The sequence below is a fragment of the Oncorhynchus keta genome, chromosome 35 (genome assembly GCF_023373465.1).
Source record: "Oncorhynchus keta strain PuntledgeMale-10-30-2019 chromosome 35, Oket_V2, whole genome shotgun sequence".
Taxonomy (NCBI): Eukaryota; Metazoa; Chordata; class Actinopteri; order Salmoniformes; family Salmonidae; genus Oncorhynchus; species Oncorhynchus keta.
In genome coordinates, this window is record NC_068455.1 from 71331715 (window position 1) to 71402475 (window position 70761).

At 43.4% G+C, this 70761-nt stretch overlaps 1 protein-coding gene and 1 long non-coding RNA gene across 16 annotated transcripts; one reads left to right on the top strand and one right to left on the bottom strand.

The window, feature by feature from the left end:
• Positions 1–1037: 1037 nt before the first annotated feature.
• Positions 1038–57195, bottom strand: LOC118380649 (mucin-2-like). Of its 13 annotated transcripts, XR_004824908.2 has the most exons (12): positions 55923–57195; positions 55625–55740; positions 55462–55523; positions 55184–55314; positions 53828–53899; positions 53220–53385; positions 48605–48760; positions 46068–46186; positions 45519–45637; positions 45162–45299; positions 42385–44963; positions 41729–42353 (listed from the first exon to the last, which is right to left on the bottom strand). XR_004824908.2 is itself a non-coding variant. In XM_052497580.1 (11 exons), exons 1-11 carry the CDS (start codon positions 57139–57141, stop codon positions 2887–2889), a joined length of 2343 nt encoding a protein of 780 aa, XP_052353540.1. In that variant the 5' UTR covers positions 57142–57195; the 3' UTR covers positions 1038–2886. The 13 variants fall into 13 exon arrangements, 12 of the variants coding, with proteins under 12 accessions (XP_052353540.1, XP_052353539.1, XP_052353534.1 ...); XM_052497580.1 differs by lacking the exons at positions 41729–42353; positions 42385–44963; positions 45162–45299; ... (5 more) ...; positions 55184–55314; positions 55462–55523 and adding exons at positions 1038–2931; positions 3129–3266; positions 3486–3604; ... (4 more) ...; positions 10680–10810; positions 10958–11019; XM_052497579.1 differs by lacking the exons at positions 41729–42353; positions 42385–44963; positions 45162–45299; ... (4 more) ...; positions 53828–53899; positions 55184–55314 and adding exons at positions 1038–2931; positions 3129–3266; positions 3486–3604; ... (3 more) ...; positions 9333–9404; positions 10680–10810.
• Positions 11425–26932, top strand: LOC127916168 (uncharacterized). 3 transcript variants are annotated; one of them, XR_008093666.1, is made up of 8 exons: positions 11425–11538; positions 11629–15860; positions 17580–18725; positions 19299–19940; positions 20514–21017; positions 22737–23145; positions 24291–25669; positions 26816–26932. It is a non-coding gene; the product is annotated as an uncharacterized LOC127916168 (long non-coding RNA). The 3 variants fall into 3 exon arrangements; XR_008093668.1 differs by lacking the exon at positions 11425–11538 and having other exon boundaries at positions 12185–12258; positions 13405–15860; XR_008093667.1 differs by lacking the exon at positions 11425–11538 and having other exon boundaries at positions 12196–12258; positions 12832–15860.
• Positions 57196–70761: the final 13566 nt, after the last annotated feature.

Below are 70761 nucleotides of genomic sequence, written 5' to 3' on the forward strand. Positions count from 1 at the left end.
CCATCTCTTTAGTCAGTATGTGTTTCACCTGTGCAGGCTTGTCCATCTCTTTAGTCAGTATGTGTTTCACCTGTGCAGGCTTGTCCATCTCTTTAGTCAGTATGTGTTTCACCTGTGCAGGCTTGTCTATCTCTTTAGTCAGTATGTGTTTCACCTGTGCTGGCTTGTTGATCTCTTTAGTCAGTATGTGTTTCACCTGTGCTGGCTTGTCCATCTCTTTAGTCAGTATGTGTTTCACCTGTGCAGGCTTGTCTATCTCTTTAGTCAGTATGTGTTTCACCTGTGCAGGCTTGTTGATCTCTTTAGTCAGTATGTGTTTCACCTGTGCTGGCTTGTCCATCTCTTTAGTCAGTATGTGTTTCACCTGTGCTGGCTTGTCCATCTCTTTAGTCAGTATGTGTTTCACCTGTGCAGGCTTGTCTATCTCTTTAGTCAGTATGTGTTTCACCTGTGCTGGCTTGTCAATCTCTTTAGTCGGAAGGTTTTTCACCTGTGCAGGCTTGTCCATCTCTTTAGTCAGTATGTGTTTCACCTGTGCAGGCTTGTCCATCTCTTTAGTCAGTATGTGTTTCACCTGTGCAGGCTTGTCCATCTCTTTAGTCAGTATGTGTTTCACCTGTGCAGGCTTGTCCATCTCTTTAGTCAGTATGTGTTTCACCTGTGCTGGCTTGTCAATCTCTTTAGTCGGAAGGTTTTTCACCTGTGCTGGCTTGTCCATCTCTTTAGTCGGAAGGTGTTTCACCTGTGCTGGCTTGTCCATCTCTTTAGTCGGAAGGTGTTTCACCTGTGCTGGCTTGTCCATCTCTTTAGTCGGAAGGTGTTTCACCTGTGCTGGCTTGTCCATCTCTTTAGTCGGAAGGTGTTTCACCTGTGCTGGCTTGTCCATCTCTTTAGTCGGAAGGTGTTTGATAGTGGAATTTCTAAATTCCTATATGTTCTATACCCAAAATCAATTTCACACTCTCTCTCAGTCATTAATGAGGTGTAAGTTCATTAATTATGCATGAAGTAGATCGAGACCAGTCTTAAAAGCCAGGTAAGAGCGTTTAATTCCAGAGAGTACTAACCACATACACATATTTCCACAGGTTATAAATTGAAAATGACGTCAGCGTTTTCTAAACGTTCTATCTATATCACAAGTAGAGGGGCCCTCTAGCTCTCGAGCCTTCGCGTTATCAGCACGAAGTCAAGGCCAGTCAGTATAAATCAACATTCTAGACAGCCTGGAGATGGGCCGTTCCTACCACCTGGAGATTGTACAAATGTATGAACTAAGGAACAGACCTTCATTGTTACTAAACTCCTGACTACATTATATACAATTGGGAATGGGAGCAAGAGAGAAAATTCACATGTTCAGTACATTATAGCATTTGGACTAGTCAGTTCTGATTGGAATGTATACATAATTAGTCATTTCAACCATAATTTCCTCTAACAGTGTTTCACCTGTGCTGGCTTGTTCATCTCTTTAGTCGGAAGGTGTTTCACCTGTGCTGGCCCAGTGTTCCAGTTGTCTTGAGAGATGTGAAGGATTAACACCGTCAGTTGGCGCTCACTATTAGATATCCCTAAAAACAATCTTTTAGATGATCATCCCCGCTTCCCTTTTGTTCTGGTTGTTAGTGACTCTTTGTTAGTTCCTCCTTCTGTTTGAGTGAAATGTTTTGGTTTCTTGCTGGGGAACGTAACAGAAAGGGGGCTCGTCCGGGATTTTGTTTCCTGTGATAGTTGCTCTAATCTCAGACTATGAGGCTCTGCTGTGCTCAGATATTTGAGTGTTCAAAATACACTTTTGTGGTAGAGTTGCTGTCACTGACATCCACCCTAATGGGTTATAAGACTAGTGGAATCATTTTATAAGTTGCAAAATCACACAGGCTCATTGGAAGCATTTGTGGAAAACCCTACATGGGAGATAGATACATGTACGAAGGTGAATCTGCTCATCATCGCTAAGAATTATGACATCAAAGTGGCATCAGGCAATCCAAAAGCAGTAGTCAAAGTGCTGAGTGCTGGTGGAGGACTGATGATAAGGGTGCTACGGGTAGTGGGGTGAGTCCCGTAGATGTTCAACCGAGGGAGTTAGAACTAAAGGCAAAGTAGGAGTAACATAAATTAGAGCTTGAGCACAGGAAAAGATGAGATGAGAGCACAGCCAAAGAACGTTGAACATGCAGCCAAACAACAAGATCAAGAGAATGCGGCACTGATTAGAAATGGCTCACTTTGGCCTTCATTCACTGTTCATTTGACTGCCAATTTCATCAGATGCGTTTATTGTTCTATTTATGTGTGATACAATATTGTATTATTGGTTTGACATTATGCAGTTTACAAATATGAGTCTGGAAAGTTTTTAGTTTTTGGTACACATTTAAAAAATGTTTTGATTTTATAAGAACTACCACAGTGCAATGTCTGTTCTATATAAAGACAGATTGTTATATACATGTGATATTACAACATTATTTACATTAATTTGTTGTGGTATTAAAGTGCAAAAGAAGCCATGCTAATTGGTAAACTGGTACAAGCAACATATATCATTGTGCAGATTTATTGTAAACATGCGTCACTGAAGTAGAGCATTTAAAACATGTTGTTTCCTGATATTCTGATAGGTTGATTGATTTGAGAGCAGATTATTCCATTAATGAAGCTGAGGTTGGAGTTCACATCCTCCTGTATCAGTGACTCCATGCTTCGTTGGACAATCCTGTGTAGTGTTAATAATCATCCCACAACCGTTATTCAGGCTTCGCTCCCAAAGAGGAGACTGTCCGTTAAGAGATGCTTTTTCTTTCTGCTTTATTCCGTGGTCGATGAGAAACCTGTTCTTTGTCCAGTTCTATTTTTTTAAGAGTTGAGGATGTCCCACTAGATCTCAGAGTAAGTCCGTATCTCCGGTATGCTGATCCTAAGCTGTCAGGAAATATTTAAAACAGGTATTTGAGTATGGAATAGGTTTCTAAAGTGATCACTAGCTCCTCTGTGTGTCCTCAATCATGTAGTAATTTACTTGGAAAGAGCACACCCAGAAGGCTGAAACAATTCACGAGGGCCACCCATACCTATTACATACATATTTGACAGCATTATGATGAACATTCCATTCCCACCTCTGATTGGCTGCCAGGGTCACTCAATGTAAAATGCTGCCCTGACGAGGTGGCAGTAGTCTGTATGACTTGAATGGCGTCCCTATCAGCACCCCAGGAACTGTAGTCATGGCAGATGATCTCAGGCCTCCTGGACACCTTTTGAAGAAGAAATAGAAGACTTGACTGTCCATTGTCATTTTCAGAACATGGAATTTTTTTTAAATGTTGCCTTTAAACCGTTTAAGTAACATGCACTCGTCTCCCACACACACGGAGGGGTCGGAAACAAGGGTGAGCCATGGGTTATGTCAAGTGCCTTGCTCAAAGGCACCACAGCAGGAGATGGCATCTAGGATACCTAAAATAGATCCCCACCTGTGCCTGTGTTCCATGGTAGGGAGACGGCAGCCTTGTACTGGAGGATGACAGGGAATCTCCCTCTGCGTCGTACTGCAAGGCCACTCGGCCCCCATAAGGTGGGTTAGGCTCATTCTCTGTATAAAAGGGGACAAAAATGATATTTACAAACGGTCCACTGAAGATACTCATGTTTTAAAACATGCCAAGGTACTCTACAGATAAGAATATTTTAAAATAAATTTTCTGGAAGGGGTAGCATTAAGCCATACTTTTTAAAGTAAAATGAAATCAAAGTTTATGTGTTACGTCCACAGGAAAACAGCAGGTGCAAACAATACAGAGAAATGCTCACTGACAAGTTCTTCTTCAGGAATACAGTGTTCAATTTCAAACACTAAGAAATAGAGCATCCAGAATAGGATCATAAAAGATCACAGAATCAAAACTAGGTCAGATAAAAGTAAAATAATATAAGAATGGCATATTATAAATGTACCCCTTAAAACACAATTCGAGCAATACCCTATGACAGGTGAGGCAGAATAGGCTTTAGACAGTGTACCTGTTAGGACTGTGGTACTACTTGAACCAACCAAGTGTCCACCTATATTTGGCCTGTTGGGCCATTCAAAGTCTTCCTCCAGCCACTGGTTAACTTGTCCAGTATGGATATCTTTCACCCTGAAAGAAAGGGGGAGAGAAGAAACTCACTTTATGACCGTACATTGCTGATCATCGTGGTATGATCATTGTTTTGAGAAGAATTATTGGTTGGTGTCATTGATTGCTAATATATCATCATATCCAAATTCTAAACAAATGCATAGCTTTGTAATACATATTTTGTGTTTCACCTACAGGCTTGTTGTCTGTGCCAACATCTTACTCCTGTTGTTTTAGCTTTACAAATCTACACATTAGCTTCTCTCGTGACTAGATAGTGAAGGGTTCACTCGTGACTAGATGGTGAAGGCTTGTCTCGTGACTAGGTGGTGAAGGCTTGTCTCGTGACTAGATGGTGAAGGCTTGTCTCGTGACTAGGTGGTGAAGGCTTGTCTCGTGACTAGGTGGTGAAGGCTTGTCTCGTGACTAGATGGTGAAGGCTTGTCTCGTGACTAGGTGGTGAAGGCTTGTCTCGTGACTAGGTGGTGAAGGCTTGTCTCGTGACTAGATGGTGAAGGCTTGTCTCGTGACTAGGTGGTGAAGGCTTGTCTCGTGACTAGGTGGTGAAGGCTTGTGACTGAAGGCTTGTGACTAGGTGGTGAAGGCTTGTCTCGTGACTAGGTGGTGAAGGCTTGTCTCGTGACTAGATGGTGAAGGCTTGTCTCGTGACTAGATGGTGAAGGCTAGATGTGAAGGCTTGTCTTGTGACTGAAGGCTTCTCTCGTGACTAGTGGTGAAGGCTTGTCTCGTGACTAGGTGGTGAAGGCTTGTCTTGTGACTTGTCTCGTGACTAGATGGTGGTGACTAGGCTTGTCTCGTGACTAGATGGTGAAGGCTTGTCTCTTGTGACTAGATGGTGAAGGCTTGTCTCGTGACTAGGTGGTGAAGGCTTGTCTCGTGACTAGATGGTGAAGGCTTGTCTCTTGTGACTAGATGGTGAAGGCTTGTCTCGTGACTAGATGGTGAAGGCTTGTCTTGTGACTAGATGGTGAAGGCTTGTCTCGTGACTAGGTGGTGAAGGCTTGTCTCGTGACTAGATGGTGAAGGCTTCTCTCGTGACTTGGTGGTGAAGGCTTGTCTCGTGACTAGGTGGTGAAGGGATCTCTCATGAATAGATGGTGAAGGCTTGTCTCGTGACTAGGATGGTGAAGGCTAGGTTCTCTCGTGATTAGATGGTGAAGGCTTGTCTCGTGACTAGATGGTGAAGGCTTCTCTCGTGAATAGATGGTGAAGGCTTCTCTCGTGACTAGATGGTGAAGGCTTGTCTCGTGACTAGATGGTGAAGGCTTGTCTCGTGACTTGGTGGTGAAGGCTTGTCTCGTGACAAGGTGGTGAAGGGATCTCTCATGAATAGATGGTGAAGGCTTCTCTCATGACTAGATGGTGAATGCTTCACTTACTGCACGTAAACATTTATGTCACTCTTTATGTTGTCCCTGATATTTTTAGCTACTGTGTTGATGTGTAGTCAGTCTCACCTATGTAATTGTCGTCTATGCCAGGGCACATAGACCACCATGACCCCCGCGGCTGCTATCACCAGTCCTGCCAGGGTCAGTAGCGCGGCAAAGAGGTCCCTCTTCAGGATAGGACCGAAGCAATCAGAGTCTAGGTACCAGTTGTCCTGGTTACATCTGTGTGGATGGTGGATGGGACACAGAAGGATGGAGGGTTAAGTGGAGTCATTGTGCTGGTTTTATGTCGGCTCTATGTTGGCTAGTATGTTGGCTATATGTTGTATGTTGGCTATATGTTGTATGTTGGCGATATGTTGTATGTTGGCGATATGTTGTATGTGTTGTATGTTGGCTATATGTTGTATGTTGGCGATGTGTTGTATGTGTTGTATGTTGGCGATGTGTTGTATGTGTTGTATGTTGGCGATATGTTGTATGTGTTGTATGTTGGCTATATGTTGTATGTTGGCTATATGTTGTATGTTGGCGATGTGTTGTATATGTAGTATGTTGGCGATATGTTGTATGTGTTGTATGTTGGCGATGTGTTGTATATGTAGTATGTTGGCTATATTTAGTATGTTGGCTATATGTTGTATGTGTTGTATGTTGGGTATATGTTGTTAATGTTGTATGTTGTCTATGTGTTGTATATGTAGTATGTTGGCTATATTTAGTATGTTGGCTATATTTAGTATGTTGGCTATATGTTGTATGTTGGCTATATGTTGTATGTTAGCTATATGTTGTATGTTGGAGATATGTTGTATGTTGGCGATTTGTTGTATGTTGGCTATATGTTGTATGTGTTGTATGTTGGCTATGTTTTGTATATGTAGTATGTTGGCTATATTTAGTATGTTGGCTATATTTAGTATGTTGGCTATATTTAGTGTGTTGGCTATATGTTGTATGTTGGCTATATGTAGTATGTTGGCTATATTTAGTATGTTGGCTATATTTAGTGTGTTGGCTATATGTTGTATGTTGGCTATATGTTGTATGTTGGCTATATGTAGTATGTTGGCTATATTTAGTATGTTGGCTATATTTAGTGTGTTGGCTATATGTTGTATGTTGGCTATTTGTTGTATGTTGGCTATATGTAGTATGTTGGCTATATTTAGTATGTTGGCTATATTTAGTGTGTTGGCTATATGTTGTATGTGTGCTATATGTTGGCTAGTATGTTGGCGATATGTTGTATGTTGTATGTGTTGTATGTTGACGATATGTTGTATGTGTTGTATGTTGGCTATATGTTGTATATGTAGTATGTTGGCTATATTTAGTGTGTTAGCTATATGTTGTATGTTGGCTGTATGTTGTATGTTGTCTATATGTTGTATGTTGGCTATATGTTGTATGTTGGCTATATTTAGTATGTTGGCTATATTTAGTGTGTTGGCTATATGTTGTATGTGTGCTATATGTTGGCTAGTATGTTGGCGATATGTTGTATGTTGTATGTGTTGTATGTTGACGATATGTTGTATGTTGGCTATATGTTGTATATGTAGTATGTTGGCTATATTTAGTGTGTTGGCTATATGTTGTATGTTGGCTATATGTTGTATGTTGTCTATATGTTGTATGTTGGCTATATGTTGTGTGTTGGCTATATTTAGCGTATTGGTTATATGTTGTATGTTGTAAGTCGCTCTGGATAAGAGCGTCTGCTAAATGACTTAAATGTAAATGTAAATGTAAATATGTTGTATGTTGGCTATATGTTGTATGTTGGTTATATGTTGTATGTTGGATATATGTTGTATGTTGTCTATATGTTGTATGTTGGCTATATGTTGTATGTTGGCTATATGTGGATAAGAGCGTCTGCTAAATGACTTAAATGTAAAATGTAAATGTTGTATGTTGGCTATATGTTGTATGTTGGCTATATGTTGTGTGTTGGCTATATTTAGCGTATTGGTTATATGTTGTATGTTGTCTATATGTTGTATGTTGTCTATATGTTGTATGTTGTCTATATGTTGTATGTTGGCTATATGTTGTATGTTGGCTATATGTTATATGTTGGCTTTTTGTTATGTGTTGGCTATATGTTGTATGTTGGCTATATGTTGTATGTTGTCTATATGTTGTATGTTGTATGTTGTCTATATGTTGTATGTTGTCTATATGTTGTGTGTTGTCTATATGTTGTATGTTGTCTATATGTTGTATGTTGTCTATATGTTGTATATATGTTGTATGTTGTCTATATGTTGTATATATGTTGTATGTTGTCTATATGTTGTATGTTGGCTATATGTTGTATGTTGGCTATATGTTATATGTTGGCTATATGTTATATGTTGGCTTTTTGTTATGTGTTGGCTATATGTTGTATGTTGTCTATATGTTGTATGTTGTCTATATGTTGTATGTTGTATGTTGTCTATATGTTGTATGTTGTCTATATGTTGTGTGTTGTCTATATGTTGTATGTTGTCTATATGTTGTATGTTGTCTATATGTTGTATATATGTTGTATGTTGTCTATATGTTGTATGTTGTATGTTGTATGTTGTCTATATGTTGTATGTTGTCTATATGTTGTATGTTGTCTATATGTTGTATGTTGTCTATATGTTGTCTATATGTTGTATGTTGTCTATATATTGTATGTTGTCTATATGTTGTATGTTGTCTATATGTTGTATGTTGTCTATATGTTGTATGTTGTCTATATGTTGTATGTTGTCTATATGTTGTATATATGTTGTATGTTGTCTATATGTTGTATACATGTTGTATGTTGTCTATATGTTGTATATATGTTGTATGTTGTATATATGTTGTATATATGTTGTATATATGTTGTATGTTGTATGTTGTCTATATGTTGTATGTTGTCTATATGTTGTATGTTGTCTATATGTTGTATGTTGTCTATATGTTGTCTATATGTTGTATGTTGTCTATATGTTGTATGTTGTCTATATGTTGTCTATATGTTGTATGTTGTCTATATGTTGTATGTTGTCTATATGTTGTATGTTGTCTTTATGTTGTCTATATGTTGTATGTTGTCTTTATGTTGTCTATATGTTGTATGTTGTCTATATGTTGTATGTTGTCTATATGTTGTATGTTATAACAAGTCATAAGAGGTAATACTCTTACCTGCAGACCGGACCGTCCCTTGACATACTACAGGTGCCGGTGTTGCAGTTCTTTTCCCTGTTGTGTCCGGGGGCACAGGGAGAGACACAGACCAGTCGCCCATCTATTTGTGCTGCATGGTAGTATATCCTCAAGTCCTTATCTAGTTTGGCCGTGTCGCATACCGCTACACAAAGACGATGGTAAGTTAAAAACAATATTAAGTTCAAAGTCCAAAAGTATGTTAAGTTAAAAGTCAATGCAGGAGATGAATTGGAATTTTTCAAAGGTTTGAACAAACCTACTCATTCAAGGGTCTTTCTTTATTTGTACTATTTTCTACATTGATAAATAATAGTGACGACATCAAAACGATGAAATAACACATATGGAATAATGTAGTAACCAAAAAGTGTTAAACAATTCAAAACATGTTATTATTTTAAATTCTTGAAAGTAGCCAACTTTTGCCTTGGTGACAGTTTTGCACACTCTTGGTGTTCTGAATTACAGTAACGACCCCAACCCTGGTAGGAACAGCTTTACAGTATAACCTCATTCACTAAAATGTGTTGAAAGGATATCCATAGATACCCTGGTGTGGACTCACAAATATAGGCTTTAGTGTACTTACATTCTTTATCAAATGTGGAATTTTTTACTATGACATCTCCAATTATGTCCACCCCAATACAGCCTACTTGGCCTGTGAATAAAACAGAAAGGTTTGTTATACAAAACAAATGATTTGACACGTGATTTGTCAATAATACCCTCTTTTAATAACGCAGTATAATTTTTTTGTCAATATAAAGTTTACGAGTGGTAATTCTCCTTACTTTTCTTTAATTTCATACACATTGGTCAGCTAACCCAGGGATAATATGTGATTTTAACAACGTTGGGTGTGATCGTTAATTCAAATCATGAATGCCAGAGTACGCTCTCGGGGTGTTCCGAAATTCAGAACATTGACAGATTGTCCATTCATAAATTCAGAGTGTTTCGCTCTGGCCTACTTAACCGGTTTCTAATATCGTAAGTGTCTGTAGTCTGACTAGCTATACTCGGCCTTGTCTCAGGATGGTAAGTTGGTGGTTGAAGATATCCCTCTAGTGTTGTGGGGGCTGTGCTTTGGCAAATTGGGTGGGGTTATATCCTGTTTGGCCATGTCCAGGGGTATCATAGGATGGGGCCACAGTGTCTCCTGACCCCTCCTGTCTCAGCCTCCAGTATTTATGCTGCAGTAGTTTATGTGTCGGGGGGCTAGGGTCAGTCTGTTATATTTTGAGTACTTCTCCTGTCTTATCCGGTGTCCTGTGTGAATTTAAGTATGCTCTCTCAATTTTTTTCTTTCTTTCTTTCTCTCTCGGCGGAGGAGGACCTGAGCCCTCGGACCATGCCTCAGGACTACCTGGCATGATGACTCCTTCCTGTCCCCAGTCCACCCGGCCCTGCTGCTGATCCAGTTTCAACTGTTCTACCTGCGGCTATGGAACCCTGACCTGTTCACCGGACATGCTACCTGTCCCAGACCTGCTGTTTTCAACTCTCTAGAGACAGCAAGAGCGGTAGAGATACTCTCAATGATCGGCTACGAAAAGCCAGCTGACACTTACTCCTGAGATGCTGACTTGTTGCACCCTCAACAACTACTGTGATTATTATTATTTGACCATGCTGATCATTTATGAACATTTGAACATTTTGGCCATGTTCTGTTATAATCTCCACCCGGCACAGCCAGAAGAGGACTAGCCACCCCTCATAGGCTGGTTCCTCTCTAGGTTTCTTCTGAGGTTTTGGCCTTTCTAGGGTGGCTTTTTCCAAGCCACCCTGCTTCTACACCGGCAAGCTTGCTGTTTTGAGTTTTAGGCTGGGTTTCTGTACAGCACTTTGAGATATCAGCTGATGTAAAAAGGGCTATATAAATAAATTTGATTGGATTTTGATTTGATTTTATTTGTAGTCAGTTACTGACCTGTGGTGCAGTTTTTGGCCGCATTGAGAATGTCCTTGATTTGTTTTTCTGACTCAGCAATCTCATTACTTAGGTTCTTCCCATTCTCTATGCGCAGTAGAACCACATGCTCCACCACTACACTGCCATTCCTGAAAGAGAACGAAGAGATTCCAAAAAAAGGTTCCACATTTTAAATAGACGTTTTAAAAAGAGGTTCAACTAACCTTTTAAAGTAAGTGTTTAATGTACATGCATACTGCCTCTTTGTTGCGACGTTTCCTCAAATGTTCACATACCTGAGTCCTATTATTACTATGCCGATAAAATTGTTAATAGTGCGGTTGTACAGTAAGGTCATCTGGAAAACATAAGTCGTTATAGCTCAGTTAGTTACTATTAATGAGCTCATTAAGATTATACATGTATCATTAAAAAAGAGTATGTAAATTAGGCACTTACATCGTTGGTGAAATTTTTTGTGAAATCTTGGTATTCCTGTGTTGACGGGTGACTGTATTCTTCTTTAAATGTTTTGTTGAGTCTAACAGTGACATCTGTTGACACTTCAATAGTGTCTGTAGTTCATTGACATGAATAGGACGATAAGGAACAACAATTAGACAATTTATGGACCAGTAGTAGTTAGATAAACCAGGACAGTATATTCCATAGGACTGGCAGTTTTTTACTGACAAAAAACCTCCAAGCCCTAGTAGTATCACAGAGTATTTCCTGGTCAGGTCATGTGATCACTCACCCACAGTCACAATTATCGGAGGTCCAGTTGTTGAGAGTGAAGTTGACGTCAATGAAGCAGATGCAGTTGTAGAAGTTGGACTGGATGCAGTAGAAGGGTTAGTTGGGGTAGTTGAAGTAGGTGTAGTAGAAGGGGTAGGTGTATTAGAAGGGGTAGTTGGGATAGGTGTAGTATAAGGGATAGTTGGGGTAGGTGTAGTAGAATGGGTAGGTGTATTAGAAGGGGTAGTTGGGATAGGTGTAGTATAAGGGGTAGGTGTTGTAGTTAGGTTAGGTGTAGTAGAAGGGGTAGTAGAAGGGGTAGTTGGGATAGGTGTAGTAGAAGGGGCAGGTGGGATAGGTGTAGTAGAATGTGTAGTTGATGTAGTTAGGGTAGTTGGAGAAGGTGTGGTAGGTGTAGTTGATGTAGTTAATGTCGTTGGAGGTGTGGAAGGTGCGGTAGTTGATGTAATTAGGGTGGTTGTAGAAGGTGTGATAGTTGGGGTAGTTGATGGTGTGTTGGGTGTGGTTGTGAAAGGTAATGTAGTTTGAGTAGTTAGAAAGGGTGTGGTAGATGTGGGAGTTGGAGACTGTGTTGTGGTTATTGCTTCTATCGTTGGGCTAGTTGATGGTCCTTGTGTATTAATGGTCATTGTTTCAGCTGGAATTGTTGACATTTCTAACGTTGTTGTGTGATCTTCAAGGGTCATTCCCGCTGCAGTTGTGGAGTCAGTTGGCTCTGCAGTTGTACTTTCAGTTCCTTGGGTAGATGAGACTCCAACGGTAGTGGGAGATATTTGCCCGTCCGTGACTGCTGAAGTTAGTTCATTTGTAGTGGCAGGCTCACTGGTAATCGTAGAAGGTTGTGAGGGACTTGTTTCCGTCGAGGTACTGGTTGAAGTTTCTGTTACACTTGAGGACATAGCTGTAGTTGTTTCCATTGTGTCTCCGGTTGATTCTGGTGTCATGGTCACTCCCGATGTTGAAAACGTAGCTTCCACAGCTGCACTTGTTAAACCAGCTGAGGTCGCTGTCGATTCTTCAGCAGATGTGTTTGCTTCAGAAGTTGTTGTTGATGCCTCACTTGATGTTGAGGTACCAGCAGTGCTAGTTAGAGACTCACTTGTAACTCCAGATGGCACTGATGTGTGACCAGAAGTGATTGTGGGAGTTGGGCTTGTCACAGTCTCTGGGCTTGCTGATGGTTCTTGTGTAACAATGGTAGTTGTTTCAGCTGGAATTGTTGACATTTCTAACGTTGTTATGTGATCTTCAAGAGTCGTTCCAGCTGCAGTTGTTGAGTCAGTTGGCTCTGCAGTTGTAGTTTCAGTTCCCTGGGTAGATGAGAGTCCAACGGTAGTGGAATATATTTGCCCGTCCGTGACTGCTGAAGTTAGTTGATTTGTAGTGGCAGGCTCACTGGTGATCGTAGAAGGTTGTGAGGGACTTGTTTCCGGCGAGGTACTGGTTGAAGTTTCTGTTACACTTGAGGACATAGCTGTAGTTGTTTCCATTGTGTCTCCGGTTGATTCTGGTGTCATGGTCACTCCCGATGTTGAAAACGTAGCTTCCACAGCTGCACTTGTTAAACCAGCTGAGGTCGCTGTCGATTCTTCAGCAGATGTGTTTGCTTCAGAAGTTGTTGTTGATGCCTCACTTGATGTTGAGGTACCAGCAGTGCTAGTTAGAGACTCACTTGTAATGTCAGATGGCACTGATGTGTGACCAGAAGTGATTGTGGGAGATGTGTTTGTCACAGTATCTGGGCTAGCTGATGGTTCTTGTGTAACAATGGTAGTTGATTCAGCTGGAATTGTTGTAATTTCTAAAGTTGTTGTGTGATCTTCAAGGGTCGTTCCCGCTGCAGTTGTGGAGTCAGTTGGCTCTGCAGTTGTACTTTCAGTTCCCTGGGTAGATGAGAGTCCAACGGTAGTGGAAGATATTTGCCCGTCCGTGACTGCTGAAGTTAGTTCATTTGTAGCGGCAGGCTCTCTGGTGATCGTAGAAGGTTGTGAGGGACTTGTTTCCGGCGAGGTACTGGTTGAAGTTTCTGTTACACTTGAGGACATAGCTGTAGTTGTTTCCATTGTGTCTTTGGTTGATTCTGGTGTCATGGTCACTCCCGATGTTGAAAACGTAGCTTCCACAGTTGCACTTGTTAAACCAGCTGAGGTCGCTGTCGATTCTTCAGCAGATGTGTTTGCTTCAGAAGTTGTTGTTGATGCCTCACTTGATGTTGAGGTACCAGCAGTGCTAGTTAGAGACTCACTTGTAACTTCAGATGGCACTGATGTGTGACCAGAAGTGATTGTGGGAGATGGGCTTGTCACAGTCTCTGGGCTTGCTGATGGTTCTTGTGTAACAATGGTAGCTGTTTCAGCTGGAATTGTTGTAATTTCTAAAGTCGTTGTGTGATCTTCAAGGGTCGTTCCCGCTGCAGTTGTGGAGTCAGTTGGCTCTGCAGTTGTACTTTCAGTTCCCTGGGTAGATGAGAGTCCAATGGTAGTGGAAGATATTTGCCCGTCCGTGACTGCTGAAGTTAGTTGATTTGTAGTGGCAGGCTCACTGGTGATCGTAGAAGGTTGTGAGGGACTTGTTTCCGGTGAGGTACTGGTTGAAGTTTCTGTTACACTTGAGGACATAGCTGTAGTTGTTTCCATTGTGTCTTTGGTTGATTCTGGTGTCATGGTCACTCCCGATGTTGAAAACGTAGCTTCCACAGTTCCACTTGTTAAACCAGCTGAGGTCGCTGTCGATTCTTCAGCAGATGTGTTTGCTTCAGAAGTTGTTGTTGATGCCTCACTTGATGTTGAGGTACCAGCAGTGCTAGTTAGAGACTCACTTGTAACTTCAGATGGCACTGATGTGTGACCAGAAGTGATTGTGGGAGATGGGCTTGTCACAGTCTCTGGGCTTGCTGATGGTTCTTGTGTAACAATGGTAGTTGTTTCAGCTGGAATTGTTGACATTTCTAACGTTGTTATGTGATCTTCAAGGGTCGTTCCAGCTGCAGTTGTTGAGTCAGTTGGCTCTGCAGTTGTACTTTCAGTTCCCTGGGTAGATGAGAGTCCAATGGTAGTGGAAGATATTTGCCCGTCCGTGCCTGCTGAAGTTAGTTGATTTGTAGTGGCAGGCTCACTGGTGATCGTAGAAGGTTGTGAGGGACTTGTTTCCGGCGAGGTACTGGTTGAAGTTTCTGTCACACTTGAGGACATAGCTGTAGTTGTTTCCATTGTGTCTTTGGTTGATTCTGGTGTCATGGTCACTCCCGATGTTGAAAACGTAGCTTCCACAGTTGCACTTGTTAAACCAGCTGAGGTCGCTGTCGATTCTTCAGCAGATGTGTTTGCTTCAGAAGTTGTTGTTGATGCCTCACTTGATGTTGAGGTACCAGCAGTGCTAGTTAGAGACTCACTTGTAACTTCAGATGGCACTGATGTGTGACCAGAAGTGATTGTGGGAGATGGGCTTGTCACAGTCTCTGGGCTTGCTGATGGTTCTTGTGTAACAATGGTAGTTGTTTCAGCTGGAATTGTTGACATTTCTAACGTTGTTATGTGATCTTCAAGGGTCGTTCCAGCTGCAGTGGTGGAGTCAGTTGGCTCTGCATTTGTACTTTCAGTTCCCTGGGTAGATGAGAGTCCAACGGTAGTGGAAGATATTTGCCCGTCCGTGCCTGCTGAAGTTAGTTGATTTGTAGTGGCAGGCTCACTGGTGATCGTAGAAGGTTGTGAGGGACTTGTTTCCGGTGAGGTACTGGTTGAAGTTTCTGTTACACTTGAGGACATAGCTGTAGTTGTTTCCATTGTGTCTTTGGTTGATTCTGGTGTCATGGTCACTCCCGATGTTGAAAACGTAGCTTCCACAGTTGCACTTGTTAAACCAGCTGAGGTCGCTGTCGATTCTTCAGCAGATGTGTTTGCTTCAGAAGTTGTTGTTGATGCCTCACTTGATGTTGAGGTACCAGCAGTGCTAGTTAGAGACTCACTTGTAACTTCAGATGGCACTGATGTGTGACCAGAAGTGATTGTGGGAGTTGGGTTTGTCACAGTATCTGGGCTAGCTGATGGTTCTTGTGTAACAATGGTAGCTGTTTCAGCTGGAATTGTTGTAATTTCTAAAGTCGTTGTGTGATCTTCAAGGGTCGTTCCCGCTGCAGTTGTGGAGTCAGTTGGCTCTGCAGTTGTACTTTCAGTTCCCTGGGTAGATGAGAGTCCAATGGTAGTGGAAGATATTTGCCCGTCCGTGACTGCTGAAGTTAGTTGATTTGTAGTGGCAGGCTCACTGGTGATCGTAGAAGGTTGTGAGGGACTTGTTTCCGGTGAGGTACTGGTTGAAGTTTCTGTTACACTTGAGGACATAGCTGTAGTTGTTTCCATTGTGTCTTTGGTTGATTCTGGTGTCATGGTCACTCCCGATGTTGAAAACGTAGCTTCCACAGTTCCACTTGTTAAACCAGCTGAGGTCGCTGTCGATTCTTCAGCAGATGTGTTTGCTTCAGAAGTTGTTGTTGATGCCTCACTTGATGTTGAGGTACCAGCAGTGCTAGTTAGAGACTCACTTGTAACTTCAGATAGCACTGATGTGTGACCAGAAGTGATTGTGGGAGTTGGGTTTGTCACAGTATCTGGGCTAGCTGATGGTTCTTGTGTAACAATGGTAGCTGTTAAAGCTGGAATTGTTGTAATTTCTAACGTTGTTATGTGATCTTCAAGGGTCGTTCCCGCTGCAGTTGTGGAGTCAGTTGGCTCTGCAGTTGCACTTTCAGTTCCCTGGGTAGATGAGAGTCCAATGGTAGTGGAAGATATTTGCCCGTCCGTGCCTGCTGAAGTTAGTTGATTTGTAGTGGCAGGCTCACTGGTGATCGTAGAAGGTTGTGAGGGACTTGTTTCCGGCGAGGTACTGGTTGAAGTTTCTGTTACACTTGAGGACATAGCTGTAGTTGTTTCCATTGTGTCTTTGGTTGATTCTGGTGTCATGGTCACTCCCGATGTTGAAAACGTAGCTTCCACAGTTGCACTTGTTAAACCAGCTGAGGTCGCTGTTGATTCTTCAGCAGATGTGTTTGCTTCAGAAGTTGTTGTTGATGCCTCACTTGATGTTGAGGTACCAGCAGTGCTAGTTAGAGACTCACTTGTAACTTCAGATGGCACTGATGTGTGACCAGAAGTGATTGTGGGAGATGGGTTTGTCACAGTCTCTGGGCTTGCTGATGGTTCTTGTGTAACAATGGTAGTTGTTTCAGCTGGAATTGTTGACATTTCTAACGTTGTTATGTGATCTTCAAGGGTCGTTCCAGCTGCAGTTGTTGAGTCAGTTGGCTCTGCAGTTGTACTTTCAGTTCCCTGGGTAGATGAGAGTCCAACGGTATTGGAAGATATTTGCCCGTCCGTGACTGCTGAAGTTAGTTCATTTGTAGTGGCAGGCTCACTTGTGATCGTAGAAGGTTGTGAGGGACTTGTTTCCGGTGAGGTACTGGTTGAAGTTTCTGTTACACTTGAGGACATAGCTGTAGTTGTTTCCATTGTGTCTTTGGTTGATTCTGGTGTCATGGTCACTCCCGATGTTGAAAACGTAGCTTCCACAGTTGCACTTGTTAAACCAGCTGAGGTCGCTGTCGATTCTTCAGCAGATGTGTTTGCTTCAGAAGTTGTTGTTGATGCCTCACTTGATGTTGAGGTACCAGCAGTGCTAGTTAGAGACTCACTTGTAACATCAGAGGGCACTGTTGTGTGACCAGAAGTGATTGTGGGAGATGGGCTTGTCACAGTCTCTGGGCTAGCTGAAGGTTCTTGTGTAACAATGGTAGTTGTTTCAGCTGGAATTGTTGACATTTCTAACGTTGTTATGTGATCTTCAAGGGTCGTTCCAGCTGCAGTTGTGGAGTCAGTTGGCTCTGCATTTGTACTTTCAGTTCCCTGGGTAGATGACAGTCCAAAGGTAGTGGAAGATATTTGCCCGTCCGTGCCTGCTGAAGTTAGTTGATTTGTAGTGGCAGGCTCACTGGTGATCGTAGAAGGTTGTGAGGGACTTGTTTCCGGCGAGGTACTGGTTGAAGTTTCTGTCACACTTGAGGACATAGCTGTAGTTGTTTCCATTGTGTCTTTGGTTGATTCTGGTGTCATGGTCACTCCCGATGTTGAAAACGTAGCTTCCACAGTTGCACTTGTTAAACCAGCTGAGGTCGCTGTCGATTCTTCAGCAGATGTGTTTGCTTCAGAAGTTGTTGTTGATGCCTCACTTGATGTTGAGGTACCAGCAGTGCTAGTTAGAGACTCACTTGTAACTTCAGATGGCACTGATGTGTGACCAGAAGTGATTGTGGGAGATGGGCTTGTCACAGTCTCTGGGCTTGCTGATGGTTCTTGTGTAACAATGGTAGTTGTTTCAGCTGGAATTGTTGACATTTCTAACGTTGTTATGTGATCTTCAAGGGTCGTTCCAGCTGCAGTTGTGGAGTCAGTTGGCTCTGCATTTGTACTTTCAGTTCCCTGGGTAGATGAGAGTCCAACGGTAGTGGAAGATATTTGCCCGTCCGTGCCTGCTGAAGTTAGTTGATTTGTAGTGGCAGGCTCACTGGTGATCGTAGAAGGTTGTGAGGGACTTGTTTCCGGCGAGGTACTGGTTGAAGTTTCTGTCACACTTGAGGACATAGCTGTAGTTGTTTCCATTGTGTCTTTGGTTGATTCTGGTGTCATGGTCACTCCCGATGTTGAAAACGTAGCTTCCACAGTTGCACTTGTTAAACCAGCTGAGGTCGCTGTCGATTCTTCAGCAGATGTGTTTGCTTCAGAAGTTGTTGTTGATGCCTCACTTGATGTTGAGGTACCAGCAGTGCTAGTTAGAGACTCACTTGTAACTTCAGATGGCACTGATGTGTGACCAGAAGTGATTGTGGGAGATGGGCTTGTCACAGTATCTGGGCTAGCTGATGGTTCTTGTGTAACAATGGTAGTTGTTTCAGCTGGAATTGTTGACATTTCTAACGTTGTTATGTGATCTTCAAGGGTCGTTCCAGCTGCAGTTGTGGAGTCAGTTGGCTCTGCATTTGTACTTTCAGTTCCCTGGGTAGATGAGAGTCCAATGGTAGTGGAAGATATTTGCCCGTCCGTGCCTGCTGAAGTTAGTTGATTTGTAGTGGCAGGCTCACTGGTGATCGTAGAAGGTTGTGAGGGACTTGTTTCCGGCGAGGTACTGGTTGAAGTTTCTGTCACACTTGAGGACATAGCTGTAGTTGTTTCCATTGTGTCTTTGGTTGATTCTGGTGTCATGGTCACTCCCGATGTTGAAAACGTAGCTTCCACAGTTGCACTTGTTAAACCAGCTGAGGTCGCTGTCGATTTTTCTGCAGATGTGTTTGCTTCAGAAGTTGTTGTTGATGCCTCACTTGATGTTGAGGTACCAGCAGTGCTAGTTAGAGACTCACTTGTAACTTCAGATGGCACTGATGTGTGACCAGAAGTGATTGTGGGAGTTGGGTTTGTCACAGTATCTGGGCTAGCTGATGGTTCTTGTGTAACAATGGTAGCTGTTTCAGCTGGAATTGTTGTAATTTCTAAAGTCGTTGTGTGATCTTCAAGGGTCGTTCCAGCTGCAGTTGTGGAGTCAGTTGGCTCTGCAGTTGTACTTTCAGTTCCCTGGGTAGATGAGAGTCCAATGGTAGTGGAAGATATTTGCCCGTCCGTGCCTGCTGAAGTTAGTTGATTTGTAGTGGCAGGCTCACTGGTGACCGTAGAAGGTTGTGAGGGACTTGTTTCCGGTGAGGTACTGGTTGAAGTTTCTGTTACACTTGAGGACATAGCTGTAGTTGTTTCCATTGTGTCTTTGGTTGATTCTGGTGTCATGGTCACTCCCGATGTTGAAAACGTAGCTTCCACAGTTGCACTTGTTAAACCAGCTGAGGTCGCTGTCGATTCTTCAGCAGATGTGTTTGCTTCAGAAGTTGTTGTTGATGCCTCACTTGATGTTGAGGTACCAGCAGTGCTAGTTAGAGACTCACTTGTAACTTCAGATGGCACTGATGTGTGACCAGAAGTGATTGTGGGAGATGGGCTTGTCACAGTCTCTGGGCTTGCTGATGGTTCTTGTGTAACAATGGTAGTTGTTTCAGCTGGAATTGTTGACATTTCTAACGTTGTTATGTGATCTTCAAGGGTCGTTCCAGCTGCAGTGGTGGAGTCAGTTGGCTCTGCATTTGTACTTTCAGTTCCCTGGGTAGATGAGAGTCCAACGGTAGTGGAAGATATTTGCCCGTCCGTGCCTGCTGAAGTTAGTTGATTTGTAGTGGCAGGCTCACTGGTGATCGTAGAAGGTTGTGAGGGACTTGTTTCCGGTGAGGTACTGGTTGAAGTTTCTGTTACACTTGAGGACATAGCTGTAGTTGTTTCCATTGTGTCTTTGGTTGATTCTGGTGTCATGGTCACTCCCGATGTTGAAAACGTAGCTTCCACAGTTGCACTTGTTAAACCAGCTGAGGTCGCTGTCGATTCTTCAGCAGATGTGTTTGCTTCAGAAGTTGTTGTTGATGCCTCACTTGATGTTGAGGTACCAGCAGTGCTAGTTAGAGACTCACTTGTAACTTCAGATGGCATTGATGTGTGACCAGAAGTGATTGTGGGAGATGGGCTTGTCCCAGTCTCTGGGCTTGCTGATGGTTCTTGTGTAACAATGGTAGTTGTTTCAGCTGGAATTGTTGACATTTCTAACGTTGTTATGTGATCTTCAAGGGTCGTTCCAGCTGCAGTTGTTGAGTCAGTTGGCTCTGCAGTTGTACTTTCAGTTCCCTGGGTAGATGAGAGTCCAACGGTATTGGAAGATATTTGCCCGTCCGTGACTGCTGAAGTTAGTTCATTTGTAGTGGCAGGCTCACTTGTGATCGTAGAAGGTTGTGAGGGACTTGTTTCCGGCGAGGTACTGGTTGAAGTTTCTGTTACACTTGAGGACATAGCTGTAGTTGTTTCCATTGTGTCTCCGGTTGATCCAGGTGTCATGGTCACTCCCAATGTTGAAAACGTAGCTTCCACAGTTGCACTTGTTAAACCAGCTGAGGTCGCTGTCGTTTCTTCAGCAGATGTGTTTGCTTCAGAAGTTGTTGTTGATGCCTCACTTGATGTTGAGGTACCAGCAGTGCTAGTTAGAGACTCACTTGTAACTTCAGATGGCACTGATGTGTGACCAGAAGTGATTGTGGGAGTTGGGTTTGTCACAGTATCTGGGCTAGCTGATGGTTCTTGTGTAACAATGGTAGCTGTTTCAGCTGGAATTGTTGTAATTTCTAAAGTCGTTGTGTGATCTTCAAGGGTCGTTCCCGCTGCAGTTGTGGAGTCAGTTGGCTCTGCAGTTGTACTTTCAGTTCCCTGGGTAGATGAGAGTCCAATGGTAGTGGAAGATATTTGCCCGTCCGTGACTGCTGAAGTTAGTTGATTTGTAGTGGCAGGCTCACTGGTGATCGTAGAAGGTTGTGAGGGACTTGTTTCCGGTGAGGTACTGGTTGAAGTTTCTGTTACACTTGAGGACATAGCTGTAGTTGTTTCCATTGTGTCTTTGGTTGATTCTGGTGTCATGGTCACTCCCGATGTTGAAAACGTAGCTTCCACAGTTGCACTTGTTAAACCAGCTGAGGTCGCTGTCGATTCTTCAGCAGATGTGTTTGCTTCAGAAGTTGTTGTTGATGCCTCACTTGATGTTGAGGTACCAGCAGTGCTAGTTAGAGACTCACTTGTAACTTCAGAGGGCACTGATGTGTGACCAGAAGTGATTGTGGGAGTTGGGTTTGTCACAGTATCTGGGCTAGCTGATGGTTCTTGTGTAACAATGGTAGCTGTTAAAGCTGGAATTGTTGTAATTTCTAACGTTGTTATGTGATCTTCAAGGGTCGTTCCCGCTGCAGTTGTGGAGTCAGTTGGCTCTGCAGTTGTACTTTCAGTTCCCTGGGTAGATGAGAGTCCAATGGTAGTGGAAGATATTTGCCCGTCCGTGCCTGCTGAAGTTAGTTGATTTGTAGTGGCAGGCTCACTGGTGATCGTAGAAGGTTGTGAGGGACTTGTTTCCGGCGAGGTACTGGTTGAAGTTTCTGTCACACTTGAGGACATAGCTGTAGTTGTTTCCATTGTGTCTTTGGTTGATTCTGGTGTCATGGTCACTCCCGATGTTGAAAACGTAGCTTCCACAGTTGCACTTGTTAAACCAGCTGAGGTCGCTGTCGATTCTTCAGCAGATGTGTTTGCTTCAGAAGTTGTTGTTGATGCCTCACTTGATGTTGAGGTACCAGCAGTGCTAGTTAGAGACTCACTTGTAACATCAGAGGGCACTGTTGTGTGACCAGAAGTGATTGTGGGAGATGGGCTTGTCACAGTCTCTGGGCTAGCTGATGGTTCTTGTGTAACAATGGTAGTTGTTTCAGCTGGAATTGTTGACATTTCTAACGTTGTTATGTGATCTTCAAGGGTCGTTCCAGCTGCAGTTGTGGAGTCAGTTGGCTCTGTATTTGTACTTTCAGTTCCCTGGGTAGATGAGAGTCCAAAGGTAGTGGAAGATATTTGCCCGTCCGTGCCTGCTGAAGTTAGTTGATTTGTAGTGGCAGGCTCACTGGTGATCGTAGAAGGTTGTGAGGGACTTGTTTCTGTCGAGGTACTGGTTGAAGTTTCTGTCACACTTGAGGACATAGCTGTAGTTGTTTCCATTGTGTCTTTGGTTGATTCTGGTGTCATGGTCACTCCCGATGTTGAAAACGTAGCTTCCACAGTTGCACTTGTTAAACCAGCTGAGGTCGCTGTCGATTCTTCAGCAGATGTGTTTGCTTCAGAAGTTGTTGTTGATGCCTCACTTGATGTTGAGGTACCAGCAGTGCTAGTTAGAGACTCACTTGTAACTTCAGATGGCACTGATGTGTGACCAGAAGTGATTGTGGGAGATGGGCTTGTCACAGTCTCTGGGCTTGCTGATGGTTCTTGTGTAACAATGGTAGTTGTTTCAGCTGGAATTGTTGACATTTCTAACGTTGTTATGTGATCTTCAAGGGTCGTTCCAGCTGCAGTTGTGGAGTCAGTTGGCTCTGCATTTGTACTTTCAGTTCCCTGGGTAGATGAGAGTCCAACGGTAGTGGAAGATATTTGCCCGTCCGTGCCTGCTGAAGTTAGTTGATTTGTAGTGGCAGGCTCACTGGTGATCGTAGAAGGTTGTGAGGGACTTGTTTCCGGTGAGGTACTGGTTGAAGTTTCTGTCACACTTGAGGACATAGCTGTAGTTGTTTCCATTGTGTCTTTGGTTGATTCTGGTGTCATGGTCACTCCCGATGTTGAAAACATAGCTTCCACAGTTGCACTTGTTAAACCAGCTGAGGTCGCTGTCGATTCTTCAGCAGATGTGTTTGCTTCAGAAGTTGTTGTTGATGCCTCACTTGATGTTGAGGTACCAGCAGTGCTAGTTAGAGACTCACTTGTAACTTCAGATGGCACTGATGTGTGACCAGAAGTGATTGTGGGAGATGGGCTTGTCACAGTCTCTGGGCTTGCTGATGGTTCTTGTGTAACAATGGTAGTTGTTTCAGCTGGAATTGTTGACATTTCTAACGTTGTTATGTGATCTTCAAGGGTCGTTCCAGCTGCAGTGGTGGAGTCAGTTGGCTCTGCATTTGTACTTTCAGTTCCCTGGGTAGATGAGAGTCCAACGGTAGTGGAAGATATTTGCCCGTCCGTGCCTGCTGAAGTTAGTTGATTTGTAGTGGCAGGCTCACTGGTGATCGTAGAAGGTTGTGAGGGACTTGTTTCCGGTGAGGTACTGGTTGAAGTTTCTGTTACACTTGAGGACATAGCTGTAGTTGTTTCCATTGTGTCTTTGGTTGATTCTGGTGTCATGGTCACTCCCGATGTTGAAAACGTAGCTTCCACAGTTGCACTTGTTAAACCAGCTGAGGTCGCTGTCGATTCTTCAGCAGATGTGTTTGCTTCAGAAGTTGTTGTTGATGCCTCACTTGATGTTGAGGTACCAGCAGTGCTAGTTAGAGACTCACTTGTAACTTCAGATGGCATTGATGTGTGACCAGAAGTGATTGTGGGAGATGGGCTTGTCCCAGTCTCTGGGCTTGCTGATGGTTCTTGTGTAACAATGGTAGTTGTTTCAGCTGGAATTGTTGACATTTCTAACGTTGTTATGTGATCTTCAAGGGTCGTTCCAGCTGCAGTTGTTGAGTCAGTTGGCTCTGCAGTTGTACTTTCAGTTCCCTGGGTAGATGAGAGTCCAACGGTATTGGAAGATATTTGCCCGTCCGTGACTGCTGAAGTTAGTTCATTTGTAGTGGCAGGCTCACTTGTGATCGTAGAAGGTTGTGAGGGACTTGTTTCGGTGAGGTACTGGTTGAAGTTTCTGTTACACTTGAGGACATAGCTGTAGTTGTTTCCATTGTGTCTTTGGTTGATTCTGGTGTCATGGTCACTCCCGATGTTGAAAACGTAGCTTCCACAGTTGCACTTGTTAAACCAGCTGAGGTCGCTGTCGATTCTTCAGCAGATGTGTTTGCTTCAGAAGTTGTTGTTGATGCCTCACTTGATGTTGAGGTACCAGCAGTGCTAGTTAGAGACTCACTTGTAACTTCAGATGGCACTGATGTGTGACCAGAAGTGATTGTGGGAGTTGGGTTTGTCACAGTATCTGGGCTAGCTGATGGTTCTTGTGTAACAATGGTAGCTGTTAAAGCTGGAATTGTTGTAATTTCTAACGTTGTTATGTGATCTTCAAGGGTCGTTCCCGCTGCAGTTGTGGAGTCAGTTGGCTCTGCAGTTGTACTTTCAGTTCCCTGGGTAGATGAGAGTCCAATGGTAGTGGAAGATATTTGCCCGTCCGTGCCTGCTGAAGTTAGTTGATTTGTAGTGGCAGGCTCACTGGTGATCGTAGAAGGTTGTGAGGGACTTGTTTCCGGCGAGGTACTGGTTGAAGTTTCTGTCACACTTGAGGACATAGCTGTAGTTGTTTCCATTGTGTCTTTGGTTGATTCTGGTGTCATGGTCACTCCCGATGTTGAAAACGTAGCTTCCACAGTTGCACTTGTTAAACCAGCTGAGGTCGCTGTCGATTCTTCAGCAGATGTGTTTGCTTCAGAAGTTGTTGTTGATGCCTCACTTGATGTTGAGGTACCAGCAGTGCTAGTTAGAGACTCACTTGTAACTTCAGATGGCACTGATGTGTGACCAGAAGTGATTGTGGGAGATGGGCTTGTCACAGTCTCTGGGCTTGCTGATGGTTCTTGTGTAACAATGGTAGTTGTTTCAGCTGGAATTGTTGACATTTCTAACGTTGTTATGTGATCTTCAAGGGTCGTTCCAGCTGCAGTTGTGGAGTCAGTTGGCTCTGCATTTGTACTTTCAGTTCCCTGGGTAGATGAGAGTCCAACGGTAGTGGAAGATATTTGCCCGTCCGTGCCTGCTGAAGTTAGTTGATTTGTAGTGGCAGGCTCACTGGTGATCGTAGAAGGTTGTGAGGGACTTGTTTCCGGCGAGGTACTGGTTGAAGTTTCTGTCACACTTGAGGACATAGCTGTAGTTGTTTCCATTGTGTCTTTGGTTGATTCTGGTGTCATGGTCACTCCCGATGTTGAAAACGTAGCTTCCACAGTTGCACTTGTTAAACCAGCTGAGGTCGCTGTCGATTCTTCAGCAGATGTGTTTGCTTCAGAAGTTGTTGTTGATGCCTCACTTGATGTTGAGGTACCAGCAGTGCTAGTTAGAGACTCACTTGTAACTTCAGATGGCACTGATGTGTGACCAGAAGTGATTGTGGGAGATGGGCTTGTCACAGTCTCTGGGCTTGCTGATGGTTCTTGTGTAACAATGGTAGTTGTTTCAGCTGGAATTGTTGACATTTCTAACGTTGTTATGTGATCTTCAAGGGTCGTTCCAGCTGCAGTGGTGGAGTCAGTTGGCTCTGCATTTGTACTTTCAGTTCCCTGGGTAGATGAGAGTCCAACGGTAGTGGAAGATATTTGCCCGTCCGTGCCTGCTGAAGTTAGTTGATTTGTAGTGGCAGGCTCACTGGTGATCGTAGAAGGTTGTGAGGGACTTGTTTCCGGTGAGGTACTGGTTGAAGTTTCTGTTACACTTGAGGACATAGCTGTAGTTGTTTCCATTGTGTCTTTGGTTGATTCTGGTGTCATGGTCACTCCCGATGTTGAAAACGTAGCTTCCACAGTTGCACTTGTTAAACCAGCTGAGGTCGCTGTCGATTCTTCAGCAGATGTGTTTGCTTCAGAAGTTGTTGTTGATGCCTCACTTGATGTTGAGGTACCAGCAGTGCTAGTTAGAGACTCACTTGTAACTTCAGATGGCATTGATGTGTGACCAGAAGTGATTGTGGGAGATGGGCTTGTCCCAGTCTCTGGGCTTGCTGATGGTTCTTGTGTAACAATGGTAGTTGTTTCAGCTGGAATTGTTGACATTTCTAACGTTGTTATGTGATCTTCAAGGGTCGTTCCAGCTGCAGTTGTTGAGTCAGTTGGCTCTGCAGTTGTACTTTCAGTTCCCTGGGTAGATGAGAGTCCAACGGTATTGGAAGATATTTGCCCGTCCGTGACTGCTGAAGTTAGTTCATTTGTAGTGGCAGGCTCACTTGTGATCGTAGAAGGTTGTGAGGGACTTGTTTCCGGCGAGGTACTGGTTGAAGTTTCTGTTACACTTGAGGACATAGCTGTAGTTGTTTCCATTGTGTCTTTGGTTGATTCTGGTGTCATGGTCACTCCCGATGTTGAAAACATAGCTTCCACAGTTGCACTTGTTAAACCAGCTGAGGTCGCTGTCGATTCTTCAGTAGATGTGTTCGCTTCAGAAGTTGTTGTTGATGCCTCACTTGATGTTGAGGTACCAGCAGTGCTCGTTAGAGACTCACTTGTAATGTCAGAGGGCACTGTTGTGTGACCAGAAGTGATTGTGGGAGATGGGCTTGTCACAGTCTCTGGGCTTGCTGATGGTTCTTGTGTAACAATGGTAGTTGTTTCAGCTGGAATTGTTGTAATTTCTAAAGTCGTTGTGTGATCTTCAAGGGTCGTTCCCGCTGCAGTTGTGGAGTCAGTTGGCTCTGCAGTTGTACTTTCAGTTCCCTGGGTAGATGAGAGTCCAACGGTAGTGGAAGATATTTGCCCGTCCGTGACTGCTGAAGTTAGTTGATTTGTAGTGGCAGGCTCACTGGTGATCGTAGAAGGTTGTGAGGGACTTGTTTCCGGCGAGGTACTGGTTGAAGTTTCTGTTACACTTGAGGACATAGCTGTAGTTGTTTCCATTGTGTCTTTGGTGTATTCTGGTGTCATGGTCACTCCCGATGTTGAAAACGTAGCTTCCACAGTTGCACTTGTTAAACCAGCTGAGGTCGCTGTCGATTCTTCAGCAGATGTGTTTGCGTCAGAAGTTGTTGTTGATGCCTCACTTGATGTTGAGGTACCAGCAGTGCTAGTTAGAGACTCACTTGTAACTTCAGATGGCACTGATGTGTGACCAGAAGTGATTGTGGGAGATGGGCTTGTCACAGTCTCTGGGCTTGCTGATGGTTCTTGTGTAATAATGGTAGTTGTTTCAGCTGGAATTGTTGACATTTCTAACGTTGTTATGTGATCTTCAAGGGTCGTTCCAGCTGCAGTGGTGGAGTCATTTGGCTCTGCAGTTGTACTTTCAGTTCCCTGGGTAGATGAGAGTCCAACGGTAGTGGCCAATATTTTTGCTTCCTTGACTGCTGAAGATTGTTCATTGTTTGTGGCAGACTCATTTGTAACCGTAGAAGGTTGTGAGGTTTTTATTTCCTGCAAGGCACTTGTTGCTGCCACCATATTCCTCACAGATGCATTTATATTTGTTTTGAGTCTGTCTTGGTTTTTCACCCCCATTTTAAATGTTGTAATCCCATCTGTTGGTGGATTAATTTTCTCTTTAGATGTTATAGTGAAATCAGTTGATGAGGCTGTATTTGCTGTTTTGGGTGGTAGAGAATGAATCATTAGTACAGTTTTCTAACTGTTATTTCAACAAAAACAAATATATTATTAGGACTGCTTTCCACACATCGTCTATATTTTCCTTGCTCGTTAAATACAATCCTTTATTGAATGAAATATTTCAATATAATGTTTTTGTAACTTCACATCCCAATATAATGTCGCCGGAAGAGATGGCTGCCGCTTTGTTGTTCGTTTTACGGTCCCCTAACCAATTGTGCTATTGTGTGTTTTTTCACGTTATTTGTAACTTATTTTGTACATAATGTTTCTGCCACCGTCTCTTATGACCGAAAATAGCTTCTATACATCAGGACAGCGATTACTTACCTCTTACTGGAAGAATAATTTTTTCTTTAATGAGTCGGACACGAAGGATTTACTCCAGACACCCAACAAGACCTCATCCCCGTCATTCGCAGGAGAATGAGACGGAGATATCGGGGACGTAGCTCTGGGTGCCTTGTAAGGATCCGACGGATAGTGGGTAATCTGCCTCTATATTCTACCAATGTGACATTACAAATTGTAATATCTTGTGTTTCACTGAGTCGTAGCTGAACGACGACATGAATAACACACGGCTGGAAGGTTATACGATTTTTCGGCAGGGTAGAACGGACGCCTCTGGTAAGATAAGGGGTGACGGTCTATGTACAGTATATTAGTAAACAACAGCGGGTGCACAAAATAATAAGGAAGTCTCAAGGTTTTGCTCGCCTGAGGTAAAAGATCTCATGATAAGCTGTAGACCACACAATTTACAGAGAGAGTTTTCATCTATATTCTTTGTAGCTGTCTATTTACCACCACAAACCAATGATGGCACTAAGACTGCACTCAATCACCTGTATACGGCCATAAGATGGCACAGACTGGAATATGTTCCGGGATTCTTCCGATGGCATTGAGGAGTACACAACATCAGTCACTGGCTTCATAAATAACTGCATCGATGACGTCGTCCCCACAGTGGCTGTACATATAGTTGAAGTCGGAAGTTTACATACACTTAGGTTGGAGTCATTAAACTAGTTTTTCAACCACTCCACAAATTTCTTGTTAACTATAGTTTTGGCAAGTCGGTTAGGGCATCTACTTTGTGTATGACACAGGTAATTTTTCAAACAATTGTTCACAGACAGACTGTTGTATTCTGTGCATGTGACTAATAACATTTGATTTGATAATATAATTACATAAATTTTCCATCTCAGATAATGTCAAAAGATTCATGAGCACTGAGCAGTTAGGTGAACTCATTTGACATTTTTCCATTGGTTCATTTTATTGCAGGTTTATATGGCTATGAAAGCTGCTGAAACGAAACTCTAGAAGTATAGAGTTCCCTATAAATGCCACACCCTTCCTCTTACTAGCGAAATCCTACCGAATTACTTTTATCGTCATCATAAACATAGCTTATTAACATTTCCTCATAGCATTAGATGACTTGTAGCACGACTGTCTTAAGATTTTCTACAACGCATCACCGGTGGCAAACTACCTGCCCTCCAGGACACCTACACCACCCGATGTCACAGGAAGGCCAAAAAGATCATCAAGGACAACAACCACCCGAGCCACTGCCTGTTCACCCCGCTATCGTCCATAAGGCGAGGTCAGTACAGGTGCATCAACGCTGGGACCGAGAGACTGTTTTTAAAAACAGTTTTTATCTCAAGGCCAACAGACTGTTAAAAAGCAATCACTAACATTGAGTGGCTGCTGCCAACATACTGACTCAATCTCTAGCCACTTTAATAATTAAAATTGGATGTAATAAATGTATCACTAGTCACTTTAAACTATGCCACTTTATATCATGTTCACATACCCTACACTACTCATCTCATATGTATACACTGTACTCTATACCATCTACTGCATCTTGCCTATGCCGTTCGGCCATCACTCATCCATATACAGTGGGGCAAAAAATAATTTAGTCAGCCACCAATTGTGCAAGTTCTCCCACTTAAAAAGATGAGAGAGGCCTGTTATTTTCATCATAGGTACACTTCAACTATGACAGACAAAATGAGAAGGAAAAAAATCCAGCAAATCACATTGGAGGATTTTTTATGAATTTATTTGCAAATTATGGTGTAAAATAAGTATTTGGTCAATAACAAAAGTTATCTCAATACTTTGTTATATACCCTTTGTTGGCAATGACAGATGTCAAACGTTTTCTGTAAGTCTTCACAAGGTTTTCACACTGTTGCGGGTATTTTGGCCCATTTCTCCATGCAGATCTCCTCTAGAGCAGTGATGTTTTGGGGCTGTTGCTGGGCAACACGGACTTTGAACTCCCTCCAAAGATTTTCTATGAGGTTGAGATCTGGAGACTGGCTAGGCCACTCCAGGACCTTGAAATGCTTCTTACGAAGCCATTCCTTCGTTGCCCGGGCGGTGTGTATGGGATCATTGTCATGCTGAAAGAACCAGACACGTTTCATCTTCAATGCCCTTGCTGATGGAAGATTTTCACTCAAAATATCACGATACATGGCCCCATTCATTCTTTCCTTTACACGGATCAGTCTTCCTGGTCCCTTTGCAGAAAAACAGCCCCAGAGCATGATGTTTCCAACCCCATGCTTCACAGTAGGTATGGTGTTCTTTGGATGCAACTCAGCATTCTTTGTCCTCCAAACACAACGAGTTGAGTTTTTACCAAAAAGTTATATTTTGGTTTCATCTGACCATATGACATTCTCCCAATCTTTTCTGGATCATCCAAATGCTCTCTAGCAAACTTCAGACGGCCCTGGACATATACTGGCTTAAGCAGGGGGACACGTCTGGCACTGCAGGATTTGAGTCCTTGGCGGCGTAGTGTGTTACTGATGGTAGGCTTTGTTACTTTGGTCCCAGCTCTCTGGAGGTCATTCACTAGGTCCCCCCATGTGGTTCTGGGATTTTTGCTCACCGTTCTTGTGATCATTATGACTCCACGGGGTGAGATCTTGGTGGCTGACGAAATACTTTTTTGCCCCACGGGGCGGCAGCGTAGCCTAGTGGTTAGAGCGTTGGACTCGTAACCGGAAGGTTGAGAGTTCAAACCTCCGAGCTGACAAGGTACAAATCTGTCGTTCTGCCCCTGAACAGGCAGTTAACCCACTGTTCCCAGGCCGTCATTGAAAATAAGAATTTGTTCTTAACTGACTTGCCTGGTTAAATAAAGGTAAAATAAATTAAAAAAAAAAAAATGATGTACATATTCTTATTAATTCCTTTATAAATTACTGTGTATAAGGTAGTTGTTGTGGAATTGTTAGAATACTTGTTAGATATTACTGCATGGTCGAAACGAGAAGCACAAGCATTTCGCTACACTCATATTAACATCTGCTAACCATGTGTATGTGACAAATAAAATGTGATTTGATGTCCAATGTCCCTCTTCAGAAACAGAGGTTCTTGCCCTATAGGTTGTTCTGACGTGGACAAGGCTTACTTTAATGACTACTATATGTTTGCCTATAGTTTGACTATGAATTCAAATTTCTCTAATTTGACTATTCACATTGCAAGATTTTCACAAATACTCAGGTCACGTAAACATTCACATAATTTGCCAGTTAACTCACTGATACTCTTCACATTTGCAACAAATACCGTGCATATATTTGATTGTGTTTTTCGGAAGTTCAATACGTTTGGTTTTGAGCATCATGGCAGTGTTGCAATATGTTGAAACGTATATTTTACCTTACAAATGCACTTAAAATGGATGTATTTACACATCTTGTAGTGTCCATGAGTTACATTAAATAAAATGCTGTATTAGAATGGTATTATTATTATTTCAATGTAAAAACATTCTGAAAACTAAATGCCATGTAAAACACACTCCAGGGCCTGTATTCACAAAGTGTCTCAGAGTATGGGTGCTGATTTAGGATCAGGTCCCCCATATCTTGTTCATTATGATCTGAAAGGCACCTGATCCTAGATCAGCACTAAACCAAACCTAAATTCCAGGTGAGATATTTCAAAGAATATTCAAGATTTACTTTTCAGTTTTAAGAGTCAAATGTGCTATCCATACCAGCAAATTAGCTTTTATATGTTCATATCATTCATCTATTATCATCACATAAAATGTATAATAAAATGATTCTATAACAATTCCCTACTCATTTCACAGCTTTTATATTTCTCAAATTATCACCAAGTATAAAGGATAAACCCTTACCATTCCATATACTCCCTGCCTACCATTTGTCAAAATGCACAAAGTTGGAAACATTAAAAATGTGTTTTCACAAGATATTGATTACAAGCATTAACTGATAAATACATTACTACATACATTACAATACATCAATGCATCAATACAAATGTAATTGTATCATAAATACCTATTAAAATAATCAGAAGTACAGTATATATCTTATCCTGTACATATGGAGTCTTGCAGCGATCAATAAGAGAGAACTTAGTTGTATATCCATTGCATGTGCATTGCTGATGACTAATACTAACTTAAGTTACCAACTGTTAACTGCAGTTTAAAATCACACCTGCCATTGAAAAAATATAATACTAAACATTTGAATGGGGTCTTACCTATAAGAGCCATCAATATTAGAAAACTCTGTAGTATATCCATAGCATGGTCACCCAGGAAACCCATGATTGCTAAGGAGCAAACACTGTTTAAATGAGGTTCAACAATAGCTGAGACACATATGATACTTTAAATTCAATGATAAAGTGACTACAGGGAGGTTATCCGGGTCAAACAGGCTGTTACGTGTTTCAATGTTCAGCCACTTAACTATCAGCTCTCTATGAGCTCTAGAATATTTATTATAGCCGTTGTGTCAGTTCACAAGGGCACTGGAATGTAGGCAAAGGCATCACAGTCAGAGATAAGAGATCTGTAACTGTGATGGAGCTCCCACTGTAAAAAGATGACAAAGGATTGTAAATATCAACGCAAATAATATTTGTTTAACACTCCAGGGGCTGCAATAAATATTATCTTTTTTTTTATCCTACTGACAATGAATGAATTAATATATTCTTGCAACAGAAGGATCAAGCCAATACAAACTGTGGAATCCATCTGTAGTGTACAAGTACACAAGATAGAGATATTTGTTATTTTGCTAATTCAAAGATTTCACCATCATTATCCCATAAAAACACTATCTTCAGTATCCACTTGTAGATATCATATCGATGGATAGGTTTGAACATCGAATGATTATTTCAGACTCGTACTCCACAGAGTTGATTGATAACCTATTAGAATTCCAACTCCTGTTGCATAAGTAAGTGATGATGATGGAGGGATTGTTGATGGCTGTAAGACATTTGTTTTGCTGGTAACTAGATGCATCATGCTACTGTCACGACTCCTACTGAAGGTGGCTCCCCTTCCCGTTCGGGTGGTGCTCGGTGGTCGTCATCGCCGGCCTACTAGCTACCACTGATTCTTTCCTCCCCCTCCTTGTCTGTTTATTGGTTACACCTGTTGTGTATTGTGGTGATTAGTTGGGCTTTATTAGCCAGTTTGCCCTCCTGTTCTTTGTGCGGGATTGTTTTGTGTAACTTTTGTGCACGTCTGTGAGTTACGTGGTTTCCCCATTTCGTGGGTTTTGCTGGACAGTTTAAGTTCCCGTGTTTGGGGCATTGGTTTTCTTGTGTGCCCTGTGTTTTTGTGGGGTTGGCTTATGTTCAATGTTTTGTTCATTAAATTAGCACTACCCTGAACTCTCTGCTTCCTGCGCCTGACTTCTCACCCACTACACCCAGAACATTACAGCTACTATCTTCAACCAACCAACTGCCATGGTCACATTTGAGCATGTTGTGCAATGTTTGATCAGGACCCATCCCTAGTGTTTGCTGTTCTCTTGCGACGGTAATAAAAATGAAATAATAATTTAATGTACACATTTTAAGATACATTCTGCGATTGAAAAAAAATAGCAAAACGGCCAACCCCCCCTTATAAAAACAAACACATGATTCCACTTGTGGTAAATCACCATGTTTTTACATGTGAAATTCTCACATATTGCACATGGGAAACCATGTGGCTTTAGAACACTTCACATGTGATGATATTTCACATGAAGTTTCACATCTCACAAGTGGATTTTCATGTGATTATGTGGTTTTGTGGTTTTGGAACAACTTCGCAGGTGCGGATATTTCACATGTGGATTTTCACGTGATCACACAACCTTTCACATGTGTATTCACATCTTAACATGATGCCCTGCAAACATTCTGGATCCGTTCTGAGAATTTCACGGCTACGTTGTGACAATGACTTATCAGTGGCCCATGCACTGCTCAGATAATCCCTACCATTGTGTCACAGAGTTGTTGTAATAGTGCTGCAAATGTACATTGTCCCAGGGGTGTTGGCAGTACGTAACCTAATGTATGTCCCTCTAACTCCCCTGAATGCCTCTGTCAGTCATACAGCTATTGTATTTTATTTACATTTATTTTACATTTATTTAACTAGGCAAGTCAGTTAAGAACAAATTCGTATTTACAATGGCGGCTTACCAAAAGGCAAATAACCTCCTGCGGAAACAGGGGATTAAGCAGTAATCATCCGACTATGAACCTGAGTTATACTTTGGACTGAGGCTGTTTGCCCTAGTCCACATCGGCTCAAAAATATCATGTCATGTCTACCTCTAATAAGCCTCCCAGTAAAGCAATAAAAACAATCAATAATCCCAGAAAAGTGCTAAAAATAGCCTACATTAATATACACTATGTAGCTTAAGAAAGAAGGTTCATGAAATCGATAACTTGCTAGTAACAGACAACACTCATATACTATCTCTGAAACTCACTTAGATAATACCTTTGATGATACAGTGGTATCAATACATCTTTTCAATATCATCAGAAGATACAGGAATGCCAATGGTGGAGGTGTTGCCATTGTTGTTCAGTCATATTCCTGTAAAACCTAGCGAGGATCTCTTGTCAAAAGCTGTTGAAGTAATATGGCTAGAGGTTCACGTCTCACCTAAAGCCCGCTATACACCACCAAGTGCTGACAGAAAGTATCTAGATAATATGTTTTAATTGCTTGATAATCTACACTACATGTATGTGTACACCTATTGGTCGAACATCTCATTACAAAATCATGGGCATTAATATGGAGTTGGTCCCCCCCTTTGCTGTTATAACAGCCTCCACTCTTCTGGGAAACTTTCCACTAGATGTTGGAACATTGCTGCGGGGACTGGCTTCCATTCAGCCACAAGAGCATTTGTGATGTCGGGGCACAGATGTTGGGCCATTAGGCCTGGCGCACAGTCGGTGTTCCAATTCATCCCAAAGGGTGTTTGATGAGGTTGAGGTCAGGGCTGTGTGCAGGCCAGTCAAGTTCTTCCACACCAATCTCGACAAACCGTTTCTGTATGGACCTGGCTTTGTGAACAGGGGCATTGTCATATTGAAACAGGAAAGGGCCTTTTTCAAGCTCTTGCCACAAAGTTAGAAACACAGTATCATCTAGAACAGGCCTAGGCAATTCCAGTCCTCTGGGGCCTGATTGGAGTCACACTTTTCCCCCATCCCTAGCAAACACACCTTATTTTAAACTAATTTCATTTTTAACTGAATATCATCATTTATTGATCATTGGAGTCTGGAAAAAAGTGTGACACCAATCAGGCACACAAGGACTGGAGTTGCCCGGGCCTGGTCTTGAATGTCAAGGTATGCTGCAGCTTTAAGATTTTCCTTTTCTGGAACTGAGGGACCTAGGCCGAACTATGAAAAACAACCCTAGCCCATTATTCATCCTCCGCCAAACTTTACAGTTGACACTATGCATTGGGGCAGGTAGAGTTCTCCTGGCATCTGCCAAACCCAGATTCACACATCGGACTGCCAGATGGTGAAGCATGATTTATCACTCCAGAGAACACGTTTCCATTGATCCAGAGTCCAATGGTGGCGAGCTTTACACCACTCCAGCCGACGCTTGGCATTGCGCATGGTGATCATAGGCTTGTGTGCGGCTGCTCGGCAATGGAAAACCATTTCATGAAGCTCTCAACTAACAGTTCTTGTGCTGACCTTGCTTCCAGAGGCAGTTTGGAACTCAATAGTGAGTGTTGCAACAAAGGACAGGCAATTTTTACACGCTTCAGCACTTAGTGGTCCCGTTCTGTGACGTTGTGCCAGCTACCGCTTCGCGGCTGAGCCATTGTTGCTCCTAGACGTTTCAGTTGACCAGGGCAGCTCTAGCAGGGCAAAAATTTCTCCAACTGACTTGTTGGGAAGGTGGCATCCAATGACAGTGCCACATTTAAAGTCCCTAAGCTCTTCAAGAAGGCCATTCTACTGCCAATGTTTGTCTATGGAGATTGCATGGCTGTGTGCTTGATTTTATACACCCGTAAGAAACGGGTGTGGCTGAAATAGCCAAATCCACTAATTTGAAGGGGTTCCAACATTCTTTTGTAAATATAGTGTATGTGACATCAACAGAGAGGTATATTTTCTGGGTGATCTAAATATTGACTGGTATTCATCAAGCTCAAAAAAAGCTACAAACTGTAACCAGTGCCTCAAACCTGGTTCAGGATATCCGTCAAACTACCAGGGTATTAACAAACAGCACAAGAATGAAATCATCCACATGTATTGATCACATCTATACTATTGCTGTAGACATCTGCTCTTTTATTTTTTATTTTTCTACTTCACCTTTATTTTACCAGGTAGGCGAGTTGAGAACAAGTTCTCATTTACAACTGCGACCTGGCCAAGATAAAGCAAAGCAGTTTGACACATACAGCAACAGAGTTACACATGGAATTAACAAACATACAGTCAATAATACAATAGAAAAAGTATATATGCAGTGTGTGCAAATGAGGTAGGATAGGGGAGGTAAGGCAATAAATATGCCATAGTGGCGAAGTAATTACAATATACCAATTAAGCACTGGAGTGATAGATGTGCAGGAGATGAATGTGCAAGTAGAGATACTGGAGTGCAAAGGAGCAAGATAAATACATGAATACAGTATGGGGATGAGGTAGTTGGATGGGCTATAGATAGGCTATGTACAGGGGCAGTGATCTGTGAGCTGCTCTGACAGCCGGTGCTTAAAGCTAGTGAGGAATATATGAGTCTCCAGCTTTAGTGATTTTTGCAGTTCATTCCAGTCATTGGCAGCAGAGAACTGGAAGGAAAGGCGGCCAAATGAGGAATTGGATTTGGGGGTGACCAGTGAGATATACCTGCTGGAGCGCGTGCTACGCGTGGGTGCTGCTATGGTAACCATTGAGCTGAGATAAGGCGGGGTTTTACCTAGCAAAGACTTGTAGATGACCTGGAGCCAGTGGGTTTGGCGACGAGTATGAAGCGAGGGCCAGCCATCGAGAGCATACAGGTCGCAGTGATGGGTAGTATATGGGGCTTTGGTGACAAAACGGATGGCACTGTGATAGACTGCATCCAATTAGTTGAGTAGAGTGTTGGAGGCTATTTTGTAGATGACATCGCCAAAGTCGAGGATCGGTAGGATGGTCAGTTTTACGAGGGTATGTTTGGCAGCATGAGTGAAGAATGCTTTGTTGCGAAATTGGAAGCCGATTCTAGATTTAATTTTGGATTGGAGATGCTTAATGTGAGTCTGGAAGGAGAGTTTACAGTCTACCCAGACACCTAGGTATTTGTAGTTGTCCAAATATTCTAAGTCTAAACCGTCCAGAGTTGTGGTCAGAGAGAGGTCGTAAATTCCTGAGAAGACCCTGCCTCATGGCCACACAGTATTGAGAGAGAGTGAAGTTTCATAGAGAACAAAGGAATTTCTTCCACCTCACAGACCTGGAGTTCCGATCAAATTTCATGTTCCGGACAAGGTATAAAAGATTGTTGAAGAATCCAGCTAGGAACTGGTCCGTTTGTTACATTTTGGGGAATTTCATGGGAGACGGTGTGGCCACATTGCCATAACGCTGTTTATATAATAGCCTCAGATATGAGGTTAACATCTAATTGTTGTATAAGATGAATGAGCGAGTATGATACTGTTTGTAAAATTGTGCGATTAATGAAGTAAATTCCAATTCCCTTTTGAGTTTAACTAAATCAGAGGACCCCCCCTGAGCCCAGTTAGGGTCAGTCATCCTGGGACAGCCCTTGTTCTGCAATTCTAAATAAAACTCAACTTTGAGAAATTCTCAACCAGACTAAACGGCGTTCTTCGTTTGTAGAAAGAGAGTTGAACCGAAATGCAGCGTGGTGGTTACTCATGACTTTAATGGAAAAAGTGACACATTAAATAACTATACAAAATACAAAACAACAAACGGAACGTGTAACCTAATTACAGCCTATCTGGTGAAACTACACAGAGACAGGAACAATCACCCACGAAATACACAGTGAAACCCAGGCTACCTAAATACGGTTCCCAATCAGAGACAACGAGAATCACCTGACTCTGATTGAGAACCGCCTCAGGCAGCCAAGCCTATACAACACCCCTACTCAGCCGCAATCCCAAATACTACAAACCCCAATATGAAAATACAATATACCCCATGTCACACCCTGGCCTGAACAAATAATATAACGAAAACACAAAATACATTGACCAAGGCGTGACAGAACCCCCCTAAGGTGCGGACTCCCGGACGCACCTCAAAACCATAGGGAGGGTCCGGGTGGCGACTGTCCATGGTGGGGGCTCCGGCTCGGGACGTGGACCCCACTCCATTAATGTCCTAGTTCCTCCCCTTCGCGTCCTGGGATAATCCACCCTCGCCGCCGACCATGGCCTAATAGTCCTCACCCAGAACCCCACAGGACTGAGGGGCAGCTCGGGACTGAGGGGCAGCTCGGGACTGAGGGGCAGCTCGGAACTGAGGGGCAGCTCGGGACTGAGGCAGCTCGGGACTGAGGGGCAGCTCGAGACTGAGGGGCAGTCCGGAACTGAGGGGCAGCCCGGAACTGAGGGGCAGCCTGGAACTGAGGGGCAGCCCGGAACTGAGGGGAAGCCCAGTACTCAGAGGAAGCCCAGTACTGAGAGGAAGCCCAGTACTGAGAGGAAGCCCAGTACTGAGATGAAGCTCAGGCAGGTAGTAGGCTCCGGTAGATCCTGGCTGGCTGGCGGATCTGGAAGATTCTGGTTGACTAGCAGATCTGGAAGAGACTGGTTGACTGGCAGATCTGGAAGAGACTGGTTGACTGGCAGATCTGGAAGAGACTGGTTGACTGGAAGATCTGGAAGAGACTGGTTGACTGGCAGATCTGGAAGAAACTGGTTGACTGGCGGATCTAGTTGCTCTATGCAGACTGACAGCTCCTTGCAGACTGACAGCCCTGGCAGCTCAATGCAGGCTGACAGCTCCTTGCAGACTGGCAGCTCTTTGCAGACTGACAGCTCTGGCTACTTCATGCAGACTGACAGCTCTGGCTGCTTCGAACAGACTGACAGCTTTGACTGCTCCATGCAGGCTGACAGCTCTGGCTGCTTTATGCAGACTGACAGCTCTCACTGCTCCATGCAGGCTGACAGCACCCTGCAGACTGGTAGCTCCTTGCAGACTGACAGCTACTTGCAGACTGGCAGCTCAGGCTGCTCCGGACAGGCAGGAGGCTCCGGCAGCGCTGTAGAGGAGGAAGGCTCTGATAGCGCTGAACAGGCAGGAGACTCCGACAGCGCAGGAGGGAAGGAAGGCTCTGGCTGTGCTGAACAGGCGGGAGACTCCGACAGCGCAGGAGGGAAGGAAGGCTCTGGCTGTGCTGAACAGGCGAGGAGCACAGAAGGCCTGGTGCGTGGTGCTGGAACTGGTGCTACAGGATCGAGGACACGCACAGGAAGCCTGGTGCGGGGAGCTGCTACCGGAGGACTGGTATGTGAAGGTGGCACAGGATGGACTGGACCGTGAAGTTGTACTGGAGAGCCTGGGAGCAGGACCGGCACAGGACGTGCAAGGCTAGGTAGGTACACAGGAGGCCTAGTGCGTGAGGCTGGCACATTTTTCACCAGCCGACTAACACGCACCTCAGGACGAGTATGGAGCGCTGACCCAGGTGCCATCAAATCCCCGACACGCTCCGTCGGACGAATCTTGTACCTAAAGCACCAAGCTCGCAACTCCCTCATTACTCTCCACTCCACCTTCCCCATTAACTCCTTCACAGTCTCTGCTTCGCTCACCTCTAACACCGGCTCTGGTTCAGGTCTCCTCCTTGGCTCCTCACGATAAACAAGGAGAGTTGGCTCTGGATAGACCGGACCGTGCAGGCGCACTGGAGCTCTTGAGCACCGAGCCTGCCCAACCTTACCTGGCTCGATGCCCACTCTAGCCCGGTCAATACGAAGGGCTGGTATTTGCCGCACCGGGCTATGCACCCGCACTGGAAACACCGTGCGCTCCATAGCATAACACGGTGCCTGCCCGGTCTCTCTAGCCCCCCGATAAGCACAGGGAGTTTGCGCAGGTCTCCAACCTGGCATAGCCATACTCTCTTTAAGCCCCCCCCCCCAATAATTTTTTGGGGCTGCTTTTCGGGCTTCCTTGCCAACCATGTTCCCTCGTATCGTCGGCTCCTATCTCCTGCTGCCTCTGCTCTCCTAAGTGCCTCCACCTGTTCCCATGGGAGGCGATCTCTTCCGGCCAGTATCTCCTCCCAAGTGTAACAACCTTTGCCATCCAACACGTCTTCCCATGTCCATTCTCCGAATAATTCATCCTCCTTTCGCTGCTCATGCTGTCGCTGCCTGTTACCACGCCACTCGGTCCTTGTGTGGTGGGTGATTCTGTAACGGCGTTCTTCGTTTGTAGAAAGACAGTCGGACCGAAATGCAATGTGGTGGTTACTCATGTCTTTAATAAATGAATCGCGGTACATGAAATAACTGAATACAAATACAAAACAACAAAGCGGAACGTGAAACCTAATTACAGCCTATCTGGTGAAACTACACAGAGACAGGAACAATCACCCACGAAATACAAAGTGAAACCCAGGCTACCTAAATACGGTTCCCCATCAGAGACAACAAGCATCACCTGACTCTGATTGAGAACCGCCTCGGGCAGCCAAGCCTATACTAGACACACCCTTAATCAACCACAATCCCAATGCCTACAAATACCCCAATACGACAATACAATAACCCCATGTCACACCCTGGCCTGAACAAATAATTAAAGAAAACACAAAATACTAAGACCAAGGCATGACAAGGATACTTTAACTTCTAGTTCGAATTCCCAGGCGTTACCTAACCAAAAATCAATACTCGGAAAAACAATCACAACTTTTTACGATTAAACTATTCTTACCTATTTTATAGTCCAAAGCGTTGCACTATATAGCCCATTTAGTACTTGGCACTTCTGTTGCAATCTGTGGCATCTTTACGATACTTCTCCTTTTTTAAATGAAATGTATCTGGAACTTCTGGCCGCTTTTGAAAAGTAACACATACACATATTTCCACAGGTTATAAACTGAAAATGACGTCAGCGTTTTCTAAACGTTCTATCTATTTCACAAGTAGAGGGGCCCTCTAGTTCTCGAGCCTTCGCGTTATCAGCACGAAGTCAAGATCAGTCAGTATAAATCAACATTCTAGATAGTCTGGAGATGGGCCGTTCCTGCCACCTGGAGATTGTACAAATGAATGAACTAAGGAACAGACCTTCATTGTTACTAAACTCCTGACTACATGATATACAATCGGGAATGGGAGCAAGAGAGAAAATTCACATGTTCAGTACATTATAGCATTTGGACGAGTCAGTTCTGATTGGAATGTATACATAATTAGTCATTTCAACCATAATTTCCTCTAACACGCACTCCCCCTGATTTTCCGTGTCTTTTTTTGTTCGGGACAGACCGGGGTGATGGCTGGAAAGGACATTTTCCCATCGTTAAAGGGTGAGATACTGTTTTAAAACCATTGATTTAATACCAAAATATATAGTACAAACGTTTTAAAGACATGTTAGAATTAATTACCAAATTGTACTACTATTTAAACATGCATCATTAGTGTTTTTATGTAAAAACATTGGAGGCCTACAGTTGTACACTATTACAAACTTTATAACATACCATTGTAGGAAAGACTATAAAATAATACATGTTTTTTTTCAGACATTACCTTTCTTCGTGACAGACCGTGGTGATGGATGGAAAGGACATTTTCCTGTCATTAAAGGGTGAGATATTGTGTATTCTATAATAATTTAAGGTCCATAAATATTTGATGCAAAATAATGAAAGCTTAATGTTGTTCAGATAAGAGTACGATCAGCAGGGCAGGCGATCGAGTACACAACTGTATCAACGGCTTGAATTTCTGACAAAATAATATTATCAATGTATACAATATATTTGTTTATTAGACCTACCAACATATAACACAATATTGAGATACAAAAAAAATGTAAATGCAACCTGTGGACTGATCTAGACTATGTTGAAATAATCTATATGAATGCAGCGACCACTTCATTAAAAACTATAGATGCATTTGACCGTAGACCATTTTGTTTTATAATGGTTACATGTTCAGTACACACCCCTGCATTCTATATCATAAAGTAGGCTGTTGGTCTTTGAGGTCCGTTATGTCAATTTGCCTTTATACATCTCATTGACCGACTGTCAACTCCCTCAGTTGTAAACATCTACAATAATCATTAGAGTTATCATACCCCGTGTCGGGGTTTGTACAGAGTTGGTTAAATCCGCTCTTTGCTCCCCACTTACATGGGTAATAATCTCCAAGCTGCTCTAAACGTTGATGTGTTTGGTGTCTCTAGGTTCATCTCTAGACTGTTGAATGAGGCCTGTTACAACTTTCTTACAAAACCTTTAAAGGGAGTTTGTGAAACCATTCAGTCGTGGATGTATGTAAAACATATTTAACACGTATTGCAGGTTACAGAAGCTTCCTGTTGTACTATGAATCCCCACTCATCCCTGTTAGATCTTGATGTGTTGGCTCTCTATGTATGTACATGTTTATAATCCACATAGTGTGAATATTGTTTTCCATAAAGTTAATAACCCCCCCTAAACCGAAATATGAAATGACCTCTTCCCCTAAACCGAAATATGAAATTACCTCTTCCCCTATCGTTAAAGCGTGAGATACATTTTTAAAACCAGTGATTTAATTCAAAATATTTAGTACATACATTTTAACACGTGTTATAATTCAAAATGTTTACTATTTCTTACAGATAAAGGGTCTGGTTAGCCCTGACCATTATCCGTTTCCAATTCACCAACGCAAAGACGCTTGCCCGCTCCATCAAAACTCCATACGTTTTCCCTCCATGTGTCGATCAACCGTCCTGCATGTAAATTCTGGGTATGCCCACATCATTAATGAATAAGATGTGTAGAAAACTGTTTAGCCATAAGTAAAGGCCTTTCATAAAGAGGCTGTCATGATTGCCTGTGCCACATGTTTAACACATATTGCTTGTTACCGAATACTACTGTTGTATATTTAATATCCACGAGCAGATTTTGTCGCATTTGCACAAATTCTGTCATGTTACTGTGTTCTTTTTAAAAGTAAATAAATATGTATGTAAAGTGTACATGTTTGTTTCACTGTAGATTTGTTTAAGCCCTCCTAGAAACACCTAATTTCATCATCCCACAGCATTCATTAATTAATAAGCTGTGTAGAAGCTGTTTAGCCATAAGTAAAGGCCTTTCATAAAGAGGCTGTCATGATAAACCTGAATCTGAAATTACTTTTAGGATCTTTTCTTTGGGGTTCTAATCTCCCCAGGTGTACATGCACTGAAAATCCTTAGGCTGGAGCCATCTGGAAGCTCTGTGCCTGTACATATAAAGAGAACTAAATAGGAAACTAGGCTGAGAAACATTATTTAGATGGCTGTTTAATTGTTGTTTAAAGCTTGAAATGGACACAATGCCAAGGGACCTTGTTTCTAACACACACACACACACACACACACACATTCCTGCTTCATAGATAGCAACCATAAGGACAATAAAACTGGGGGTGGGGGGCCATACACTTTCAAAAGTTCAAACACTGAACCCCTCCCAGTTCAACCAGGTCCCTAGACATCAATCAGCATGACTACTTCAAAGGATGCAATATAGATATAAAATAACACACCCTCTAACACGTGACCACAGGAACAGGATGGCCTGGCCGGAGGCCCATATTTGGACATGTACACGTCATCATGGACACAGGGACATCAATCAAAAATGTTGACCCGTGCCGTCTACTTTATTCTCTCTGATTAAAACCGTCAGTTGGCGCTCACTATTAGATATCCCTAAAAACAATCTTTTAGATGATCATCCCCGCTTCCCTTTTGTTCTGGTTGTTAGTGACTCTTTGTTAGTTCCTCCTTCTGTTTGAGTGAAATGTTTTGGTTTCTTGCTGGGGAACGTAACAGAAAGGGGGCTCGTCCGGGATTTTGTTTCCTGTGATAGTTGCTCTAATCTCAGACTATGAGGCTCTGCTGTGCTCAGATATTTGAGTGTTCAAAATACACTTTTGTGGTAGAGTTGCTGTCACTGACATCCACCCTAATGGGTTATAAGACTAGTGGAATCATTTTATAAGTTGCAAAATCACACAGGCTCATTGGAAGCATTTGTGGAAAACCCTACATGGGAGATAGATACATGTACGAAGGTGAATCTGCTCATCATCGCTAAGAATTATGACATCAAAGTGGCATCAGGCAATCCAAAAGCAGTAGTCAAAGTGCTGATTGGTGGAGGACTGATGATAAGGGTGCTACGGGAAAAGAGCACAGGAAAAGATGAGATGAGCGCACAGCCAAAGAACGTTGAACATGCAGCCAAACAACAAGATCAAGAGAATGCGGCACTGATTAGAAATGGCTCACTTTGGCCTTCATTCACTGTTCATTTGACTGCCAATTTCATCAGATGCGTTTATTGTTCTATTTATGTGTGATACAGTATTGTATTATTGGTTTGACATTATGCAGTTCACAAAAATGAGTCGGGAAAGTTTTTAGTTTTTGGTACACATTTAAAAAATGTTTTGATTTTATAACAACTACCACAGTGCAATGTCTGTTCTATATAAAGACAGATTGTTATATACATGTGATATTACAACATTATTTACATTAATTTGTTGTGGTATTAAAGTGCAAAAGAAGCCATGCTAATTGGTAAACTGGTACAAGCAACATATATCATTATGCAGATTTATTGTAAACATGCGTCACTGAAGTAGAGCATTTAAAACATGTTGTTTCCTGATATCCTGATTGGTTGATTGATTTGAGAGCAGATTATTCCATTAATGAAGCTGAGGTTGGAGTTCACATCCTCATGTATCAGTGACTCCATACTTCGTTGGACAATCCTGTGTAGTGTTAATAAAGCATCATCCCACAATCGTTATTCAGGCTTCGCTCCCAAAGAGGAGACTGTCCGTTAAGAGATCCTTTTTCGTTCTGCTTTATTCCGTTGGTCGATGAGAAACCTGTTCTTTGTCCAGTTCTGTTTTTTAAGAGTTGAGGATGTCCCACTAGATCTCAGAGTAAGTCCGTATCTCCTGTATGCTGATCCTAAGCTGTCAGGGAATATTTAAAAACAGGTATTTGAGTATGGAATAGGTTTCTAAAGTGATCACTAGCTCCTCTGTGTGTCCTCAATCATGTAGTAATTTACTTGGAAAGAGCACACCCAGAAGGCTGAAACAATTCACGAGGGCCATCCATACCTATTGCATACATATTTGACAGCATTATGATGAACATTCCGTTCCCACCTCTGATTGGCTGCCAGGGTCACTCAATGTAAAATGCTGCCCTGACGAGGTGGCAGTAGTCTGTATGACTTGAATGGCGTCCCTATCAGCACCCCAGGAACTGTAGTCATGGCAGATGATCTCAGGCCTCCTGGACACCTTTTGAAGAAGAAATAGAAGACTTGACTGTCCATTGTCATTTTCAGAACATGGAATTTTTTTTAAATGTTGCCTTTAAACCGTTTAAGTAACATGCACTCGTCTCCCACACACACGGAGGGGTCGGAAACAAGGGTGAGCCATGGGTTATGTCAAGTGCCTTGCTCAAAGGCACCACAGCAGGAGATGGCATCTAGGATACCTAAAATAGATCCCCACCTGTGCCTGTGTTCCATGGTAGGGAGACGGCAGCCTTGTACTGGAGGATGACAGGGAATCTCCCTCTGCGTCGTACTGCAAGGCCACTCGGCCCCCATAAGGTGGGTTAGGCTCATTCTCTGTATAAAAGGGGACAAAAATGATATTTACAAACGGTCCACTGAAGATACTCATGTTTTAAAACATGCCAAGGTACTCTACAGATAAGAATATTTTAAAATACATTTTCTGGAAGGGGGTAGCATTAAGCCATACTTTTTAAAGTAAAATGAAATCAAAGTTTATGTGTTACGTCCACAGGAAACAGCAGGTGCAAACAATACAGAGAAATGCTCACTGACAAGTTCTTCTTCAGGAATACAGTGTTCAATTTCAAACACTAAGAAATAGAGCATCCAGAATAGGATCATAAAAGATCACAGAATCAAAACTAGGTCAGATAAAAGTAAAAGAATGTATAAGAATGGCATATTATAAATGTACCCCTTGAAACACAATTCGAGCAATACCCTATGACAGGTGAGGCAGAATAGGCTTTAGACAGTGTACCTGTTAGGACTGTGGTACTACTTGAACCAACCAAGTGTCCACCTATATTTGGCCTGTTGGGCCATTCAAAGTCTTCCTCCAGCCACTGGTTAACTTGTCCAGTATGGATATCTTTCACCCTGAAGAAAAGGGGGAGAGAAGAAACTCACTTTATGACCGTACATTGCTGATCATCGTGGTATGATCATTGTTTTGAGAAGAATTATTGGTTGGTGTCATTGATTGCTAATATATCATCATATCCAAATTCTAAACAAATGCATAGCTTTGTAATACATATTTTGTGTTTCACCTACAGGCTTGTTGTCTGTGCCAACATCTTACTCCTGTTGTTTTAGCTTTACAAATCTACACATTAGCTTCTCTCGTGACTAGATAGTGAAGGGTTCACTCGTGACTAGGTGGTGAAGGCTTGTCTCGTGACTAGATGGTGAAGGCTTGTCTCGTGACTAGATGGTGAAGGGTTCTCTCGTGACTAGATGGTGAAGGGTTCTCTCGTGACTAGATGGTGAAGGCTTGTCTCGTGACTAGGTGGTGAAGGCTTGTCTCGTGACTAGATGGTGAAGGCTTGTCTCGTGACTAGATGGTGAAGGCTTCTCTCGTGACTAGGTGGTGAAGGCTTGTCTCGTGACTAGATGGTGAAGGCTTCTCTCGTGACTAGGTGGTGAAGGCTTCTCTCGTGACTAGATGGTGAAGGCTTGTCTCGTGACTAGATGGTGAAGGCTTGTCTCGTGACTAGGTGGTGAAGGCTTGTCTCGTGACTAGATGGTGAAGGCTTGTCTCGTGACTAGATGGTGAAGGCTTGTCTCGTGACTAGATGGTGAAGGCTTGTCTCGTGACTAGATGGTGAAGGCTTGTCTCGTGACTAGATGGTGAAGGCTTGTCTCGTGACTAGGTGGTGAAGGCTTGTCTCGTGACTAGATGGTGAAGGCTTCTTGTCTCGTGACTAGGTGGTGAAGGCTTCTCTCGTGACTAGATGGTGAAGGCTTGTCTCGTGACTAGATGGTGAAGGCTTGTCTCGTGACTAGATGGTGAAGGCTTCTCTCGTGACTAGATGGTGAAGGCTTGTCTCGTGACTAGGTGGTGAAGGCTTGTCTCGTGACTAGATGGTGAAGGCTTGTCTCGTGACTAGATGGTGAAGGCTTGTCTCGTGACTAGATGGTGAAGGCTTGTCTCGTGACTAGGTGGTGAAGGCTTCTCTCGTGACTAGATGGTGAAGGCTTCTCTCGTGACTAGGTGGTGAAGGCTTGTCTCGTGACTAGATGGTGAAGGCTTCTCTCGTGACTAGATGGTGAAGGCTTCTCTCGTGACTAGATGGTGAAGGCTTCTCTCGTGACTAGATGGTGAAGGCTTCTCTCGTGACTAGATGGTGAAGGCTTCTCTCGTGACTAGATGGTGAAGGCTTGTCTCGTGACTAGATGGTGAAGGCTTTCTCTGACTAGATGGTGATTAGATGGTGAAGGGTTCTCTCGTGACTAGATGGTGAAGGCTTGTCTCGTGACTAGATGGTGAAGGCTTCTCTCATGACTAGATGGTGAAGGCTTGTCTCATGACTAGATGGTGAAGGCTTGTCTCGTGACTAGGTGGTGAAGGCTTCTCTCGTGACTAGATGGTGAAGGCTTGTCTCGTGACTAGGTGGTGAAGGCTTCTCTCGTGACTAGATGGTGAAGGCTTCTCTCGTGACTAGATGGTGAAGGGTTCTCTCGTGACTAGATGGTGAAGGGTTCTCTCGTGATTAGATGGTGAAGGGTTCTCTCGTGACTAGATGGTGAAGGCTTCTCTCGTGACTAGATGGTGAAGGCTTCTCTCGTGACTAGATGGTGAAGGCTTGTCTCGTGACTAGGTGGTGAAGGCTTGTCTCGTGACTAGATGGTGAAGGCTTGTCTTGTGACTAGATGGTGAAGGCTTCTCTCGTGACTAGGTGGTGAAGGCTTGTCTCGTGACTAGGTGGTGAAGGCTTTCTCGTGACTAGATGGTGACTGACGATGGTGAAGGCTTCTCTCGTGACTAGGTGGTGAAGGCTTGTCTTGTGACTAGATGGTGAAGGCTTGTCTCGTGAATAGATGGTGAAGGCTTGTCTCGTGACTAGATGGTGAAGGCTTCTCTCGTGACTAGGTGGTGAAGGCTTGTCTCGTGACTAGGTGGTGAAGGCTTGTCTCGTGACTAGGTGGTGAAGGCTTGTCTTGTGACTAGATGGTGAAGGCTTGTCTCGTGACTAGGTGGTGAAGGCTTGTCTCGTGACTAGATGGTGAAGGCTTGTCTCGTGACTAGGTGGTGAAGGCTTGTCTTGTGACTAGATGGTGAAGGCTTGTCTCGTGAGGCTTGTCTCGTGACTAGGTGGTGAAGGCTTCTCTCGTGACTAGATGGTGAAGGCTTCTCTCGTGACTAGATGGTGAAGGCTTGTCTCGTGACTAGATGGTGAAGGCTTGTCTCGTGACTAGATGGTGAATGCTTAACTTACTGCACGTAAATATTTATGTCACTCTATGTTGTCGCTGATATTTTTAGCTACTGTGTTGATGTGTAGTCAGTCTCACCTATGTAATTGTCGTCTATGCCAGGGCACATAGACCACCATGACCCCCGCGGCTGCTATCACCAGTCCTGCCAGGGTCAGTAGCGCGGCAAAGAGGTCCCTCTTCAGGATAGGACCGAAGCAATCAGAGTCTAGGTACCAGTAGTCCTGGTTACATCTGTGTGGATGGTGGATGGGACACAGAAGGATGGAGGGTAAAGTGGAGTCATTGTGCTGGTTTTATGTTGGCTATATGTTGGCTCGTATGTTGGCGATATGATGTATGTTGGCGATATGTTGTATGTGTTGTATGTTGGCGATATGTTGTATGTTGGCTGTATGTTGTATGTTGGCTATATGTTGTATGTGTTGTATGTTGGCGATATGTTGTTTGTTGGTTGTATGTTGGAGATATGTTGTATGTTGGCTATATGTTGTATGTGTTGTATGTTGGCGATATGTTGTATGTTGGCTATATGTTGTATGTGTTGTATGTTGGCGATATGTTGTATGTTGGCTATATGTTGTGTGTTGGAGATATGTTGTATGTTGGCTATATGTTGTATGTGTTGTATGTTGGCGATATGTTGTATGTTGGCTATATGTTGTATGTGTAGTATGTTGGCGATATGTTGTATGTTGGCTATATGTTGTATGTGTTGTATGTTGGCGATGTGTTGTATGTTGGCGATATGTTGTATGTGTTGTATGTTGGCGATATGTTGTATGTTGGTGATATGTTGTATGTGTTGTATGTTGGCGATATGTTGTATGTTGGTGATATGTTGTATGTGTTGTATGTTGGCGATATGTTGTATGTTGGCGATATGTTGTATGTGTTGTATGTTGGAGATATGTTGTATGTGTTGTATGTTGGCGATATGTTGTATGTTGGCTATATGTTGTATGTGTTGTATGTTGGCGATATGTTGTATGTTGGCGATATGTTGTATGTGTTGTATGTTGGCTATATGTTGTATGTGTTGTATGTTGGCTATATGTTGTATGTGTTGTATGTTGGCTATATGTTGTATGTTGGCTATATGTTGTATGTTGGCTATATGTTGTATGTGTTGTATGTTGGAGATATGTTGTATGTTGGTGATATGTTGTATGTGTTGTATGTTGGAGATATGTTGTATGTTGGCTATATGTTGTATGTGTTGTATGTTGGCGATATGTTGTATGTTGGCTATATGTTGTATGTTGGAGATATGTTGTATGTTGGCTATATGTTGTATGTGTTGTATGTTGGCGATGTGTTGTATGTTGGCTATATGTTGTATGTTGGCTATATGTTGTATGTTGGCTATATGTTGTATGTTGGCTATATGTTGTATGTTGGCTATATGTTGTATGTATTGTATGTTGGAGATATGTTGTATGTTGGCGATATGTTGTATGTGTTTTATGTTGGAGATATGTTGTATGTTGGCTATATGTTGTATGTGTTGTAAGTTGGCGATATGTTGTATGTTGGCTATATGTTGTATGTGTTGTATGTTGGCGATGTGTTGTATGTTGGCGATGTGTTGTATGTTGGCTATATGTTGTATGTGTTGTATGTTGGCTATGTGTTGTATATGTAGTATGTTGGCTATATTTAGTATGTTGGCTATATTTAGTATGTTGGCTATATTTAGTATGTTGGCTATATGTTGTATGTTGGCTATATGTTGTATGTTGGCGATATGTTGTATGTGTTGTATGTTGGCGATATGTTGTATGTGTTGTATGTTGGCGATATGTTGTATGTGTTGTATGTTGGCGATGTGTTGTATGTTGGCGATATGTTGTATGTTGGCGATATGTTGTATGTGTTGTATGTTGGCGATGTGTTGTATGTTGGCGATATGTTGTATGTGTAGTATGTTGGCTATATGTTGTATGTTGGCGATATGTTGTATGTTGGCGATATGTTGTATGTGTTGTATGTTGGCGATGTGTTGTATGTTGGCGATATGTTGTATGTGTAGTATGTTGGCTATATGTTGTATGTGTTGTATGTTGGCTATGTTTAGTATGTTGGCTATATTTAGTATGTTGGCTATATTTAGTATGTTGGCTATATTTAGTATGTTGGCTATATTTAGTATGTTGGCTATATTTAGTGTGTTGGCTATATGTTGTATGTGTGCTATATGTTGTATGTTGGTTATATGTTGTATGTTGGCTATGTGTTGTATATGTAGTATGTTGGCTATATTTAGTATGTTGGCTATATTTAGTATGTTGGCTATATTTAGTATGTTGGCTATATTTAGTGTGTTGGCTATATGTTGTATGTGTGCTATATGTTGTATGTTGGTTATACAGTGCCTTGCGAAAGTATTCGGCCCCCTTGAACTTTGCGACCTTTTGCCACATTTCAGGCTTCAAACATAAAGATATAAAACTGTATTTTTTTGTGAAGAATCAACAACAAGTGGGACACAATCATGAAGTGGAACGACATTTATTGGATATTTCAAACTTTTTTAACAAATCAAAAACTGAAAAATTAGGCGTGCAAAATTATTCAGCCCCCTTAAGTTAATACTTTGTAGCGCCACCTTTTGCTGCGATTACAGCTGTAAGTCGCTTGGGGTATGTCTCTATCAGTTTTGCACATCGAGAGACTGAAATTTTTCCCCATTCCTCCTTGCAAAACAGCTCGAGCTCAGTGAGGTTGAATGGAGAGCATTTGTGAACAGCAGTTTTCAGTTCTTTCCACAGATTCTCGATTGGATTCAGGTCTGGACTTTGACTTGGCCATTCTAACACCTGGATATGTTTATTTTTGAACCATTCCATTGTAGATTTTTCTTTATGTTTTGGATCATTGTCTTGTTGGAAGACAAATCTCCGTCCCAGTCTCAGGTCTTTTGCAGACTCCATCAGGTTTTCTTCCAGAATGGTCCTGTATTTGGCTCCATCCATCTTCCCATCAATTTTAACCATCTTCCCTGTCCCTGCTGAAGAAAAGAAGAAAAGCAGGCCCAAACCATGATGCTGCCACCACCATGTGCAAACTTTAAACAACACTTTTTATGTATATCTTTAATTAATGGCTTTCTTCTTGCCACTCTTCCATAAAGGCCAGATTTGTGCAATATACGACTGATTGTTGTCCTATGGACAGAGTCTCCCACCTCAGCTGTAGATCTCTGCAGTTCATCCAGAGTGATCATGGGCCTCTTGGCTGCATCTCTGATCAGTCTTCTCCTTGTATGAGCTGAAAGTTTAGAGGGACGGCCAGGTCTTGGTAGATTTGCAGTGGTCTGATACTCCTTCCATTTCAATATTATCGCTTGCACAGTGCTCCTTAGGATGTTTAAAGCTTGGGAAATCTTTTTGTATCCAAATCCGGCTTTAAACTTCTTCAAAGCAGTATCTCGGACCTGCCTGGCGTGTTCCTTGTTCTTCATGATGCTCTCTGCGCTTTTAACGGACCTCTGAGACTATCACAGTGCAGGTGCATTTATACGGAGACTTGATTACACACAGGTGGATTGTATTTATCATCATTAGTCATTTAGGTCAACATTGGATCATTCAGAGATCCTTACTGAACTTCTGGAGAGAGTTTGCTGCACTGAAAGTAAAGGGGCTGAACAATTTTTCTGTTTTTGATTTCTTAACAAAGTTTGAAATAACCAATAAATGTCGTTCCACTTCATGATTGTGTCCCACTTGTTGTTGATTCTTCACAAAAAAATACAGTTTTATATCTTTATGTTTGAAGCCTGAAATGTGGCAAAAGGTCGCAAAGTTCAAGGGGGCCGAATACTTTCGCAAGGCACTGTATGTTGTATGTTGGCTATATGTTGTATGTTGGCTATATTTAGTATGTTGGCTATATTTAGTATGTTGGCTATATTTAGTATGTTGGCTATATTTAGCGTGTTGGTTATATGTTGTATGTTGGCTATATGTTGTATGTTGGCTATATGTTATATGTTGTCTATATGTTGTATGTTGTATGTTGTCTATATGTTGTGTGTTGTCTATATGTTGTATGTTGTCTATATGTTGTATGTTGTCTATATGTTGTATGTTGTCTTTATGTTGTCTATATGTTGTATGTTGTCTATATGTTGTATGTTATGCTATATGTTATATGTTGTATATATGTTGTATGTTGTCTCTATGTTGTATGTTATCTATATGTTGTATGTTATGCTATATGTTGTATGTTGTCTTTATGTTGTCTATATGTTGTATGTTGTCTATATGTTGTATGTTGTCTATATGTTGTATGTTGTCTATATGTTGTATGTTGTCTATATGTTGTATATATGTTGTATGTTGTATATATGTTGTATATATGTTGTATGTAGTATATTGTCTATATGTTGTATGTTGTCTATATGTTGTATGTTGTCTATATGTTGTCTATATGTTGTATGTTGTCTATATGTTGTATATATGTTGTATGTTGTCTTTATGTTGTCTATATGTTGTATGTTGTCTATATGTTGTCTATATGTTGTATGTTGTCTATATGTTGTATGTTGTCTATATGTTGTATGTTGTCTTTATGTTGTCTATATGTTGTATGTTGTCTTTATGTTGTCTATATGTTGTATGTTGTCTATATGTTGTATGTTGTCTATATGTTGTATGTTATAACAAGTCATAAGAGGTAATACTCTTACCTGCAGACCGGACCGTCCCTTGACATACTACAGGTGCCGGTGTTGCAGTTCTTTTCCCTGTTGTGTCCGGGGGCACAGGGAGAGACACAGACCAGTCGCCCATCTATTTGTGCTGCATGGTAGTATATCCTCAAGTCCTTATCTAGTTTGGCCGTGTCGCATACCGCTACACAAAGACGATATTAAGTTAAAAATAATATTGAGTTCAAAGTCCAAAATTATGTTAAAAGTCAATGCAGGAGATGAATTGGAATTTTTCAAAGGTTTGGACAAACCTACTCATTCAAGGGTCTTTCTTTATTTGTACTATTTTCTACATTGATAAATAATAGTGACGACATCAAAACTATGAAATAACACATATGGAATAATGTAGTAACCAAAAAGTGTTAAACAATTCAAAACATGTTATATTTTAAATTCTTGAAAGTAGCCACCTTTTGCCTTGGTGACAGTTTTGCACACTCTTGGTGTTCTGAATTACAGTAACTGAACCCAACCCTGGTAGGAACAGCTTTACAGTATAACCTCATTCACTAAAATGTGTTGAAAGGATATCCATAGATACCCTGGTGTGGACTCACAAATATAGGCTTTAGTGTACTTACATTCTTTATCAAATGTGGAATTTTTTACTATGACATCTCCAATTATGTCCACCCCAATACAGCCTACTTGGCCTGTGAATGCAACAGAAAGGTTTGTTATACAAAACAAATGATTTGACACGTGATTTGTCAATAATACCATCTTTTAATAACGCAGTAGAATTTTTTCGTCAATGTAAAGTTTACGAGTGGTAATTTTTCTTACTTTTCTTTAATGTCATACACATTGGTCAGCTAACCCAGGTCTAATATGTGATTTTAACAACGTTGGGTGTGATCGTTAATTCAAATCTGGAGTGCCAGAGTGCGCTCTCGGGGTGTTCGGAAATTCAGAACATTGACAGATTGTCCATTCATAAAGTCAGAGTGTTTCGCTCTGGCCTACTTAACCGGTTTCTAATATCGTAAGTGTCTGTAGTCTGACTAGCTATACTCGGCCTTGTCTCAGGATAGTAAGTTGGTGGTTGAAGATATCCCTCCAGTGGTGTGGGGGCTGTGCTTTGGCAAAGTGGGTGGGGTTATATCCTGCCTGTTTGGCCCTGTCCGGGGGTATCATAGGATGGGGCCACAGTGTCTCCTGACCCCTTCTGTCTCAGCCTCCAGTATTTATGCTGCAGTAGTTTATGTGTCGGGGGGCTAGGGCCAGTCTGTTATATCTGGAGTACTTCTCCTGTCTTATCCGGTGTCCTGTGTGAATTTAAGTATGCTCTCTCAAATGTTTTCTTTCTTTCTTTCTCTCTCGGCGGAGGAGGACCCGAGCCCTCGGACCATGCCTCAGAGCTACCTGGCATGATGACTCCTTCCTGTCCCCAGTCCACCCGGCCCTGCTGCTGCTCCAGTATCAACTGTTCTGCCTGCGGCTATGGAACCCTGACCTGTTCACCGGACATGCTACCTGTCCCAGACCTGCTGTTTTCAACTCTCTAGAGACAGCAGGAGTGGTAGAGATACTCTCAATGATCGGCTATGAAAAGCCAGCTGACACTTACTCCTGAGATGCTGAATTGTTGCACCCTCAACAACTACTGTGATTATTATTATTTGACCATGCTGATCATTTATGAACATTTGAACATTTTGGCCATGTTCTGTTATAATCTCCACCCGGCACAGCCAGAAGAGGACTGGCCACCCCTCATAGGCTGGTTCCTCTCTAGGTTTCTTCCTAGGTTTTGGCCTTTCTAGGGTGGATTTTTCCAAGCCACCCTGCTTCTTCACCTGCATGCTTGCTGTTTTGATTTTTAGGCTGGGTTTCTGTACAGCACTTTGAGATATCAGCTGATGTAAAAAGGGCTATATAAATACATGTCATTGGATTTTGATTTGATTTGATTTGAATTGTAGTCAGTTACTGACCTGTGGTGCAGTTTTTGGCCGCATTGAGAATATCCTTGATTTGTTTTTCTGACTCAGCAATCTCATTACTTAGGTTCTTCCCATTCTCTATGCGCAGTACAACCACATGCTCCACCACGACACTGCCATTCCTGATAGAGAGCGAAGAGATTCCAAAAAAAGGTTCCACATTTTAAATAGACGTTCTAAAAAGAGGTTCAACTAACCTTTTAAAGTAAGTGTTTAATGTACATGCATACTGCCTCTTTGTTGCGACGTTTCCTCAAATGTTCACATACCTGAGTCCTATTATTACTATGCCGATAAAATTGTTAATAGTGCGGTTGTACAGTAAGGTCATCTGGAAAACATAAGTCGTTATAGCTCAGTTAGTTACTATTAATGAGCTCATTAAGATTATACATGTATCATTAAAAAAGAGTATGTAAATTAGGCACTTACATCGTTGGTGAAATTTTTTGTGAAATCTTGGTATTCCTGTGTTGACGGGTGACTGTATTCTTCTTTAAATGTTTTGTTGAGTCTAACAGTGACATCTGTTGACACTTCAATAGTGTCTGTAGTTCATTGACATGAATAGGACGATAAGGAACAACAATTAGACCATTTATGGACCAGTAGTAGTTAGATAAACCAGGACAGTATATTCCATAGGACTGGCAGTTTTTTACTGACAAAAAACCTCCAAGCCCTAGTAGTATCACAGAGTATTTCCTGGTCAGGTCATGTGATCACTCACCCACAGTCACAATTATCGGAGGTCCAGTTGTTGAGAGTGAAGTTGACGTCAATGAAGCAGATGCAGTTGTAGAAGTTGGACTGGATGCAGTAGAAGGGTTAGTTGGGGTAGTTGAAGTAGGTGTATTAGAAGGGGTAGTTGGGATAGGTGTAGTAAAAGGGGTAGTTGGGGTAGGTGTAGTAGAATGTGTAGTTGTTGTAGTTAGGGTAGTTGGAGAAGGTGTGGTAGGTGTAGTTGATGGGGTAGGTGTATTAGAAGGGGTAGTTGGGATAGGTGTAGTAGAAGGGGTAGTAGAAGGGGTAGTTGGGATAGGTGTAGTAGAAGCGGCAGTTGAGATAGGTGTAGTAGAATGTGTAGTTGATGTAGTTAAGGTAGTTGGAGAAGGTGTGGTAGGTGTAGTTAATGTAGTTGTAGGTGGGGTAGTTGATGTAATTAGGGTGGTTGTAGAAGGTGTGGTAGGTGGGGTAGTTGATGTAGTTGATGGTGTGTTGGGTGTGGTTGTGAAAGGTAATGTAGTTTGAGTAGTTAGAAAGGGTGTGGTAGATGTGGGAGTTGGAGACTGTGTTGTGGTTATTGCTTCTATCGTTGGGCTAGTTGATGGTCCTTGTGTATTAATGGTCATTGTTTCAGCTGGAATTGTTGTTATTTCTAAAGTTGTTGTGCGATCTTCAAGGGTCGTTCCCGCTGCAGTTGTGGAGTCAGTTAGCTCTGCAGTTGTGGAGTCAGTTGGCTCTGCAGTTGTACTTTCAGTTCCCTGGGTAGAGGAGAGTCCAACGGTAGTGGAAGATATTTGCCCGTCCGTGACTGCTGAAGTTAGTTCATTTGTAGTGGCAGGCTCACTGGTAATCGTAGAAGGTTGTGAGGGACTTGTTTCCGGCGAGGTACTGGTTGAAGTTTCTGTTACACTTGAGGACATAGCTGTAGTTGTTTCCATTGTGTCTTTGGTTGATTCTGGTGTCATGGTCACTGCCGTTGTTGAAAACGTAGCTTCCACAGTTGCACTTGTTAAACCAGCTGAGGTCGCTGTCGATTCTTCAGCAGATGTGTTTGCTTCAGAAGTTGTTGTTGATGCCTCACTTGATGTTGAGGTACCAGCAGTGCTAGTTAGAGACTCACTTGTAATGTCAGAGGGTACTGTTGTGTGACCAGAAGTGATTGTGGGAGATGGGCTTGTCACAGTGTCTGGGCTAGCTGATGGTTCTTGTGTAACAATGGTCATTGTTTCAGCTGGAATTGTTGTTATTTCTAAAGTTGTTGTGCGATCTTCAAGGGTTGTTCCAGTTGTGGAGTCAGTTAGCTCTGCAGTTGTGGAGTCAGTTGGCTCTGCAGTTGTACTTTCAGTTCCCTGGGTAGAGGAGAGTCCAACGGTAGTGGAAGATATTTGCCCGTCCGTGACTGCTGAAGTTAGTTCATTTGTAGTGGCAGGCTCACTGGTAATCGTAGAAGGTTGTGAGGGACTTGTTTCCGGCGAGGTACTGGTTGAAGTTTCTGTTACACTTGAGGACATAGCTGTAGTTGTTTCCATTGTGTCTTTGGTTATTCTGGTGTCATGGTCACTCCCGATGTTGAAAACGTAGCTTCCACAGTTGCACTTGTTAACCCAGCGGAGGTCGCTGTCGATTCTTCAGCAGATGTGTTTGCTTCAGAAGTTGTTGTTGATGCCTCACTTGATGTTGAGGTACCAGCAGTGCTAGTTAGAGACTCACTTGTAACGTCAGAGGGCACTGTTGTGTGACCAGAAGTGATTGTGGGAGATGGGCTTGTCACAGTGTCTGGGCTAGCTGATGGTTCTTGTGTAACAATGGTCATTGTTTCAGCTGGAATTGTTGTTATTTCTAAAGTTGTTGTGCGATCTTCAAGGGTTGTTCCCGCTGCAGTTGTGGAGTCAGTTAGCTCTGCAGTTGTGGAGTCAGTTGGCTCTGCAGTTGTACTTTCAGTTCCCTGGGTAGATGAGAGTCCAACGGTAGTGGAAGATATTTGCACGTCCGTGACTGCTGAAGTTAGTTCATTTGTAGTGGCAGGCTCACTGGTAATCGTAGAAGGTTGTGAGGGACTTGTTTCCGGCGAGGTACTGGTTGAAGTTTCTGTTACACTAGAGGACATAGCTGTAGTTGTTTCCATTGTGTCTTTGGTGTATTCTGGTGTCATGGTCACTCCCGATGTTGAAAACGTAGCTTCCACAGTTGCACTTGTTAACCCAGCGGAGGTCGCTGTCGATTCTTCAGCAGATGTGTTTGCTTCAGAAGTTGTTGTTGATGCCACACTTGATGTTGAGGTACCAGCAGTGCTAGTTAGAGACTCACTTGTAACGTCAGAGGGCACTGTTGTGTGACCAGAAGTGATTGTGGGAGATGGGCTTGTCACAGTGTCTGGGCTAGCTGATGGTTCTTGTGTAACAGTGGTCATTGTTTCAGCTGGAATTGTTGTTATTTCTAAAGTTGTTGTGCGATCTTCAAGGGTTGTTCCCGCTGCAGTTGTGGAGTCAGTTGGCTCTGCAGTTGTGGAGTCAGTTGGCTCTGCAGTTGTACTTTCAGTTCCCTGGGTAGAGGAGAGTCCAACGGTAGTGGAAGATATTTGCCCGTCCGTGACTGCTGAAGTTAGTTCATTTGTAGTGGCAGGCTCAATGGTAATCGTAGAAGGTTGTGAGGGACTTGTTTCCGGCGAGGTACTGGTTGAAGTTTCTGTTACACTTGAGGACATAGCTGTAGTTGTTTCCATTGTGTCTTTGGTTGATTCTGGTGTCATGGTCACTCCCGATGTTGAAAACGTAGCTTCCACAGTTGCACTTGTTAACCCAGCGGAGGTCGCTGTCGATTCTTCAGCAGATGTGTTTGCTTCAGAAGTTGTTGTTGATGCCACACTTGATGTTGAGGTACCAGCAGTGCTAGTTAGAGACTCACTTGTAACGTCAGAGGGCACTGTTGTGTGACCAGAAGTGATTGTGGGAGATGGGCTTGTCACAGTGTCTGGGCTAGCTGATGGTTCTTGTGTAACAGTGGTCATTGTTTCAGCTGGAATTGTTGTTATTTCTAAAGTTGTTGTGCGATATTCAAGGGTTGTTCCCGCTGCAGTTGTGGAGTCAGTTGGCTCTGCAGTTGTGGAGTCAGTTGGCTCTGCAGTTGTACTTTCAGTTCCCTGGGTAGAGGAGAGTCCAACGGTAGTGGAAGATATTTGCCCGTCCGTGACTGCTGAAGTTAGTTCATTTGTAGTGGCAGGCTCACTGGTAATCGTAGAAGGTTGTGAGGGACTTGTTTCCGGCGAGGTACTGGTTGAAGTTTCTGTTACACTTGAGGACATAGCTGTAGTTGTTTCCATTGTGTCTTTGGTGTATTCTGGTGTCATGGTCACTCCCGATGTTGAAAACGTAGCTTCCACAGTTGCACTTGTTAACCCAGCGGAGGTCGCTGTCGATTCTTCAGCAGATGTGTTTGCTTCAGAAGTTGTTGTTGATGCCTCACTTGATGTTAAGGTACCAGCAGTGCTAGTTAGAGACTCACTTGTAATGTCAGAGGGCACTGTTGTGTGACCAGAAGTGATTGTGGGAGATGGGCTTGTCACAGTGTCTGGGCTAGCTGATGGTTCTTGTGTAACAATGGTCATTGTTTCAGCTGGAATTGTTGTTATTTCTAAAGTTGTTGTGCGATCTTCAAGGGTTGTTCCCGCTGCAGTTGTGGAGTCAGTTGGCTCTGCAGTTGTACTTTCAGTTCCCTGGGTAGATGAGAGTCCAACGGTAGTGGAAGATATTTGCACGTCCGTGACTGCTGAAGTTAGTTCATTTGTAGTGGCAGGCTCACTGGTAATCGTAGAAGGTTGTGAGGGACTTGTTTCCGGCGAGGTACTGGTTGAAGTTTCTGTTACACTTGAGGACATAGCTGTAGTTGTTTCCATTGTGTCTTTGGTGTATTCTGGTGTCATGGTCACTCCCGATGTTGAAAACGTAGCTTCCACAGTTGCACTTGTTAACCCAGCGGAGGTCGCTGTCGATTCTTCAGCAGATGTGTTTGCTTCAGAAGTTGTTGTTGATGCCACACTTGATGTTGAGGTACCAGCAGTGCTAGTTAGAGACTCACTTGTAACGTCAGAGGGCACTGTTGTGTGACCAGAAGTGATTGTGGGAGATGGGCTTGTCACAGTGTCTGGGCTAGCTGATGGTTCTTGTGTAACAATGGTCATTGTTTCAGCTGGAATTGTTGTTATTTCTAAAGTTGTTGTGCGATCTTCAAGGGTTGTTCCCGCTGCAGTTGTGGAGTCAGTTAGCTCTGCAGTTGTGGAGTCAGTTGGCTCTGCAGTTGTACTTTCAGTTCCCTGGGTAGAGGAGAGTCCAACGGTAGTGGAAGATATTTGCCCGTCCGTGACTGCTGAAGTTAGTTCATTTGTAGTGGCAGGCTCACTGGTAATCGTAGAAGGTTGTGAGGGACTTGTTTCCGGCGAGGTACTGGTTGAAGTTTCTGTTACACTTGAGGACATAGCTGTAGTTGTTTCCATTGTGTCTTTGGTGTATTCTGGTGTCATGGTCACTCCCGATGTTGAAAACGTAGCTTCCACAGTTGCACTTGTTAACCCAGCGGAGGTCGCTGTCGATTCTTCAGCAGATGTGTTTGCTTCAGAAGTTGTTGTTGATGCCTCACTTGATGTTGAGGTACCAGCAGTGCTAGTTAGAGACTCACTTGTAACGTCAGAGGGCACTGTTGTGTGACCAGAAGTGATTGTGGGAGATGGGCTTGTCACAGTGTCTGGGCTAGCTGATGGTTCTTGTGTAACAATGGTCATTGTTTCAGCTGGAATTGTTGTTATTTCTAAAGTTGTTGTGCGATCTTCAAGGGTTGTTCCCGCTGCAGTTGTGGAGTCAGTTGGCTCTGCAGTTGTACTTTCAGTTCCCTGGGTAGAGGAGAGTCCAACGGTAGTGGAAGATATTTGCCCGTCCGTGACTGCTGAAGTTAGTTCATTTGTAGTGGCAGGCTCACTGGTAATCGTAGAAGGTTGTGAGGGACTTGTTTCCGGCGAGGTACTGGTTGAAGTTTCTGTTACACTTGAGGACATAGCTGTAGTTGTTTCCATTGTGTCTTTGGTGTATTCTGGTGTCATGGTCACTCCCGATGTTGAAAACGTAGCTTCCACAGTTGCACTTGTTAACCCAGCGGAGGTCGCTGTCGATTCTTCAGCAGATGTGTTTGCTTCAGAAGTTGTTGTTGATGCCTCACTTGATGTTGAGGTACCAGCAGTGCTAGTTAGAGACTCACTTGTAACGTCAGAGGGCACTGTTGTGTGACCAGAAGTGATTGTGGGAGATGGGCTTGTCACAGTGTCTGGGCTAGCTGATGGTTCTTGTGTAACAATGGTCATTGTTTCAGCTGGAATTGTTGTTATTTCTAAAGTTGTTGTGCGATCTTCAAGGGTTGTTCCCGCTGCAGTTGTGGAGTCAGTTGGCTGCAGTTGTGGAGTCAGTTGGCTCTGCAGTTGTACTTTCAGTTCCCTGGGTAGATGAGAGTCCAACGGTAGTGGAAGATATTTGCCCGTCCGTGACTGCTGAAGTTAGTTCATTTGTAGTGGCAGGCTCACTGGTAATCGTAGAAGGTTGTGAGGGACTTGTTTCCGGCGAGGTACTGGTTGAAGTTTCTGTTACACTTGAGGACATAGCTGTAGTTGTTTCCATTGTGTCTTTGGTGTATTCTGGTGTCATGGTCACTCCCGATGTTGAAAACGTAGCTTCCACAGTTGCACTTGTTAAACCAGCTGAGGTCGCTGTCGATTCTTCAGCAGATGTGTTTGCTTCAGAAGTTGTTGTTGATGCCTCACTTGATGTTGAGGTACCAGCAGTGCTAGTTAGAGACTCACTTGTAACGTCAGAGGGCACTGTTGTGTGACCAGAAGTGATTGTGGGAGATGGGCTTGTCACAGTGTCTGGGCTAGCTGATGGTTCTTGTGTAACAGTGGTCATTGTTTCAGCTGGAATTGTTGTTATTTCTAAAGTTGTTGTGCGATATTCAAGGGTTGTTCCCGCTGCAGTTGTGGAGTCAGTTGGCTCTGCAGTTGTACTTTCAGTTCCCTGGGTAGAGGAGAGTCCAACGGTAGTGGAAGATATTTGCCCGTCCGTGACTGCTGAAGTTAGTTCATTTGTAGTGGCAGGCTCACTGGTAATCGTAGAAGGTTGTGAGGGACTTGTTTCCGGCGAGGTACTGGTTGAAGTTTCTGTTACACTTGAGGACATAGCTGTAGTTGTTTCCATTGTGTCTTTGGTGTATTCTGGTGTCATGGTCACTCCCGATGTTGAAAACGTAGCTTCCACAGTTGCACTTGTTAACCCAGCGGAGGTCGCTGTCGATTCTTCAGCAGATGTGTTTGCTTCAGAAGTTGTTGTTGATGCCTCACTTGATGTTGAGGTACCAGCAGTGCTAGTTAGAGACTCACTTGTAACGTCAGAGGGCACTGTTGTGTGACCAGAAGTGATCGTGGGAGATGGGCTTGTCACAGTGTCTGGGCTAGCTGATGGTTCTTGTGTAACAGTGGTCATTGTTTCAGCTGGAATTGTTGACATTTCTAACGTTGTTGTGTGATCTTCAAGGGTTGTTCCCGCTGCAGTTGTGGAGTCAGTTGGCTCTGCAGTTGTACTTTCAGTTCCCTGGGTAGATGAGAGTCCAACGGTAGTGGAAGATATTTGCCCGTCCGTGACTGCTGAAGTTAGTTCATTTGTAGTGGCAGGCTCACTGGTAATCGTAGAAGGTTGTGATGGACTTGTTTCTGTCGAGGTACTGGTTGAAGTTTCTGTTACACTTGAGGACATAGCTGTAGTTGTTTCCATTGTGTCTTTGGTGTATTCTGGTGTCATGGTCACTCCCGATGTTGAAAACGTAGCTTCCACAGTTGCACTTGTTAAACCAGCTGAGGTCGCTGTCGATTCTTCAGCAGATGTGTTTGCTTCAGAAGTTGTTGTTGATGCCTCACTTGATGTTGAGGTACCAGCAGTGCTAGTTAGAGACTCACTTGTAACGTCAGAGGGCACTGTTGTGTGACCAGAAGTGATTGTGGGAGATGGGCTTGTCACAGTGTCTGGGCTAGCTGATGGTTCTTGTGTAACAGTGGTCATTGTTTCAGCTGGAATTGTTGTTATTTCTAAAGTTGTTGTGCGATCTTCAAGGGTTGTTCCCGCTGCAGTTGTGGAGTCAGTTGGCTCTGCAGTTGTACTTTCAGTTCCCTGGGTAGATGAGAGTCCAACGGTAGTGGAAGATATTTGCCCGTCCGTGACTGCTGAAGTTAGTTCATTTGTAGTGGCAGGCTCACTGGTAATCGTAGAAGGTTGTGAGGGACTTGTTTCCGGCGAGGTACTGGTTGAAGTTTCTGTTACACTTGAGGACATAGCTGTAGTTGTTTCCATTGTGTCTTTGGTGTATTTTGGTGTCATGGTCACTCCCGATGTTGAAAACGTAGCTTCCACAGTTGCACTTGTTAAACCAGCGGAGGTCGCTGTCGATTCTTCAGCAGATGTGTTTGCTTCAGAAGTTGTTGTTGATGCCTCACTTGATGTTGAGGTACCAGCAGTGCTAGTTAGAGACTCACTTGTAACGTCAGAGGGCACTGTTGTGTGACCAGAAGTGATTGTGGGAGATGGGCTTGTCACAGTGTCTGGGCTAGCTGATGGTTCTTGTGTAACAGTGGTCATTGTTTCAGCTGGAATTGTTGTTATTTCTAAAGTTGTTGTGCGATATTCAAGGGTTGTTCCCGCTGCAGTTGTGGAGTCAGTTGGCTCTGCAGTTGTACTTTCAGTTCCCTGGGTAGAGGAGAGTCCAACGGTAGTGGAAGATATTTGCCCGTCCGTGACTGCTGAAGTTAGTTCATTTGTAGTGGCAGGCTCACTGGTAATCGTAGAAGGTTGTGAGGGACTTGTTTCCGGCGAGGTACTGGTTGAAGTTTCTGTTACACTTGAGGACATAGCTGTAGTTGTTTCCATTGTGTCTTTGGTGTATTCTGGTGTCATGGTCACTCCCGATGTTGAAAACGTAGCTTCCACAGTTGCACTTGTTAACCCAGCGGAGGTCGCTGTCGATTCTTCAGCAGATGTGTTTGCTTCAGAAGTTGTTGTTGATGCCTCACTTGATGTTGAGGTACCAGCAGTGCTAGTTAGAGACTCACTTGTAACGTCAGAGGGCACTGTTGTGTGACCAGAAGTGATTGTGGGAGATGGGCTTGTCACAGTGTCTGGGCTAGCTGATGGTTCTTGTGTAACAATGGTCATTGTTTCAGCTGGAATTGTTGTTATTTCTAAAGTTGTTGTGTGATCTTCAAGGGTTGTTCCCGCTGCAGTTGTGGAGTCAGTTGGCTCTGCAGTTGTACTTTCAGTTCCCTGGGTAGAGGAGAGTCCAACGGTAGTGGAAGATATTTGCCCGTCCGTGACTGCTGAAGTTAGTTCATTTGTAGTGGCAGGCTCACTGGTAATCGTAGAAGGTTGTGAGGGACTTGTTTCCGGCGAGGTACTGGTTGAAGTTTCTGTTACACTTGAGGACATAGCTGTAGTTGTTTCCATTGTGTCTTTGGTGTATTCTGGTGTCATGGTCACTCCCGATGTTGAAAACGTAGCTCCCACAGTTTCACTTGTTAAACCAGCTGAGGTCGCTGTCGATTCTTCAGCAGGTGTGTTTGCTTCAGAAGTTGTTGTTGATGCCTCACTTGATGTTGAGGTACCAGCAGTGATAGTTAGAGACTCACTTGTAACTTCAGAGGGCACTGTTGTGTGACCAGAAGTGATCGTGGGAGATGGGCTTGTCACAGTGTCTGGGCTAGCTGATGGTTCTTGTGTAACAGTGGTCATTGTTTCAGCTGGAATTGTTGTTATTTCTAAAGTTGTTGTGCGATCTTCAAGGGTTGTTCCCGCTGCAGTTGTGGAGTCAGTTGGCTCTGCAGTTGTACTTTCAGTTCCCTGGGTAGATGAGAGTCCAACGGTAGTGGAAGATATTTGCCCGTCCGTGACTGCTGAAGTTAGTTCATTTGTAGTGGCAGGCTCACTGGTAATCGTAGAAGGTTGTGAGGGACTTGTTTCCGGCGAGGTACTGGTTGAAGTTTCTGTTACACTTGAGGACATAGCTGTAGTTGTTTCCATTGTGTCTTTGGTGTATTCTGGTGTCATGGTCACTCCCGATGTTGAAAACGTAGCTTCCACAGTTGCACTTGTTAACCCAGCGGAGGTCGCTGTCGATTCTTCAGCAGATGTGTTTGCTTCAGAAGTTGTTGTTGATGCCTCACTTGATGTTGAGGTACCAGCAGTGCTAGTTAGAGACTCACTTGTAACGTCAGAGGGCACTGTTGTGTGACCAGAAGTGATCGTGGGAGATGGGCTTGTCACAGTGTCTGGGCTAGCTGATGGTTCTTGTGTAACAGTGGTCATTGTTTCAGCTGGAATTGTTGTTATTTCTAAAGTTGTTGTGCGATCTTCAAGGGTCGTTCCCGCTGCAGTTGTGGAGTCAGTTGGCTCTGCAGTTGTACTTTCAGTTCCCTGGGTAGATGAGAGTCCAATGGTAGTGGAAGATATTTGCCCGTCCGTGACTGCTGAAGTTAGTTCATTTGTAGTGGCAGGCTCACTGGTAATCGTAGAAGGTTGTGAGGGACTTGTTTCCGGCGAGGTACTGGTTGAAGTTTCTGTTACACTTGAGGACATAGCTGTAGTTGTTTCCATTGTGTCTTTGGTGTATTCTGGTGTCATGGTCACTCCCGATGTTGAAAACGTAGCTTCCACAGTTGCACTTGTTAACCCAGCGGAGGTCGCTGTCGATTCTTCAGCAGATGTGTTTGCTTCAGAAGTTGTTGTTGATGCCTCACTTGATGTTGAGGTACCAGCAGTGCTAGTTAGAGACTCACTCCTTGTAACGTCAGAGGGCACTGTTGTGTGACCAGAAGTGATCGTGGGAGATGGGCTTGTCACAGTGTCTGGGCTAGCTGATGGTTCTTGTGTAACAATGGTCGTTGTTTCAGCTGGAATTGTTGACATTTCTAACGTTGTTGTGTGATCTTCAAGGGTCGTTCCCGCTGCAGTTGTGGAGTCAGTTGGCTCTGCAGTTGTACTTTCAGTTCCCTGGGTAGATGAGAGTCCAACGGTAGTGGAAGATATTTTCCCGTCCGTGACTGCTGAAGTTAGTTCATTTGTAGTGGCAGGCTCACTGGTAATCGTAGAAGGTTGTGATGGACTTGTTTCTGTCGAGGTACTGGTTGAAGTTTCTGTTACACTTGAGGACATAGCTGTAGTTGTTTCCATTGTGTCTTTGGTTGATTCTGGTGTCATGGTCACTCCCGATGTTGAAAACGTAGCTTCCACAGTTGCACTTGTTAACCCAGCGGAGGTCGCTGTCGATTCTTCAGCAGATGTGTTTGCTTCAGAAGTTGTTGTTGATGCCTCACTTGATGTTGAGGTACCAGCAGTGCTAGTTAGAGACTCACTTGTAACGTCAGAGGGCACTGTTGTGTGACCAGAAGTGATTGTGGGAGATGGGCTTGTCACAGTGTCTGGGCTAGCTGATGGTTCTTGTGTAACAGTGGTCATTGTTTCAGCTGGAATTGTTGTTATTTCTAAAGTTGTTGTGCGATATTCAAGGGTTGTTCCCGCTGCAGTTGTGGAGTCAGTTGGCTCTGCAGTTGTACTTTCAGTTCCCTGGGTAGATGAGAGTCCAACGGTAGTGGAAGATATTTGCCCGTCCGTGACTGCTGAAGTTAGTTCATTTGTAGTGGCAGGCTCACTGGTAATCGTAGAAGGTTGTGAGGGACTTGTTTCGGCGAGGTACTGGTTGAAGTTTCTGTTACACTTGAGGACATAGCTGTAGTTGTTTCCATTGTGTCTTTGGTGTATTCTGGTGTCATGGTCACTCCCGATGTTGAAAACGTAGCTCCCACAGTTTCACTTGTTAAACCAGCTGAGGTCGCTGTCGATTCTTCAGCAGGTGTGTTTGCTTCAGAAGTTGTTGTTGATGCCTCACTTGATGTTGAGGTACCAGCAGTGATAGTTAGAGACTCACTTGTAACTTCAGAGGGCACTGTTGTGTGACCAGAAGTGATCGTGGGAGATGGGCTTGTCACAGTGTCTGGGCTAGCTGATGGTTCCTGTGTAACAGTGGTCATTGTTTCAGCTGGAATTGTTGTTATTTCTAAAGTTGTTGTGCGATCTTCAAGGGTCGTTCCCGCTGCAGTTGTGGAGTCAGTTGGCTCTGCAGTTGTACTTTCAGTTCCCTGGGTAGATGAGAGTCCAATGGTAGTGGAAGATATTTGCCCGTCCGTGACTGCTGAAGTTAGTTCATTTGTAGTGGCAGGCTCACTGGTAATCGTAGCAGGTTGTGATGGACTTGTTTCTGTCGAGGTACTGGTTGAAGTTTCTGTTACACTTGAGGACATAGCTGTAGTTGTTTCCATTGTGTCTTTGGTTGATTCTGGTGTCATGGTCACTCCCGATGTTGAAAACGTAGCTTCCACAGTTGCACTTGTTAAACCAGCTGAGGTCGCTGTCGATTCTTCAGCAGATGTGTTTGCTTCAGAAGTTGTTGTTGATGCCTCACTTGATGTTGAGGTACCAGCAGTGATAGTTAGAGACTCACTTGTAACTTCAGAGGGCACTGTTGTGTGACCAGAAGTGATCGTGGGAGATGGGCTTGTCACAGTGTCTGGGCTAGCTGATGGTTCTTGTGTAACAGTGGTCATTGTTTCAGCTGGAATTGTTGTTATTTCTAAAGTTGTTGTGCGATCTTCAAGGGTCGTTCCCGCTGCAGTTGTGGAGTCAGTTGGCTCTGCAGTTGTACTTTCAGTTCCCTGGGTAGATGAGAGTCCAATGGTAGTGGAAGATATTTGCCCGTCCGTGACTGCTGAAGTTAGTTCATTTGTAGTGGCAGGCTCACTGGTAATCGTAGCAGGTTGTGATGGACTTGTTTCTGTCGAGGTACTGGTTGAAGTTTCTGTTACACTTGAGGACATAGCTGTAGTTGTTTCCATTGTGTCTTTGGTTGATTCTGGTGTCATGGTCACTCCCGATGTTGAAAACGTAGCTTCCACAGTTGCACTTGTTAACCCAGCGGAGGTCGCTGTCGATTCTTCAGCAGATGTGTTTGCTTCAGAAGTTGTTGTTGATGCCTCACTTGATGTTGAGGTACCAGCAGTGCTAGTTAGAGACTCACTTGTAACATCAGAGGGCACTGTTGTGTGACCAGAAGTGATTGTGGGAGATGGGCTTGTCACAGTGTCTGGGCTAGCTGATGGTTCTTGTGTAACAGTGGTCATTGTTTCAGCTGGAATTGTTGTTATTTCTAAAGTTGTTGTGCGATCTTCAAGGGTCGTTCCCGCTGCAGTTGTGGAGTCAGTTGGCTCTGCAGTTGTACTTTCAGTTCCCTGGGTAGATGAGAGTCCAATGGTAGTGGAAGATATTTTCCCGTCCGTGACTGCTGAAGTTAGTTCATTTGTAGTGGCAGGCTCACTGGTAATCGTAGAAGGTTGTGATGGACTTGTTTCTGGCGAGGTACTGGTTGAAGTTTCTGTTACACTTGAGGACATAGCTGTAGTTGTTTCCATTGTGTCTTTGGTTGATTCTGGTGTCATGGTCACTCCCGATGTTGAAAACGTAGCTTCCACAGTTGCACTTGTTAAACCAGCTGAGGTCGCTGTCGATTCTTCAGCAGATGTGTTTGCTTCAGAAGTTGTTGTTGATGCCTCACTTGATGTTGAGGTACCAGCAGTGCTTGTTAGGGACTCACTTGTAACTTCAGAGGGCACTGTTGTGTGACCAGAAGTGATCGTGGGAGATGGGCTTGTCACAGTGTCTGGGCTAGCTGATGGTTCTTGTGTAACAGTGGTCATTGTTTCAGCTGGAATTGTTGTTATTTCTAAAGTTGTTGTGCGATCTTCAAGGGTTGTTCCCGCTGCAGTTGTGGAGTCAGTTGGCTCTGCAGTTGTACTTTCAGTTCCCTGGGTAGATGAGAGTCCAACGGTAGTGGAAGATATTTGCCCGTCCGTGACTGCTGAAGTTAGTTCATTTGTAGTGGCAGGCTCACTGGTAATCGTAGAAGGTTGTGAGGGACTTGTTTCCATTGAGGTACTGGTTGAAGTTTCTGTTACACTTGAGAACATAGCTGTAGTTGTTTCCATTGTGTCTTTGGTGTATTCTGGTGTCATGGTCACTCCCGATGTTGAAAACGTAGCTTCCACAGGTGCACTTGTTAAACCAGCTGAGGTCGCTGTCGATTCTTCAGCAGATGTGTTTGCTTCAGAAGTTGTTGTTGATGCCTCACTTGATGTTGAGGTACCAGCAGTGCTCGTTGGAGACTCACTTGTAACTTCAGAGGGCATTGTTGTGTGACCAGACGTGATTGTGGGAGATGGGCTTGTCACAGTGTCTGGGCTAGCTGATGGTTCTTGTGTAACAATGGTCGTTGTTTCAGCTGGAATTGTTGACATTTCTAACGTTGTTGTGTGATCTTCAAGGGTCGTTCCCGCTGCAGTTGTGGAGTCAGTTGGCTCTGCAGTTGTACTTTCAGTTCCCTGGGTAGATGAGAGTCCAACGGTAGTGGAAGATATTTGCCCGTCCGTGACTGCTGAAGTTAGTTCATTTGTAGTGGCAGGCTCACTGGTAATCGTAGAAGGTTGTGAGGGACTTGTTTCCGGCGAGGTACTGGTTGAAGTTTCTGTTACACTTGAGGACATAGCTGTAGTTGTTTCCATTGTGTCTTTGGTGTATTCTGGTGTCATGGTCACTCCCGATGTTGAAAACGTAGCTTCCACAGTTGCACTTGTTAACCCAGCGGAGGTCGCTGTCGATTCTTCAGCAGATGTGTTTGCTTCAGAAGTTGTTGTTGATGCCTCACTTGATGTTGAGGTACCAGCAGTGCTAGTTAGAGACTCACTTGTAACGTCAGAGGGCACTGTTGTGTGACCAGAAGTGATCGTGGGAGATGGGCTTGTCACAGTGTCTGGGCTAGCTGATGGTTCTTGTGTAACAATGGTCGTTGTTTCAGCTGGAATTGTTGACATTTCTAACGTTGTTGTGTGATCTTCAAGGGTCGTTCCCGCTGCAGTTGTGGAGTCAGTTGGCTCTGCAGTTGTACTTTCAGTTCCCTGGGTAGATGAGAGTCCAACGGTAGTGGAAGATATTTTCCCGTCCGTGACTGCTGAAGTTAGTTCATTTGTAGTGGCAGGCTCACTGGTAATCGTAGAAGGTTGTGATGGACTTGTTTCTGTCGAGGTACTGGTTGAAGTTTCTGTTACACTTGAGGACATAGCTGTAGTTGTTTCCATTGTGTCTTTGGTTGATTCTGGTGTCATGGTCACTCCCGATGTTGAAAACGTAGCTTCCACAGTTGCACTTGTTAAACCAGCTGAGGTCGCTGTCGATTCTTCAGCAGATGTGTTTGCTTCAGAAGTTGTTGTTGATGCCTCACTTGATGTTGAGGTACCAGCAGTGCTAGTTAGGGACTCACTTGTAACTTCAGAGGGCACTGTTGTGTGACCAGAAGTGATCGTGGGAGATGGGCTTGTCACAGTGTCTGGGCTAGCTGATGGTTCTTGTGTAACAATGGTCATTGTTTCAGCTGGAATTGTTGACATTTCTAACGTTGTTGTGTGATCTTCAAGGGTCGTTCCCGCTGCAGTTGTGGAGTCAGTTGGCTCTGCAGTTGTACTTTCAGTTCCCTGGGTAGATGAGAGTCCAACGGTAGTGGAAGATATTTGCCCGTCCGTGACTGCTGAAGTTAGTTCATTTGTAGTGGCAGGCTCACTGGTAATCGTAGAAGGTTGTGAGGGACTTGTTTCTGTCGAGGTACTGGTTGAAGTTTCTGTTACACTTGAGGACATAGCTGTAGTTGTTTCCATTGTGTCTTTGGTTGAT

Excerpts from the sequence above, each read along its gene's own strand:
- LOC118380649 (XM_052497570.1), bottom strand. The coding sequence starts at position 15,802 with ATGACACCAGAATCAACCAAAGACACAATGGAAACAACTACAGCTATG. Across the intron at positions 11,020-11,120 it reads CAAAAAATTTCACCAACGAT|ATGACCTTACTGTACAACCG; the intron begins GTAAGTGCCTAA and ends TATGTTTTCCAG. Across the intron at positions 8,886-9,332 it reads TTCCACATTTGATAAAGAAT|CGGTATGCGACACGGCCAAA; the intron begins GTAAGTACACTA and ends GTCTTTGTGTAG.